Raw genomic sequence first — 70,336 nt, forward strand, 5'->3', positions numbered from 1 at the left:
TCCCTGGGTGCAGGTAGGAGATTATGTACGGGATGCCGGAAACGTGGCCCCCGGTGCAGTGCCGGAGGTCCAGCACCAAGGCAGAGGTGCCCATGAGCTTCCTCCAGACGCTGGCCACCAGGAAGCCACCCAGCTTGCTCACCACCTCCTGGCTTGGGATGTCGTCCACACGCAGGTAGCCCACATTGCCCTCCAGAACCTCGTGGCGGATGCCCTTCTGCAGCCGGGCAAGCATTTCCTCTTTTGTGAGGTTGGTGAGTGCTGGGGCTTGCCGGGGAGCCTCGAGGGTGCTGGGCTCATATGAAATGACCAGGCGAGGGTCGTTCAAGGAGCTCTGCACCCCAGTCGTCAGCACATGGGCCAGAGTCTGAGGGTCCGAGATGGCGAGGATCTCACGACTCTTGATGGCCTGCTCGATGGCTTCCTGCATCCCCATCAGGTTCTCTGGGAAGCAGTAGTTATCCAGGAGGACCTTGGCCATGTCCAGCACCAGGCTTGGCTGGAACAGGTGCGTGGGGCCAGCCAGGCCACAGAGCAGCATGGACAAGAGCAGGGCCCATTCTCTCGTCATGGGGATCCAGAAGGAGAGCTGGCACCCAAGCAAAAGCTCCCTTGACTGTGCGTAAGGCCACGGCACTGCCCTGTGCGGCTGCCTTCCTCCCTCGTCCTTCTCAGCGGGTGGACAGAAGGTCCGGGGCTAAACTCGGGAGTTGGGGTGCGGCTTCCAGCTCCAGTAAGCCTTTAATCCTGTCTAATTCAAGCGCATCAGCCCTGGGGACTGGGGAGAAGGGCCCGAAGTGGTTTGACCCAGAAGGTATGTTGGATCCCATGCTACTGTGCTATCTCTGTGTATAGTAATCTGAATAACCACCGTTTATTTGCAGTGCCTGCCACATGCCGGACTCCGTGCTTCATGCTTCACAAGGTGACAGTTTTCACCAGAGCCTTGCAAAATAGAGCTGTTAACCTGCTGGAAATAGCATCTTCCCACTACACTGGGTGATCCACGCCTCTGGAATTAGGTAGAGCTCACTGGAGGCCCGGCTCCGCGACTCACTGCTCTGTGGCCTTAGGGTAGTATCTTACTTATTGTGTAGACCACGTGAGAAAATATGTGTAAAGCATTTCACGGTTTCAGGCAAGACGGAAGCATTCCATCGCTGATAAGTTCTCCCTGGTAGGTATTATCTTCAGCTCTACAAGCTGAAGAAATAGATCTCAGTAGCTTACTGAAGCCCATCACCTTAGGGGTGAAGGGGACATTGAGAAGAAGTCTGGGGGGACTGCAGTCAGCCCAGACAGTGCAGAGGCTGAGTCTGGGGCTCCCATCTACTTCAGGGCTTGCAGCTTTTTTCTATATCTTGGTAATGCATCCAGGGAATTGGGGTGGTCCCCCCCTCCCGCTGCCACAACAGCTTTCAAACAGTAGGAATACGATGTCCGGACCTCCATGCAGGATGTGGTGAGTGGGAGGGGCGTCTGCCTTCTAGACACCATGGGACCAGTGATTCTAGGTCAGGTGAGGTTAGCTCTGAGACCTGACAAGTGTCCATTCTCCTGGCTAAAGAAGACCCCCTGCTGGGTAAGGGCTCAGCTCTGGCCCGCTGCTTCCAGGAAGAACCCAATTGCAGGACTTAGGTCTCTGTGGTCCCAGACCTCACAGACATCCAGATCATTCCCTCACCTGCACAGAGCATACAGGCCTGTCTCAGGTGAACAGCTGGACTCTTAGGCTCCCAGATCTTGCTCCTTGGCATGGAAGGGACATGGGTCCTGCTGAGGGCTGATTTGCCACAGATCTCCAAGTGTATCTGCCATGGAGCCCAGAGTCTAGAAGCCCTGCTTTGTCTCCGCACCCCTCGGAGGGTGGGCACTTTCCATATTTATCAGACAAGCATGGCTCAGACTGCACAGCCAGGAAGAGCGCTGGGAGAGCGGCCTGCCTCCACTCTTCTCACTTTGTCCTGTTATTGCCACCACACACTTCTTGAGTCGTGTGGGCAGCAGGCAGGCACACATGTGTCCCTCAGCAGGCACCCCTGCAGGAGGTGCCCTGGGAGACGGGGGGCTTTCTCAGCGCCTGTGAGAACCACAATCCGCTCTCTGGAAATCGTTGTCTGAGGATGTTTACCAAGTGGTTTATGAAAGCCAAAGAGGTCAATTAGCTAAAACAAACATGTTTTTAGCTCATTAGGATTTGTTTAATGCCCAAGTGACATATGGTCACATCACTCCACTATTTGCAGCCAATGAGGTGAGGCTGATTTATTATAACAATAAGGCCTCCTTAGTCCCTACTGGGAAGATTGGGCCTTTCACTCTGGCCCCAACTTGGGGAATCACGTCTCAGAGTATGCCATCCTGGGCCTCTGAGGGCACTTCTCTGTCATTGCGTGAGCTCAGGCAAAGCCTCTGGACCAGGAAGTACAGAGGATAAAGACAATCAGGAAAAGGTCCTTCTTTGGGGAAGGCGCTTCTCCTGGACATTCCTTAAAATGCAGCCTCAGGATGGGATTCCTGCAGCTGTTGCTGGGCCCTGATTTGTGGGGATGGCCCAGAACCTCGCAGAGGATGTGGAAAACAAAATGAGGGTCCATTTCAAGTCATCAGGGGGGCAGAGTTAGTGCCTGCAAGGGGATGTGATGTGTCCTCTTGTGGGTGTGGGAGAAAATTCTGTCCCCAAAGTTCTCCAGTCTGTCCAGGAACTAGGAATGTTCTCTGGTCCCCAGGTGAGGGGGAACATAAGTACTTGGCAGTCAGCTAAGGACAGTGTACCTCAGACAAGTCCACAGTGAAATCCAGGAGGAGAGAAATTCCACAGGTTCCCATCCAGTCCTTGCTAGCCATCAGTCTAGGGGGCTACCGAGAGTCCCATGTGACCTTGGGTTGGATTTTGGAGTTGGGATGAAGTCAGAAGCCCCTGCCTCCCTGTCACTTGCACAAGCAGCCATGTGGACAGAGATGTCAAGAGTACAAGCTTGGGAGCCTCTCCCCTGACCAGCCCTACTACCTTCTAGGGTAGAGACCTTTATTAAGTAACATGACTGCTCTGTGCCTCTTCTTCCTTGGAAGGGAAACAGGATAAAGTTGGCATTGTTGCAACAGTGTTGGCAGGTGTAACAGAGAAGCTGAGGACTCAGTAGAAGTTGGTGAGGGGCAGCCTATGATCAGAACTCCCCTGTGGGGGTGGGAAGAGATACCCCAGCAGGCAGAAATTGCCCTCGGGCCCCTGGCATATGGAATGTTTCTGAGGCCCCAAACCTTCCATTGGCCTCGGTGTGTCTGGAGAATCTGTATGCCTGAGAAAAGCTCGGGCTTAGTGTTCACCCCAGAGCACAACCCGCAGCGATCCAAATGTCAGATTAAAAGGGGGATGAAGCACAGAAGATGTGCTGTTGGGATGGTCACATGGAACATGCCTGGAGCCTGGGCAATCCAAGAAGGAGCAAATCACCTGTTACATTACAGATTCACTTTTTGCTGTGGGCAGAGGCCTTATCTCTGTCTATTATCCATCCATCCATCCATCCATCCATCCATCCATTGTTTGATGTTTATCTTCCCCTCGATGTTCTTTATGGACATTTTCAAGCAGTACAGCCAATACCCATGTACTTAGATTCTAACATTGACATTTTATTACCCTTTCATTATCTCACCTCTATCTCTCTGACTCTCTCCCTAAATCTCAAACCAACATATTTTTTTTTTTTGGATGCATTTCAAAGCACGTTGAATCTTGTCTTTATTTTAATCCTTTTTCTTTCTACTCTTTAAAAAATAAGAGTGAAACATACTGCTTTTTACAAGTTAAGGAATTCATAAATGTGTGAACAATCTTTTTCCAAAGCCATTCTAACCCAGCCAATAATAATATGTATTATACATACATAAATGTTTAATGTGTAGCTGTCCTCACCTTTCTCTGCGTTCATACATGGAAGCACATATGCAGGAGATGTATTGTCCATTCACCCATGGATGCTTATCCATCTGTCCATTTGTTTAGTGTTACCTATGTATACATAGTGTCTATACTGCATACACATAGTAGTTTGTATCTCGTTTTACTTACTTAAGCATACAGCAGAAACAACCTTCAATGTTGAAGCCTATACATAAAGTTCATCCTTTTAATGGTTGCATCGTAGTCCTTGATAATTTACTGATCTTTTGCTTCTGTTTTTTGCTTCTATGGTTATAAACGTTCTCAAACATGTGTTCACAAGGACTAGTGCTTCTTGTTTCTGTAGACTAACTGTCCAAACCTTGGCTCAACGAATCAATGAGTACGTGTACTTGTTCACTTCAAGTTCAGTTATCATAAGTTCACATGCACTTATGATATTTTCTTTATCATATTTTCAGTAACTCTTAAATTATCTAATAAATGTGTATTTTTTCTTTTTTTTTTTAAACCATGTAATTGATGTATAATCAACATACATCGAACTGCCTGTATCTGAAGCATACAGTCTGGTTTTGACATGTGTATTCACCCATGGAGCTATCACCAAGATCAAGGTCATGTATATTTCCCTCTCCCTCTGTTTTTCCTCATGCCTGTTTGTTACTTACCCCTCACCCCCTTGCATTTGCCTTCTGTCACCACTGTGGGTCAGTTTTCATTTTCCAGGACTTTAAATGGGATTATAGTATGTGTACTGTTTTTTTTTTTCCCTGTCTTTTACTCAGCATAATGATTTTGAGGTTCGCCTATGTTGCTGAGTTCACCATTCGTTTATTTATTTCATTGCTGAGTAGTGGTCCACTGTATACCACAATTTTTTATCCACTCACAGGTTGATGGACTCGCAGGTTGCTTCAGTTATAGAACTGTTACAAATGCAGCCGTAGTGATTGTTTAAGTAGAAGTCTCTGTGTGGGTATATGTGTTTATTTTCACTAGAACAGAATATATGTCTAGCATTTTAAGAAATAACCTGTTTTCCAAAACTGAAACTTATACCAGCAGCGTATGAGCCTTCTAATTCCTTCACATCAATGCCAACAATTGGTATGTATGGTCAGACTTTTTGATTTTAGCCGTTCTAATAGGTATAGAGTGGTTCCTCATTGTGATTTTAGCTGACATTTCCTTGATGACTAATGGTGTTGAGCATCTTTTTATATATTTATTGGCCATTTGTATATATTCTATGATGAAAAATCTGTTTAGGTCTTTTGCCCATGGGTTGGGGCGGAGGTATGTCTGGGAGTAGAATTGCTGGGTCATGAGGTAATTCTCTGTTTACCTTCTTGAGGAACCGCCAAACTGTTTTCCAAAGCAGCTGCACCATTTTACCTTCCTGCCAGCAACATGTGAGGGTTTTGATTTCTCCCCATCCTCATCGTCAACACTCATTCTCATCTGGCTTTTTGATACTAGCCATCCTAGTGAGTGTGAAGTAGCTTTGATTTGCATTTCTTTAGTGAGTAACAATGCCCGCTATTTTTTCATATGCTTATTGGCTATTTGTACAACTTCTTTAGTGAAATGTCTCTTTGAGTCCTTTGCCTCATTTTTAAATTAGGACAGTTGTCCTTGTATTATCGAATTATGAGCACTTTTCACATGTTTTAGGTACAAGTCCCTTATCAGATATATGATTTGCAAATAGTCCCTCCTATTCTGCGGGTTATCTTTTCACTTTCTTGATGGTGTCCTTTGAAGCACAAAAATTTTTAATTTTTTAATTATGTCCAGTTTACCTGGTTTTTCTTCTGTTGCTCTTGCTTTTGGTGTCATATCTAAGAATCCTTTGCCAAATCCACGGCCATGAAGATGTATCTTTCAGTATTCTTCAAGAGTTTTATAGTTTTAGCTCCTATATTTATTATGTCTTTGATCCATTTTGAGTTAATCTTTGTATATGATGTAAAGTAGGGGTACAACTTCTTTCTTTTGCTTGTGGAAGTCCTGTTTTCCCATCACTTCCTCATTTGATCTTCAGTAGTGGACCCAAGGAACAAGATGTGTGTGTGTGTGTGTGTGTGTGTGTGTGTAGAAAGAGAGAGAGGGAGGGAGAGAGATGATTTATTTTTAAGAAATTGTGTCAGGCAATCAATTGTGCAGGATGACAAGTCTGGAATTTGTAGTGCCGGCCCCTGCAGGCTGGAAACCCAGGCAGAGTTTCTATGTTGAAGTCCTGAGGCAGAACTTCTTCTTCATCAGGAAACCTCAGTCTTTCCTCTTAAGGCCTTCAACTCATTGGATGAGTCCCACCCACATTATACAGGGTAATCTGCTTTACTTAAAGTCAACTGATAGTAAATGTTAATCACATTCACAAATACCTTCCAGCAATATCTAGACTAGTGTTTGGCCAAACAGCTTGGCACCAAGCTTTGTTGACATAAAATTAACCATCATTGTTGATATTGTGATATTGTTCCCATTTTATAGGTGAAAACACTGAGTCCTGGAGAGGTCAAAAGTCTTCTCCAAGGGCACAGTAAGTAGCTGAGTGAGAACTTGAACTGAAAACGAGCTCCAAAAAGTCATTCAGCCCTCACATCCACACGAGGCCTTTCTGTTTGTTCTGCGAACAGTCTAGGCTCAGAGAACACTTGAGTACTCTGCAAACAGGTTCCAGAAAGAACAGTTTCATCGACCACAAATACACACATACTGCAAGTGACTTGAATTTCTCTAAAACCTAAATTCCTCATTCCGCTGCCGCTGAATTTTTAGCCCCAACGGTGCCCTACTTCTCACCAAATGAAGTCAGACCTAGATTTCCTCAGCTCTCTTTCTCCAGATGTCCAGAATGGCTTGGGCTCACTCCTCCATCTGTTCTGCCAAGGCCTCCAAGAACCGCACTTGCGTTAGAATGGCCTCTCCTCTTTGGTGATCCTGTGAGAGTTTGCTTCATCATCTTCTATCCTCAGCTCTTAACAATGTACTGTGTTACCCTGTCTCCCCAGGACTCGGCAATTCAGGGGTTCAGCCCAGTGCATGGCCTAGCCTAACTAGTAAGGACGGCCCATCTCTGCTGGTTTTGTGCGTGTATGTGTGTGTACGTGGGTATGCACGTGTGTGCACACAGATACTTGTGTGTATTTGTGTGCTCACATTTGTGTGCACGAGATCACACTGTGCTTCTGAACATACGCTCCTTGCTTAGGAGGACACTCTGCCCGACAGACTGACTGCATGGCCTAAGAACAAGCAGGAAGCTAGTCCACACAAGTCCGGTATGCAAAGCCACCAGAGCAGGGCCACACACTGTATTGCTTTTCTGTGGCTCCTGTAACAAATGACCACAAACTGAGTGGCTTAAAACAACTGAAATTTACTCCTTTTCAGTTCTGGAGGCTAGAAGCCAGAGATGAAGGTGTTGAGAGGACCACAGTCCCTCTGGGGCCTCTAGGAGACAATGTGTTCTTCACCTTTTCTGACTTCTGGTGACTGCACCATTCCAGTCTCTGTCTCTGTGGTCACCCCCCACTCCTCCTCTTCTGTCTGCCCTCTTCCCTATCTCGTGAGAATACATGTGATTGCATTCAGGGCCCACCTGGATAACCCAGAGTATGGCCCTCCTCTTGAAATCCTTCATCACATCTTTTGCCAGTAAAGTGATAGTCCCTCTGTGCCATATATGGTCATACTCATAGATCCTGGGGTCCATGTCCAACCCACCACAGGGCCGAGCCAGGCTTGAGATCTTGTTAAGTGATGCCACAGCTCCTATGCCCTGTGTCCTCTGGGTCCTGTGCAGGGGGCCTCACTGAAGTCCGGGGTCTGTCTCTCCAAAAGACTCCTCTGCCTTTCCATCTTCCATCAGCCCTGGCTGCTGCTGTCTCCTCGGTGATGTCGTGTGCTTCCTCCAAATCTCATGTCTTTTTACATCTAATTTCAATTTCTCCAAACAAATGACGTTTAATGCAAACCCTGCAAGAGGGAAAGACAAAAGTGATCAGAGGCAGAACATAGGAAGTGAAGAATTTAAAAGCAGCTCACATTCTGCCTTAATGGCAACACAATTAATAAGAACAATGGTCGTTGTTGTCTGCAGCTGGAAGGTATTTTTGCAGATCTGGTGAGCAAATTCATAGTCTGAAGAAAGAATGCTTGATGGATCTTCATGGAGACGACTACCAGTGTTATGGACTTGCATTCCCTGGGTGGTCTGTAGGACAAGAAACTTCTACGTGGGAACCCCCCTGGGGGGCTGGGAGATGGCTAGTCTGCCTGTGTCAGCATTTTCAGACCCATAAATTTTTTTCCAGTGTAGCCAATATGCTGTACCTCATCCATTCTGTATATTAGGAAGGCCCAGGATTGCCCCTAGAAAGGCTGCGTAGGGTAATAACTCTCACAGGCCCTTCCCATCCAGGATCCTGGATTGGTGGGTGGCCCTAGGGCCCCACCCATAGGGACAGCTGTGCTTTTGCTGCTGGACATGTGTTTGGGATTTAGCTGGTAAGTTGGGACATACGCTTGTTTCAGCTTATTCTCAGTTTCCACTGCTTTCTGTGATTTGTGTGGCACATATCTGTCAGTAGGTTCCCACACAGCACACTGCTCACTGATGCTAGTTCACAATTTCCAAGAGAGGAAGTCTTGGTCAAATATGTTGTTAGAGTCTTGCCATGTTTTTTCAACACCTCTTCAAAGGACCAAGCTGCAGAAGGAGGTCAAGCTGCTGTTCTGTCTGTGTATGTGACAGCTTCTCCCGGTGACACCGAGACACTATACTGTTCCGTCATGGGGTCCTGGGCAGACCTCCTGTACCCACATGCCAGCTCCGGGAGCGGCCACCTGACTGGGGCCTTGTCCAGCAAAGGAAGGAGACTCCAACACTGACATGGAAGACCTCAAAGGCTCCGGGAGGTGGGGTCAGGCATGGCCTCCAGAATGTGAGCGTGACATTGGGGTCCTGAGAAGGTCACAGAACTCATATACTCACTGTCCAGCTCTATAGGCCCCTTTTATGTTTTTAGCTCTACCTGTTACCTACATCAGCACAGAACAACCCAGACAGGCCTCAAAGGCTCTTCCTCCCTAAAAAAGTGGGGAAAGGAGGAAGAGAGGGAACGCTTATGTGATTTGGGGTCCATTTTGGTATTGCAGTTAGCTAAAAGAGACCTCCATGAGGAGGCCCAGAGACCCCAGGTTGGGGACTCAGGAGCACGGCCATTTCTTGGGTTCCTTCTGGAGGTGACCCTCCAGTGCTTCTCAGGCTACATTTCTTCCTGAGAGGGTATGTGTGTGTACCTGGCATTTGCCCAGCTGGCCCCGGCTTCTACATCTTGTTGATGGGAGGTGCTTTCCTGTCAGGGAGTTAGGTGGGCAGCTGGTATGGGTCCCACCGAGCAGGCAGAAGGTGGGGCATCACCACCCATGTGAAGGGACAAAGAACTTGCCGTAAATCATATCTGAGAGTGAGGACCAATGTCAAAACCAGAGAGGAATGAGAAAATGGGCATCGTGCGTGGGTCTGTGGTGGGCAGGTGCTAGGCACTGGTGTCCAAAACCAGGAGTCTGCGAAGCAGAAAAGAGAAAGACCAGACCAGGAGAGGCATGATCGGAGGGCATGATGGTCTGGCCAGATTCTGGACACGGGGGCTGCAGCTGGGCCCAAAGTCGACAGGTCCCAGATCGAGGTCGGCAAGGTTGGCTCCCTTCATGGATGTCACAGCATCAATAGGCATGCCTGGCTGAGGGGCTTCTGTTGAGAACTCCCAGGTCCGTAGGTGGGGAACAAACTGAGAAGGAGCCAAGGACTTGGGTCCTAAAACTATAATAGTTCAAAATCCTTTTGAATAGTGTATTTTATTTTGCCCAGTATGGACCTTATAAAGAAGAAAATCCTGTTACCTGTGATGTCCATCATTTCATTAAAAAGGAGGAGATGTTTGAACTGCACTTGGCTGTTGTAAACAATACTTGCTTGCCCTTAGTCTGTTTACTTGATCCTGATTGGAGAAGGCTGCTGACCCCTCATAAGCCCATGCTGGCCATACGCGGCAAAGCCCCTCAGCCCCTATGCAGATGGCTGGCATGGCAGGGCTCTCCTGGACTGCAGGGACCCATGAGCAGGAACAAACACTCACGGGAGGGAGCTACAGAGAGGCAGACTCGGGCCCTTGCTCAGGCATATCTTTCTGAGAGCCGGAACTGCCCACTCATGAGACAGGCTGCTTGGAAGAAGGGCAGTCCTAAGTGGGAAGTGTTCTGGGAAGCTGAGGCCCATGGTGTTAGACTTCTGCCTGATTTGAAAAATAAAGAATTTCTGGAAGTTTTATTCAGTCTGATCCAATGTAAGCCACCTGTGTGCAGGGCTGCCTGCTTTGGGTATAGTCACCCATCCCCACGTGAAGGCAAGTCTGGGAAAAGCCGCACCCCTTCGTGTCAGGCTGTTCCAAACTTTCTCAGCAACCTTGGCTCCCCAAGGAGCTGCCATATGGATATAATAGGCTTGCCTTTGAAAGCCTTTGATCACACACTGGAGACGCCTCTGGGCCCCCTCTGCAGGCACCAGGGAGAAGGGGGTAGGGCTGGTCCTTTCACTCGGACCCTGGGGCAAGCTCTCAGCAGCAAAGCTCAGACTCCCTGGCACATCAGAATCACATCAATGTGAAGGTCTGAAGCAGCCTCCAGGGTGTCCCTGGGACTTGGGAAACCAAGCGCACACATGCATTCAGGATCATCTACACCAGTGTGTGAGGCCAAAAGCAGAATGGAAATGCAGGACCCTTGTTCAAAAATTATTGTGAATTTCGAGATTGCAACAGCAGAACATTAAATCAGGCAGGTCCCATGCTATTGCCCAGGCCATAAGGATGCCTGTGTGCATTCTAGAGTGGGGTGAGTGCAGGTTCCCTGCGGGGAAGAGGCTGGCAGGGGCCTCTCCTCATGTCGCTTAGTGCCATCATAGCTAATGCCTGGAGCCTGCTGCAGACTGCACCCACCCAGGTGGGCTTGCCCTGGATTCCTCACTATGCCCTGCAGAGGAACTGATGTCCAGGACAGAGAGAGCTGGTCAGATGAGCTATATATGGAACCACACCCTTGTATATACGAGGAAAAGAGTTTCTGAGTTCAGAGGGATGTGACCTCCCACACCCGCCTGTGTTGGCCCTGCTCATATGGGAATTCAGTTGGGCTTGGAAAGAGAAAGTTGCAAGGAAGGATTGACTCAAGGATTCCTGCTTTCTCCCAATTTTGATAGAATTCCGGAAGAGGTACAAGCCACGGTGTTTCTGTTACAGGTAGGAGAGTCTGCATTGTGTGAACGGAGGTATTGATTCTTGGATTCCCCAGGAATCGTGGGGATCCACCCTGGAATAAAGACAGCCAGAAGGGAAGTAGCTCGAAGCAGTTTGTGAAAGTGAAAGTACACTTCCAAGGTGGGAGAGCTGGCAGGCCTAGAGGTGGCCACTGCCCTGAGGCTTTTGTGAGCTGGGTCTCAGGTCACAGACAGGGTGGTCTCTGATGGAGGCTGCTTCCAATCTTTTGGGAAACTCCTCCCACAGGGTGGGAGAGGGAGTTTTTACCCCTCCAAGGTTTGTACTTGAACCAGCATGGCAGCCTTCCCCCATGGCAGGGGGCTAAAGCTGCAATGTGAATGCATTATGGTGAGTCTAGGGGCTACCCTGGGGCAGAGGTGGAAGAGGAGAACATATGTGCTACCCCTGTGGCTCTTGGTCTGTCAGCCCCAGGATGCTGGAGCCAAGAGGTCAGGATGTTGAGGGGTCTTGGAGGCCACAAAGTCAGGATATTGTGCCCCCAGGTTTCTAATGTGTAATCTACTTATCACTGTCCTTGCCTCCAGCTCCTGTCTAACTAAGTGCCTACTCTATCATTTCGTGACCCAGTCGATAGAATGTTAATCACAGTGGACAAGTGTGTCCTTCTCCACCTTCTCCAGTCCGTCGGTGCCTGGCTGACCAGAGGTCTCCGCACAAGTAGCACCAGAGAGGAAGTGGCCAAGAAGGGCACAGAAGGTGGCACTTGCCCAGGAGAGCACAGGCTTTGTCTTTGCTTCTTCCTGCTAACGTGACCATGACCTTCACTGTAGAGAAGGTCGTTAGGACAGAGGTCAGGGCAACAGAGCGAATTTGGGCTTAGTGTCACAACCAGGGTTCAAATCCTGGCTTTAGCAGTTCCTGGCTAGTGGCTCTGAGTAAAGTGTGAGGCCTCCAAGTGCTTCCACATTTGCAAAAGTCTTCTTCATTTGCAAAAGTCAGGATAAAAATGTCATTTATTCTGAGGTCATTGCTTGAGCCACTAAGTACAAGTCCCCAGCCCTGCCTGGTCCTCCAGGAGCCCCCCAGCCTTCCTCCCTGGCTCTTCTTCTGGCCTCTCCACGCCACCCCCATCTCTCTGTCTCTCTGTGTCTGCCTGTGGCTTTCTGCTTGACATCCCTGAACCTCTCTCTCCTCTTGCTCTTTGCCCGGAGAGTAGGTCACACGAGGAACAGGGGATGGCCTGTCAGCCCTGCAACTGGTCATCTCACTGGGTTTCAGCTTCTTCATACGTGTGGTAGCGGTAATATCACCACCCAGATACGACAAAAATGAACGCGCTTTAGGACACGTTAAAAATGCAGTACTAAGGGTGCTGGTCATTAGGCAGAGGGCTAACTGTCCGCATAACGGAGTGTCCAGAGGATGGCGCTGTTGCATTTTGTTCTCTGGCCGGGGGTGAAGAAAGCTTTGGGGAATCTGGTGGGAAGAATAACCCAGGGAGGTGGAAGCCAGACAGCATTTCTTGGGGGCACTCCTTGCAAGTTCTTTTCCCTGCACATCCATCCAAGTCAGTTTGTCCTGAGCCACAGCCCACGGCAGCCCTCTGAGAGTGACCGAGGTCAGAGGCTCTCAGGCCTTGCCTCCTGAAGACTTGCTGGCACATGTGGTGACAAGACACCTCAGACAAGAGGTGAGCAGGTCCCCACGCCGAGCCCAAAAGACCCACGAGACGGAAGCACTGTAGTGCTCTTCAGAGCAGGAAGATCAGAGCCGGAGCATCAAGAGAGGGGACAAAAGGGGTGCCACTAGAGTCAAGCCTTCACGGATGGCGACTTGGGCTCTGCAGCTGGAAGTGAGGTGGCCAGGCAGTCGGCTGAGGGCATCGCCAGGGAGTGGCCCTGGGAGTGGGCTGGAGCTTGGCATCTGAGCGGGCACAAACTGGGAGCCGATGCTGGAATAGTGGAGCAGGGCCCAGGCCGCTGGGCAGGGGTGACTCACGGCCCAGACCTCCCTCCCCTGACATGGGGGAAGTGAGGGACGGCATGGGGCTAACTGCTGCCCACTTGCAAACATCTGCTTTCTCACATACCCACACACATGCCCTTATATGGACACGTCCACTCTCCCTGCAGACAGAGACGCTGCCCACACCTGTCCACTCGCCACCGTAGCAACTCTGTCTCCATGCCCTTCTCCTCTGCCCCCCACCTAGGGAAAGAAGGGCCTGTGGGGAGGGGTGGTGAGGGTATGGCATTGAGGAGTCATCAAACCCAGGTCTCAGATTCAGGAAAAGTCCACAGTTTAGACATTTGACTTTATTTCCAAGTGAAACTTTGATGCAGGCACAGAATACACCACCAGGACTAAAAGATGTTCCTCATCCATCTTTATGGTTGAGCAACGTTGTCGTACCAGGAATTAGTACTTTCTGTAACTCCAGTAATTAATTGTATTTAAATTAATTAATTTGCATTATGTTAAAGCTCTTCATTAGTTCCTTGTAAACATTTGGCGCAAATCACTTTTTAAAAAAATATACTGAGAGCTTCAACCAGTGGGAATGGCCTGGGCCTCTCTAGGCCTCTTATAGGCTCTGCTCTGGCCAGCGGTCAGAAGGGCCATGGAGTGGAATCTTCACTACCTCTAGACTCTTCCTCACTCCACCCCATTCCATGTGTGGCCTCTAGAGTCAGAGAAGAGAATGAAATTCAGAAGAAATGGAAACTCTGTCCCGTCTTGGGGTCAATGGGGGCTGAGTCCAGTCCTGAGGCCCAAGCCCAGACAGAGCTGAACACACACTGCTCGAGGAAGCCGGCAGGTGCAGGCAGAGCTGGATGTGGCCACTAAGGACCTGAGTTCTTCAGTGGCTGGGAACCCTCCCCCAGGAAGGCTGGACATCATCACTTGAACACATGTCACCGAGGAGTAAAAATAGGGACATTGCAAATACCAAAGCAAGAGCGCATTTATTCCAACAAATGCAAATCCAGGTCCTGTCTCCCACGGAGTCCTTGTGGGAGGGCAGCCCACAGATGTGTTCTGCTGGTGAGCTGGTTATGCTGAGTAAATTAACTGCAGAGATGCGGGCCGTAGGCTGCCCCATCCCTTGGGGTAAATTGTGCCTGCTCCTCCCAAACCATCTCAGAGTCTGAGTTTACGGGCAGCCGGCGGCCCCGTGTGAACCGCTGGCTGTGCAAGTATCATGCCACTGGGTCCAAGCACCTGCAGCCGTGGTACAAGCTACTACCCGAGGGCTTCTGTCATGCCCTCTTTCCATCCTGCAGATGGTTTTGGGGGTAGTGTTTAGTGGCTCAAGGGTCATCTTAAAAAGCACTGGGCCACTGATACAACACAGGCACCAGCAGTCAGAATGTGCTCCGGATGCTCCAAGCAACCCAGTCATCCGGGTGGGTACTGGCCAGGGCTGAGCCCAGCTTGCCCCTCAATGCCTGCCTCCCGGCATCTAATTGTTCTTCAGCTGAAAGGTGACCTGATAAACTTTGATGGGATATTTGAGAAGCTCCTGGGCTTTGGTGGCCGACAGAATGATGGAGACCTATGGGTTGGAATCATGCCTTTGACCGGTGTTACTTGAACTGCATTTTGGTTTCTGCATGTGTAAGCTGGGACTCGTCACACCCATCTCACTGGGTTGTGGGAATCTGTGAAGTGATGGGTGTAGAGCACATAGCTGTCCCTGTCCCCTTCACGCCCTGAAGTTACTGGAATGCACCCCGTCCCTCTTGTCTCCATAAATCTCTGCCCCATCTGTCTGTACTCCTCTGCCTCCCTTTTGTTCTTTTCTGCTGGCTCTGGATTATTTTTCTACTATCCCCTTTTGGTTGTCTCCCCTAGCACCCCAACAATCCTTCTAGGCTTTCCTCTTCTCCTAAGCTCTCACCCCCAGCCGCTTGCTATTGTCTTCCCCTGAAGCTGGACCCCGTGGTGTATGCGTGGGCAGGCTTTTACCTCTAGGATGTGGCAGCTTCCTTTCCTTCTTCAGGCTGGCATGCAGACAGACTTAGTCCCTGTCATGCCCAGAGGGACACAGGACCTCTCAGCAGGACCCCTCTACCCTGTCTCCCCCTGCCTGCAGGCCGGCACTACCTGCACCCACACTCAGCCACGCTCATCCCTTCGTAGTGGTACTTGAGGGTGGGGACCCCCATGTCATCCTTGTAGAGGATGGAGATGGGGCTCAGTTTGGTGGGCACGCAGCAGGCCTTGCCCACTTTCATGGGGAACTTGAGATGCACCAGGGTCTGCACAATGGCGTGCTTCGTGGGGGTCACGTCATCAGCCAGGGGGAAGAAGCAGCCCCCTTTACATTCGTATGCATCATACTCCTTGGGTGCAATGATCCAGCTGTCCCAGCCGATGTCCTCAAAGTTCACCCTCAGGGAGGTCTTCTGACAGTGGTTGTTGGCCCCGGCACTTCTCTTCCGTCTGGCTAAAGATGACCCTGTGGCCTTGTGACCTTCCCCATCCTCATCCTTGTTGTCCCCTGCTTCTGCCGGACCATTCTTGGACAACTTCTTGAGCACACTCTCCTGTTCATGGCCAATCATCTCCCTGAGCTCCAGCCTGGTCTCTTTGGTCCCATTGCTGCGGTCATTGGAGAAGACGACAAAGAAGGGCAGGTTTTTGGGGCCTGGGGGGACACTGATATCCAGCTTGTCACAGCCCTTCCTGTGACTCTTCACAGTCACTTCCAGTTTATTCTTGCTCTTGGTGGAGTCTGCTCTGACCCACCGCTTCACAGCACTGGAGACCTCAAAGGTCTCCCAGCCCTCATCCCGAATGTCCTGGGACACCAGTAATGTCTTGGTTCCTGTAGAAGCATCCCAGGCATCTGCTCCATCCAGAACATCATAAATGGCCATGTTGCCTTTCAACTCATGTGAAGAATCTCCGTGGTTTTGACAGGAGGCATAGAGTCGGAGCTCGGCCCTGGTGATCTGCTCATGCCTGGGAATGGAGATGTTGAAGAGCAAGATGTGCTTCTGGAAGGGAAAGTCTTCCGTGGCCGCAAGAGAGACAGCATCTGAAATGCAGGCACACAGTCAGCGATGGGCATCTTTCATCACACCAAAACAGACTCATGGCTCGTGTCAAAGGGCACCCAAGATGACATTGACCGATTCTACCAAACCTTTATTGGGTTTCACCTAAGCCCTTAATGTAGAAGAGAATTTTCAAAGTTACATTTAGGATCTTCCAAAGAAAACCAGAGGCAGGAGAGGCCTTGCATTGGAGTTCATGGGTCCAACTCTTTAGTAAGCATCTAGTCAGTGCCCAGCCTTGCACTACAAGCTTTGCCTTCTATATTTCACTTTGCTTTTCTCACTAACCCTGCAAGGGTCTAATTATTATTCCACTTTTACAGATGTGGAGACTGGTATTTAGAATGTTTAACTGCCAAGCGAACACATCCTGTAAAGCTCTTCACTTAAAAAAAAAAAAAAAAGAACCAAATAACATAGCAAAGCACATTGTCAGCCTCAGAGTGCAGATCCTGAGTGTATGATGTTAAAGGAGACACCCTGGGAGGGGGCGGTGAATCTCCAACATCAAGACAATGTTAAAAATCTCAGCGTTTAAATAGTATAGAAATCATTCAGAATTGTAATTTCTGAGCAAAGTTAAAGTGGATTTTTTTATGTTTGAGGAAAAAAGAAAACATATTAGCCTCCACTGCTGTGTTATGGTAGGCAAAAACAGGGCTTGCCTTTTAGCTACACAATGATGTCCATTTCCAACCTCTCCTGGCTGATGCACAGACATCAGGACACCTCTATTATGCCGTGGCTCAGTCACAAACATGAGACCACAGCATGCTGCGGTGATATCCAGCGGTGTCTGACAGGCCAAAGTGCTAATCCAGACCTTGCCCTTTCCTAGGCTTGTGACCTTGGAGGAGTCCCGCGTCTCTCTGGGCCTCCGTTTCTTCATCTGTAGAATGGGGCTCATCCTACCTGCCTTCCAAGGTTGGTGTGAGGCTTCCACAAGAGGGCACATGGAACTTACGGACACAGTCCCTGCCTCACAGCTGATAATCAATCTTTTGCCTCCTTCCCAGACCCTCCTCCCCAACACGCGTTCCCCCCTCAAAGCATGTAGCCCCTCACCCAATGTGGATGTGCCATTCTAGCTCCCGCAGAACGTATGTGAAGAGCGAACGGGCTCTATGAGCATCAATGCCCTACCGTGCTCTTATTGTGGCATGCTTTGAAGATGGCTGTGGAACCACATCACACATCTAGAAAACAAACACCCTCCCTACCTGAGCTGCACGTGGACCATCTGTAAACGGAAGCATACCTGCCCTCCACAGGAGTGCTGGCCACAGGCAGGGGTGGGATCGAGTCAGAACACTCATTTTGGGGGCATGGACAATGCTGGGCGGGGAGGGGATGGTAACAGAGATGGCTCCAAATGCTGGACTCCCAGATTCTGGGATTTGGTGATGAGATTCAGCCGAAGAAGCTCAGCCTTCTCCTAAAGCGCAGGTTACAGGCACGTCCCATGGGGACGGTGAGGTGCTGGCAGCATCTGGGTGACCCGCACATTGTAGTTTTTAAAATGAAGCCAGTATTTTAAAAATCAGGCAAGTTCACATGAAATCTAGAATCTAATTCTTCTTCTTTGGGGCAATCAGAAAACGCAGCACTGCTGGGCATGTATCATGACTCTCACGTCCTTTAGACTGGGCATGAGCTCTGCAGGTGGGCACGTCTGGCCTACCATGGTCCTGGGCAAGGCCTGTTAGGGGTCGGCAGGGGTCAAGTCCTGGAGGAGAGAGGCCGCATGTGCCTGGCTGTTCGGAGAAACAGCAGAGGCAGGAAAAGCCTGAGCTTTGTAGGCAGGTGGGGCCTGGGTCAGAATGCAGCTGCCGAACCACTGTGTGACCCGGGTAAGTTCCCTCAGCATCTGCAAGCCTTGGCTTCCTTCCCTGCTCACAAGATCATCTCACCTATGTCACAGCCATTAGTGGGCACAAGCCCTAAGTCGATGTTTGTTATCTTCCAGTCCTATTAAAGCAGGCAAATCATTTTGTATTTAGAAAATAAGAAAGATGTCCTCTGATGTTTCTCTCACAAAAATTGATCAGACTTGTAGATACTTTTTGGTGGGAGAGAAATAGCCATTCTTTCAGAGTTAAAAAAGACACCACTTGGGTGAGGCTAAGTAAATTGTCTGTTTCAAAGTAGGAAGGGGGCCATAAAGGAAGGGGAAGAGGAGAAGGGATGGAAGAAAGGGAGCTGGCATTCGGGGGCACCTAATGTGTTAAACGTGGCACCGGGCCCAGGGAGGGAGAACCTTCCACAGCAGAGCTGTCCAGTAGGACTTTCTGCAGCGATGGATGGGACCCGTTTCACACTCGGCACTGTCCTATAAGGTAGCCATTAGCCACACATGACCATTGAGCTCTTGCATTGAAGACAGTGAACTAAGTTATTAATTTTATTTCATTTTAATTTATTTAAATAGAAACGCAAAGAGCCTCGTGGGTCCAGTGGCCACCGTACTGGGCAGTGCAGCCGTGACCCCTGAGTCCCCCCGGGGTGCCCTGGTGGAGCCGACTCTACCTTCCACGCTGAAGCTGCGCACGATGTTGGATGCGGGGGTGGTCGACTTGTCGGTGGTGTATCTGTTGTACAGGTCGATCATGTACTGCGGTGGCTCCGCTCGGGTTTTGTCCTGGGAAGGGACCCCGCTCAGGTTGAGGCTGCGCAGGAAATCCACCTTCATGTTCTCCAGAAACATCCTCAGGTCGAAGGTGCCTCCCTCCCGCTCGCCTCTGGGCCCCCCTAGCAAGCGGTGGGCGTCTCCCCCCGCGGGCGCGCGCCCCCGGCTCTCCAGCGGCTTCCCCTGCGCGGAGCAGGCCAGCAGGGAGAGCACGGGCAGGGCCACCCATAGCGCCCCGCAGCACATCTTGGGACGGCACTGTCGCCCTGGACAGGAGACTGCGGGCAGCCGCCGGGGGTGTTAGCGGGCGCGGGGAGGAGCCCAAAAGGAGTGCGCCCGCATTTTCTTGCCTCTGCACGGAACCACCGGCCGGCTCACAGGCTCTCAGCCGCAGTCCCCGGAGTGGCCTCCGCGCGCTCTTATCTGGCCCTCGATGCTGCGCTCCCACCTCTTATCTAAGTGAGCTCTCCGTTAATGAAGGCTCTATAAACATCTGACAAACACGCAGGGCTTGTGGGAAGCCCACGGCCTGCTGCAGAGAATCTGAACTTCTCCGTGGGGTTATCGCCCCCCTAATTAGGATCCTCTCTCATTTCCTTGCCAGCTCCGTTCAGAAGAATCTAGAGACAGGGTGACCCAGGCTCCATCTCCGGGGCCACAGAAACAATTCGGGAAACAGAGAAGACCAAAAAGTCCTCCAAATATAGAAACAACACAAAACTCCCAGAAGACTTCCACAAGAGAAGTGGTGGGTGGGGTGGGTGGCCGAGCGGGGTGCCCCAGGGTCAGTGGGAGGCGGGCTCCCTACGGAGCACATGTGTGCCTGTGTGTGTGTCTGGAGAGCCCGGTGTCCGCGTTGTCGTCTGTCAAGTGAGATCCCTGAACATTAGGGATCAGGGAGGATGGAGGCTTTGGACCTCTGAGAGGAGGGTTCAAACCCTGGCTCCCTCATATACCACCCACTAGTGTCACATCACCTCTACGACCCTGGGGTCCAGAAAAGAATTGTGAGGAATCTAAGATGATTCTATGCTAAACATCATGGCACCATCTGTTGGGTGGCCACATTCTGGCTGATACTTCCCTGTGCTTCCCCGGCCTGCCCTCCGGGGACACCACACCCACCCTGAGACCTGTTGCCCAAGCCCCAGAAGCCCTCTGTGCCTGGGCTTGGGGGGCTCCTTGCTCATGTCAATTGGGCCACACTCGTCAGCCAGCAGGAGTGTGCAGTCTGGGGACAGGAAGGGAGGCAGGGAAGCCCTGAGACCAGCATATGCCCAGGAGATATCCCCCTGGCCCCAGGAGGCCAAGGTCCCAGGGTCTGTGTAATTGTAAGAGCATCGTGCCCACACGTAGGCTCTGTTCATTTCCATTATGTGTGGCATTGACCAAGGTAAGGAATGGGGATAGTTAACAATCTTGGGGGCCTATACTGAGGGGTATTTGAACACGAAGTTTTTCCATGCTGGCAGGACTCCTGGGGAGAGGTTAGCACTGAGCTGAGTAGCTTCAGGAAGACGTAGGAGGGGCCTCGGCAGGCCAGCTGGCGGAGGTCAGAGATCCCAGTGTGTGCCCAGTGTTCTTCCCACCCCTAATGGGGGCAGGGTGAAACCAAGAGCCTCAGAGTTGCCGGGCCTGAACAGAACTTGCTGTCCCCATCCTCTGGGGACACTGTCAAAGGAGGGTGGACGGGAAGGGGTGCAGCTTCAGAAGTGCTGCTCTCGAGAGGGGGCAGGAAGCACGCTGGGCGTTGAGCCAGCTCAGTGCAAGAACTCCCTGGGGCGGGGAAAGGATGACGGGGTATGGAGCCTGAAAATGGAGCTGCAGCAAAGAAGGCCTGGGAGGAGCTGGGAAGTGAGCCAGGCGTCCCCCATGGTGCTCCAGTTCCTGGAGGTAGCCCAGAATCAGGTCCCATTCAAGAGGCGGAGCCAAAGGACACACGGGTGTGGCCTGAATGTGGGTCAGGGGAGCGTAAGGGGCTGCTACCTGATGTTTTCTTAAAAGCATGGTAGGTTTTATTTTCTGATTATCCCAGTGGTACGTAGTGCAGATAATTGGGGGAATGCAAAACATGAAGAAGGAAATAAAAATGACCAAACGTCTCCCCGACCAGTGATGCCCACAGTTAATATTTTGAAATAGAGGATATGCAGCTCCACAATCCTCTATCTACAACCCTTTCGGCAAGGAGTGTTTTGAGATTCTGAGATTTTCAGATTTTGGTAATTCGGTATGGCACATATACCGTACTATCCCAATGGGGTTGGAGATAATACCTTATAACCAAATACATTAACATTTCTGCAGTGACACAAATAGAAACATACATATCCATTCAGATCAAGTTTTGCCAGGAAAGGAGTTAAAAGGAGCTTCAGGTTTTCTGATAGTTTTGGATTTGGGATCTCAAATAAAGGACTGTGGACCTGTTTACATATGGGGTCACCACATGTGCCCATGGAGGTCGCACATGAGCCCTGCCTGGAGGCACTGGTCACATAGACCATAATGTGGATGATGCCCCCAGAGGGGTGCAAAGCAACATGGCTGTGTATTTCTGGAATGCTCTGCCCAACAGACTCAGGGTATCAATATATCCATATGTCGTTTGTTGTTTTTAACTAATTGTATCAGGCCTCCTGATCCATGTTATCAGGAAGTCTGATCCATTGCCTACATTGTCCAAGTGTGCTATAGGTTTATTTAGTTCAAATGAGGTGGAGGTAGATGGTATCAGTCCAGCCTCTTAATGCCAGAAGTGGTTGGGGAGAAAGGGCTCCTAGCAGGTCCCAGCTGCTGTGGCTTCTCAATGACACCTGGTTTTGTTGTTGGGGGTGGATCCCACACATCTAAGAGCTGCTTGAGCACAGCTGCTGGGATGCCCTGGCTGGTTCAAGTTTCTGCCCAGATCTCCGTGATGTCCTCTTTTGGGCACCAAGATAACAGACTTCTCAAGCACACTCCCCGGCTTACCATTTTTCAGAAGGCAGGTGGCTGGGGTGAGAGAAGAAGCTGTCCATGGCCACATTCTGATCCCATTATGCTCTCACACAGATCTCTAGGTTCTTGTAGGGAGCCTGGGTCACCAGCTCCGACTCCCACTTTCCTCAAGGTGGTGTGAATTCAGAGACCTTGTTACCTTTTTGTACAAATGAGCCTTGGTCCAGCTGGACAGATCCCCCTAACTCTGTGCCTTAGGGAACAAGGTTTGGGTCTCATTCTGTCTTTCCCAACAGATGCAGGGATCCTCATGCAAAAGGACCCCCTCCCTCTCCTGCCACCAGTCAGGCCTCAGGCTGTCTTAATTGAACCACAAAAGATAGTATTTACCCTTCTTCTCCCAGTTTTCTCCTCCCCCAAATAGGGTACCATATGGCCCAGCAATTCCACTTTTGTGTATATACCCAAAAGAATGGAAAGCAAGGTCTCGAAGAGATATTTGTACACCTACGTTCATTCATAGCAGCATTATTCACAATAGCCAAAAGGGTTGAAGCAATCCTAGTGTCCCCTGGTGGAGGAATGGATAAAGAAAACGTGGTACACACATATGATGGAATATTATTCAGCCTTAAAAAGGAAGGGAATTCTGGCACATGCCACAATGTGGATGAAACTTTAAGACATGCCGAAGGAAGCAAGCCAGTCACAAAAGGACAAATGTTGCGTGACCGCATTCACAGCCAAATGCATAGAGACAGAAAGTAGCATGGTGGTTGCCAGGGGCTGGGTGGAGGGGCACTGGGACGTTATTGACTATTGGGTACGGAGTTCCAGTTTTGCAAGATGAAAAGGGTTCTGAGGAGGGATGGTGCTGTTGGTTACATAATAATGTGAATGTACCAAATACCACGCAGCTGCCAAAGGTAAATTTTAGGATATGTATCTTTTACCACAATTTGAAAAAGGAATTTAAAAAAGTATATCATTTAGAGTTCCTTTTCTTGTAGACTACAGACTGTTAAACCAAACAGGTTTAAACAACATGGATTACAGCTAACGAAAGCTGCAAAGTCCAGGGAAGCTTTGACTTAGCACAGTCTGGTCTAGAGTCTAGGCAAAGTTGTAATAATGTTAGAGCTGCCTTCCACTGTGTGGTCTTCACCCTCTGCCTCTCTGTTTTGGCAAGTTGACAGCAACAGGTCTGCATCCTGGGGAGGAGGGAAAAAGGAGGGGAAGGGAGAAAAAGCCCAACTGGAAGTCCCACTTAGTCTCTTGGTGGCTTCTTGGTCCTGATTGGGTCATCTGCCCATGCCTTAGCCAATCATTGCGAACGAGGGGAATCTAATGCCCTGATTGGCTTAGGTGGGGGTGATGCCGCTGGCGGCAAGGAATGAAAGATTGAAATAATTCCCCCAGAGGGGGTTAGATCTGGTCACCAGAAGCCGCTACTAAAGGATGGTAAAAGTATCTTCACATGCCATGAAAATTTTTCAAAAATTCATTTTTTTAAAAATGTTTACTTATTTATTTTGAGAGGTGGGGGAGGGGCAGAGAGAGAATCCCAAGTAAGCTCCATGCTGTCAGTCCCACCAACTGTGAAATCATGACCTGAGCTGAAATCAAGAGTCAGACCCTTACTTGGCTGAGCCACCACATACTTCATTTTTAATGACTGAAGACTATTCAATGGTATGGACATATCCTAATGTATCCAATAGTCTCCAACTGTAGGACAATTGGGCTATTTATTATGATAATGTTGCAAGGCACTCTGGTATAGTCTACATTTTATCTTCAGGCGCTTCATCGGAAGAGGGATGTCCAAATCAAAGTGTAGGCAAACGTCTTCAAAGCTCTGGGTAAACATCGCAAGTTGCTTTCCTGAAATGCTCTTTCAATATTCACTTACATTAGCAGAGCCTAGGAGTACCTGTCTTACCACCTCTCAGCGGTAGTTTTTTCTAGTCTTTAGTAATTTGATGAACAAAAAAAAATGTGAATTTGCTTTGCTAGCTGCGCCGGACTATATTTTCTCCATGTTTTGATGAGCCACCCCACAGGGTCTGGACTTTAGTCTTCTGGAAGGCTTCTGGAAGGTACAGGGGTAGCCGCCTCTTACCCACAGATGGTCCAGGGCCCATGCTTGGGAATCCTACTTGGTACCACTCTGTGTGTTCAGGGAGAGGGCCGGAGGGATCCACAGATGCTGGGTGCTCCTCAGGAACACTGCGTACCTTTAGCACAGAGCCTGGCACATGGTAAGTGCTCAAGAAATACTCATTATTGCTCTTGTCTGTACAAGGTCTGATCTTTCTATCGCTGTGTCTATTTCCCCTGCCTTCTGTTCCTCTGCCCCTGCCTTCTGCAGAGCCCCTGACTTAGATGTGCTTTCAGTTTGGGATGCCTCATACTCACTCCCCCGCTGCCCTCCACCTGGGCCCAGTCCCTCCTGCCTTTCAGTGCTTGCCCAGGACCCCTCCACCACACAGCCTCTGTGTTCTGAGTGACACCATTCAGAAATCTGGAACCGCCCGACAACCACTATGAAGGGCCCTAGGACCACTGTCTGCTGTTGGCTTGCGCTGGCACATCCTTCCTGCAATCTGACATGCCCAGAGAGCTGGCCCTGTGTTCATGGTGGATCTGAGGCCTTCCCTGGGCAGGCCTCTACGCTCATGCTGCACTTGTCATGAACACCTCAGGGTACTCCAGGCAGTGTGTTGGTCAGGCTGGCTCTGCCCTGGTGGCTGCTGACCCAGCCTTGTCCCCCTGTCTGGACTTGATGGCTAGATAGTTTGGCATTACTATCATATGGTGATTTTTTTAATTTTTAATTTTTTTATGTTTTTATTTTATTTTTGAAAGAGAGAGACACAGAGTATGAGTGGGGAAGGGGCAGAGAGAGAGGGAGACATAGAATCTGAAGCAGGTTTCAGGCTCTGAGCTGTCAGCACAGAGCCTGACCTTGGGCTCGATCTCACTGACCTTGAGATCATGATCTAAACTGAAGTCGGATGCTTAACCAACTGAGCCACCCAGGGCCCCCTGTGCTATGGTGATTTTTAACTAAAGCCTCTGTAGTACCATTTCTCCTGAAACTTATGAATTACTGAAATTGAGTCATCCCATGCAGTTGGTACAGGAGAAGCACAATTTAACAAGAGAGGCATATCTGACTCATCCATTTATTCCAAGGATCGCTGAAGCTCATCCTTCCAGCAGACAGACTTCAGCCTTCATTTATGGAGGTAGGAGAGGATCTGCCTAAATTTTTATGATAACAGCTGCCTCCTGGGGGTCAGGAACCCCTTTGTCCCAGGAGGCATGGCAGGAGGACACTTATCTCTCTGTGAGCTTCTCCGACTCCAACGTTTACCCACACGTGGCTCAGAAGAATGAAAACTGGACCCACCTTAAGGCTGTAAGGAGAGAGAATAAGCCATGCAGAGCAAAGCCTAGGTCCCTTCCCAGCTCTGCGTCCAGCCTCAGTGACGCCCTACTCCCATTTGGCACACGGTAAGTACTTCCAATGCGAGCAACTTGTCTCAGGACTGCATCCAGCTGGGCAGCACATTTAGTAGAACAGTGGTTCCTAAGGTGTGGTTCCTGGCCCTGAAGCAGCAGCACCTGAAAACTGGTTAGAAATGCAAAATTTTGGGGGCGCCTGGGCGGCTCAGTTGGCTAAGCGTCCGACTTCGGCTCGGGTCATGATCTCACAGTCTGTGAATTCGAGCCCCACGACGGGCTCTGTGCTGACAGCTCAGGGCCTGGAGCCTGCTTCAGATTCTGTGTCTCCCTCTCTCTCTGCCCCTCCCCTGCTCATGCTCTCTCTGTCTCAAAAATAAATAAAAACATTAAAAAAAAAAAAAAAAAAAGAAAGAAATGCAAAATTTTGGCCTGAGTCAGTAGCTCTAGAGGCAAGGCCCAGCAACCTGGTCAAGTCCTCTGTGTGATTCTAATGCACATTCAGGTCTGCACATTGGTTTTGATAAGAGAATTCATACAAGCCTTCCAAGAGATAAAGTATGTGTATACTTTATACATACTCGTATGGTATTTGGCACACAGTAGGTGCCAAATAATTGAATAAACAGGTGCATTCCTCTGCTCACCCCCTACTCATACAGACAAGACTGCTGGGGGAGACGGAGGAATTTAGAATGGGATTAGAAATAAAAGAGGTAGGAAAAGTACTGCAAAGCTTGAGTGAGCATCATTTTCACTGAGAGTAGAAAAGAGAAAGGGAATAAAAAATCTCAGGGGCACCAGTTTATCAGTGAAGGATTTTATGTTTGCAGCTTCTGGGAACAGGAAAGAGCCTTGAACAGCCAGGGTTGGCAAGCTGGGCCTGCCCTCCTGGTCTTCCCACCGGAATCTGGTCCAGGCCCTAAATGCATTTTGCACCAGCTGGTACCTGTGATGTCTTTATGCCACCAGCCAATCTAGCTCTTCCATCCCGGCAGAGCCAACTGTATTCCTTTCCCCCTGGAGCCCCCTCCTCACCCCTCCCACCCTCACCCCAGACCTCTGCAGGCTCCTCCAGCATGGCCCTACATCCATCCTGGCCCCAGAAGGAGCATCAGTTGTAGGTTACAGCTTGCGTGGCATTTTATGAGTGACTCAGACATACAGAGGCACCTATCAGAAGGCCTCGGGCAAGACACTGGGTAGCATCTGGACTCAGTTTCCCCACGTGTCAGCGAAAAGAAAAAAGATAACATCAGAGGTTTTCCAAAGTTTCCCCTCCACCTTAAAGTCTCTAGCTCTCCGTTTTACTGTCTATATTTGTCACACGCATTAATATATGAGGCCCTACCCTTCCAGAGGATATAAACATTCAGGAATAGGGCTCTGCAGGCCACCACACTGTCGCCTCCAAGCTGATACAGAGGCGGTTGGGTGACCTCAGGGACCCACGCACATCTTGGCTGTGTCCTGGAGCCTTTTGCCTTTGTGACAATGTGATGTTGATATTTGGCTTTTGAGAGGGACAAAAAAAGTTGTTTCATCCGTACATTTCTTTCTATACCTTGCTCTCCTACAAGGTCACTCAGTGCCATTGGGAAAACCCTAATAGGCTTGCAGTGGGGGCCACTGTCCCAGAAGCTGGGGATCAGCACCAGCCACAGAGGCCTTGAATCAGGCATCCTTGAGCATCAAAGCTGACATGGCCTGTGGTCTTGGTAAGACACTGGGGCGGGGCATATTATTACCCCATCCTGAGCCTGTGTTTCTGTGGCAACAATTGGGTAATCCACTTGCAAGTTTGCTAGGAGGCTAAACAAGATGCTGTGTCGAAACCTCATGGTGCTTTACAAATGTGAGCAGTCACTGATGACACCCGTTCCTTCCAGCACACTCCGCAGTCACCACCACCAGGGGACAGCCATCCTGGCACAAGCACAGAGGCTCTGCACGACCGGACCCAGGGGTCATCTTCCCAGCCTGCTCCCCGTCCTTGGAAACCAGAAATGAAGGCCCCGAGACTCAGATCCCCCAGACACTGCAAGTGCCAGAAAGACTAAGACAGAACTCTTGTAAGACACCCCAGCTTTATCAAGAAATGGAAAGAGAGCAGTGTATGAGAAAATAATTGAGGAGGAGGAGGCGGAAAAATGAGGAGTCTAATATTGAGAAGAAAGGCATTTGGAGCCTTATCAAGCCCCAATAGTTTTACTCGTTTTGTTATTAATTTATATCCTGTAATGTTCCAAAAAGGATTAGATGTGGCCAGCCAGGCGCTAAGTTTGCAGATCAGTTTGAGACACCCCAGCATCCAGTGAACGGACCATTTGGGTGCAGCACAGTCCCTGTAGGAATAGGCAGTGTGCGTGCTAGGGACCACCCTCACCTCACTTAATCTCTGCCGAGGCAGGGCCACACGCCCAGGGCTGCTGTTCCCACACATGTCCCAAGACCCTTGGAGGAGAGGTTGGGCAGACTGTGCTGGGTCCCCTGGGTGCCCTGAGACACCGCCTCACCTACCTGTTCTGGGCCCTCCCTCCAGGGTCTTTTGCTTTGCCTCTAGCTGCAGCCACTGTGGCCTTCTGCAGAGGCCACTTGGGCTTCCAGAGCTACTGTGACCGCCTATGCAGGGGGCCAGAGGCCTGGGAGTAGCCTGGAGAGGAGGTCTGAATGTCCAGCTCCTTTGCCTCAAGGCCGGGCTAACCCTGAGGTGTAATTAAGCTCCAGACCTCCCCACAAGATCCAAGATCTGGGATGCTTGGCTTCTCGACCTCTTGACCAGCTTTACCCCTTCCTTACCTATTTCTCCTGGGAGCACTTCCTCAGCCATCACTTGCCCAGGAACACTGGGCTCAGCAGCCAGACTTAAGACAGATGCCTTGGGTTTCTTTTCGCCTCCTAAGTCCCCTCTCAGAGGTTAGCTCATGGCCTCTGGGTCTCCTCCAAACAAGACTCAGGGCCATGTCACCCTCTCAGGTCCCAGCCGAAGGACTGTTACACACCTGCCCCAAACTGGACCCAGATTCTTCTTCAGAAATGCTGGTCAATCAGCTTCAGTCACTATAGTTGTAAGGTGGTGTCAGCTCGGAGATAAGGGAACCATTTAGAGGAAGCTATTTTGGGATGGAGCTGGGGACGAGGAAGCAGGGCAGCTGTTCTACAAACATGCACAGGGAGAAGCAGACATTCTAGTTCCCCAGGAGCCCCTGGACCTCAGGAGACACCCCTGACTGCTTCCCATTGGATCTCTTGCTTGAACTACCCCAAGTAAGAGGTCTCTACCCAGGCAACCGCAGACGTTCCTTTGAATGTCTCAGACACCTTTCAGTCACTCAATGTCCCTTCTGAAGCTAAGGACTGAGAAAGCTCCGTGAGACCACTGTGCCTGCCTGGGGCCATGTCCTGCCTGGATGAGCCCAGGGTGGCACCTGTGGGGCAAAGTGGGTGGGCAGCATGCTGGAAGGCATAGGAGTAGCTGTTTTCTGGAGTTCAGGATAGAGACAAGAAGGTGTGAAGAGGCCTGGGGGTGGGGCGTGCGGCTCTGCTCCTAAAGGAGGCTGTGTCCCCAGCAGCCCCCAAGATGTCATATTTATAGATAGGGATCCTTCCATATTTTGGAATGGGTGACATTCAGTTTTTCAAGATACCACTGTACCTTTAATTTATTAGCATCCCATAAAAACACATAACATACACAATCTACAGTATAGAAAGTATAATTTACAAAAATATAAAAATCTTGGTTATTTTTTAGTATTCCAACATATTATTGTAGGTGTTATTTCAATAAACATGTTTAAACAATGTACACTTAACTGGCACGATTACCTCTGCGGGGAATGGCGTCCACCCCCTCCTCTTCGTTTTAAAATAAAATATATATTAAGAAAAAGAAACCAAAATTGGTTATAGGTGCATACGGCTTCTGTGAAAGCTTTTGCAGCAGAGTTTGGAAGTTTATACCGTTATTTAGGCCCTGTTTTCCAGAATCAGTATGTGGCCCAGAGTGTTTTAAACGGATTCTTTAAACAGAGGTTCTTTCTTGTGAAGAGAGCAGGTGCCCTCAAGTTTGCAGTCTTCTCCCAAGGTTTTGAGATGATGGTCACAAAAGCCAACACTACAGACACATCCGGCTTTCAGGTCTTCAGAGCAGAAGGGATGGGCAATGGGCAGCCTTCAGGCGAGCCCTAATTCCCAGATTCTTTCAGGGGATTCAGACTGGCATGTAGGGGGCTAAGTCATTGGCAATGAGAGACCCCAGAATGTGCCCCAGGGGACAGATCTTTCTAGGACCCAGCCAGGGTGCCTCTGAGCTCTGCCCCACATATACAGCTGCACCCCTCATCAAGGCCTCACCCCAGAAGGCCCTGAGGATGCTACCCTGCTGGATGTGGGGTGGGGTGGAGATTTCCTTCCACCCAGAGTGGCTGGTCTTACCGGCAGGCACAGGTCTCCACAGACATGTTGGGGTACACCTTCAGAACCACGTTCCGGTTCTCGTCCAGGAAGAGGACCCCAAGAGAGTTCATCTTGTCGGGAACGCAGCAAGGCTCTGGGATGCCCGGAACGATGCCCACAGCCCTGACGATGCTCTGGATGGTGGCGTGGTTGGACGGGCGGACCATCTGAAAGTCAGGAAAGGGCATGGTTACCTAGGCGCTCTGCCCTCACCCACCCACTGCACCACCAGAGCGTCCTTGACTGAGGCCACAGAAAAGGTGTCGATCTAGGAGAAAATGGTGACTTTCCGGGGCTGGGCACACATTTCCTCTGAAGTCAGCCACAGACTGCATCCCAGGGAGATGTGCAAGGGCCTCGGGCCTTCCTGCCCCTCACGTCTCCCGGAGGGAAGACACATCCCTTCGTGGCACTGGCCACTTGGGGGCACCTGTGCGTCGCTCATCCCCAAGGAGCTCCTGGAACTGGGCAGGAGTTATCCAGAGGGCGATGCCTAGCTGTTCTGCCTGGGCCACAGCTGCCCAGATTTCACAGTCCGAGGAGTTCAGACATGCTTCCAGTGGGAGGGTGTTCTCAGCACTGGAGGGGAAGGCCCGCAGGCGTGGGCGCACCAGCGTGATGGGGCTGGAAATGGACATTTCCCAGAAGGGTGTGACTGTGGGGGGGGGGGGGGGGGGATGTCAGGGGCTGCTTCATCTTGTCATAGTATCAGTGGTATGGGGTGGGACTACCTTAATTCCAATAGGAAATGGAAGCTTCAAATGTCAAAGTAACCTGATCAAGACCGCTCAGTTAGGAAGCAGCCAAAAGTCAAGGAAAGTTGGAGGAGCCACGTGGGTTTTCTTTCCCTCCCCAGGCGGAGTCGCATACCCAGAAGAGCCTGGGCCGTAGCCACAAACACAGAGAATGCTGTCTCACACACCTCCAACAAGAGAAACAAGACCAAGCCACGGGAGTTTCAGCTCATTTCGGGCCAAAGGAAGTTTTATATACAGTGCGTTGATGAGGAAGCCCCCTTGCGTGGGGAGGTGAAAGGAGGGACATCTGATTTGTGGGTTCAGGCTGCTGTCAGGGAAGGCGGCAGGCAGCCAGCTAGACTGATAAGGTAAGTGCTGGGTCAGCCAGCTGGAGCCTGCCGACTGCTCATCCTGTATCTGCCCAGGCCTGTGATAGGCTCTTCAGGCCAATACCTGTCTCCCTGTTGGGCACCTCCCTTCCTCTCTCTTGCACATGCGTGGCTTTAAGGAAAAGCCCCTTAATTCCCCAAACAGGTTAATGCTGCCTGTGTCTGCGGCTGGGATTTCCCAGCTGACTGATTTATTTACATTCAAATTGGATTTATGCACTGACTTCCTTTCTGGAAGGGGAAGGAATGACCTGGAACTCAGCAGAGGAGCTAAGCTGGAGGAAAGTGTGCACACTGTGGGGAGGGGCGACATCAGCTGGCAGCCAGCCCACCACAGCTCTGGCTGTGGGGAACTGGATGGACAGAGCCACAACCCAGACTGGAGGGAAGGTGAGGTTCTGGAACCCCAGGGCCAGCACAATGGCCTCATGAGCTGTTTCCTGCAGACTCGTACAAGTGAAAGCTAGTTGTCCCGTGGGTCCCTGCCCTGAGTGGGAGGCCGGGAGCAGGGAGTCCATACAGGCAGCCACTGAGGCCAACTCTCCACTGGTCACATATGCCAACACCCTGAGTTCCAGGCCAGGAACAGAAATGAGAGCCTTGCTGAGGAAGGGGCTTCAGAGGCCTGTCCTGTCTACAGGGGGGCAGCATGGACTCAATCCTTGTAAGGCAGCTGCTATGTGGGAACACACACCTAAGGAGATGGGTTCTCCTTTTCAAACGAAGAAATGTTCTGATTTAAAATTCAAACTCAACTAAGTCAGCACTTTCAAAAGCACAGCCAATCCACGTCTGTCTGTGGGCTGTATTCGCCTGACAGGCTGCTGCTCTAGGACCTCTGCCTACCTGTCTCCTACCTTGACTCGATGCGAGGTGTTCCAATCCCCATTTTACAGACAGGAAGCAGGTCCCGGGGCAGAGGGACTTGCCGGCAGGGGCCGGGCTGAGAGTCACAGCCAGACAAGGGGCTGAACGCAGCGGTGTTACTCAGACACAGCCTACCTTGGGCATGGGGAACTCGCACACGCCGGCACAGTAGTAGGCGTCGAAGGACTTGGGCAAGATGATCCATTCGTTCCACCCGATGTCTGCGAAGTCCACCTTCAAATACCTGCGGGAGCAGACCCTCGGCTCGGCCCACTGCTTCCTCCGGGCTTTCTGCATCGTCTTCTCGTCGAAGTCCAGCACCCTCGAGGAGCCCATGAACACATCCGGGCCCTTCTTCCGGCGGTCTTTGCGCCCAGGCCGCGGCTTCAGCGCCCGGAAAGGGCCGGGCCACAGTTCGTGCTTGTGGTAGTGCTGGGCGTGGGAGGCGTGCGCCGGCCTCTCGTCCAGCCCTGGCAGCTCGTTGTCCTGGAGGGGTCCGGTGGCCTGCGTGGCCCGGCGCACGCGGGGGTCCGCCGAGCTGTTGGGGGCAGCGCCGGGCTCCGGGTCCCCAGCCTGGAAGGGGTCATATCTCTGTAGTGTCACTGCCACACTGTTAGGCTCCGAGATGGCCAGGTCGTCAGCGTAGATGAGGATGTAGGGCGCGTGCGGGCTGGGCCTGGACACCCCTGGGGCCTTCTCCCCAGGATCCAGCTGCGCAGAGAGGATCAACTCGCCATCTTGGCGGGCTGCCTTGATGATGGGGGAGATGTCCTTGGCCTGCCACAGTCCCCGTGGCGGGGGCACCAGGGCCATGGCCCCGCGGAGCAGCCCCTGTGTGGCCGTGTTCTGAGAGAGACTGCGGAAGAGAAGGTGCTGGCGAGCGGGCAGGCCCAGGGGCAGTAGGCGGCAGGACACATTCTTGGCCCGCTGCTTGCATGGGGCCTCTCGTGCCCGGGGCCACCGAGGTTCTGCGTAGAAGTGGAATGTAGCCGCGAGGATCATTTCTGAGTCCTGCATAGAAGTCAGGTTGAAGAAATACACAGCCTTCTGGTCGACCACTTCTGTGAGGGAAGGACAGACCGTAGTAGGTTAGGTTCTTTCTAAGATAGGTCCGGGGGGTCCCTGGGTCTCCCTCCAGGGGCCAGGTTGGAGGAACAGTGCCCATTTAGGGAGCACCTCCAGGCCAGCCAGGCTTTCTTCCTCTCATGTAATCCTCACAGTAAACTGAGGAGGGTACCCTTACTTATCCCCAATGAACAGATGAAAAACTGAGGTCAGAGCAGTTGGGGACCCTCAATAAATATACCATTGTTCCAAGCAAAGGGTAGTAGACACATAGGGGCTCAGGCCTGCCGGGCCCTAAGGCACATGCCTCCTCTCCCTGCACTCCAGTGCCATTCAGTGAACAAATGGACAAACATCACTGACAGCTGGTGGAGGAGATAAGGTGGAATCAGGTTTCTGGGATGGGTAGGGTTGGGTCCAAGCCCTGCTGACAGCCCCCCTCCTGTATCTGCCCAGGCCTCTGTCTCACAGATATCAAATGCAGTCATTCTTCCAAACGAGGTGAATGAAGTAGAGCCCCTCTTACCTTACCTTCCCTGCATTCTGAGTGCTTTCTGAGGAAAACTGGCCTTAAGGGCACAGCTGTTTGGGTGTCTTCTATTTGTTTTGCCTAAGGGTTTTTAAAGCTTTTTTTTTTTTTTTACAAAGAAAAGGCAGTATCAGGGTTGCACAAAACCACTCAACAGAGTCCCCAAAGACCAGGTTGCTCTCCAGAGGCCCAGATCATGATAAGCACTGGGATTCCTCAAACACTGCATTTGCAGCTCTAGAATGCTCCGGCCTCTGCATCCCTGAGGCTGTCAGGCACCTCTTTCTTGGTTCTACTAGGTGAACCCTAGGGTCACGGAGCAGAACATCCTCATCGGTGGCCCCAGGAAGCTGCCCCAAGATCAGGCAGCATGAGTTCTCTGAATGGCCACATCCTCTGGAAGGTTCGAGTAGGAGGGAGGGGTCATTCCCAAGGCCTCCCTATGACACTGCAGGCTGGCGGGACACCAGAGCCACCAGGTTGGCTGCCTTCCTCCAGCTGCTCTACTTACTTCCTGATGCCAGGTGTCTGTCTGCTGGTGAAGACTTCTGGGAAAAGTTGCCAGAAGGACAGAGCCCCCAAGCATGGGAGTGTGTATGTGTGCAGGGACACTGGGCCCAAAGGGCATGTGTCAGGTCCTTAGCTTCTCTAACACCTGCACCCACAGAATCAGCTTGGATTTGTTTTTTTTATTTAACTGAAATCTTCCGGTTAAGGTTATTTCCTTCTATTAGGAAGAAGGTATAATTCGATTGGGAATTGTCGTGTACTCTTAAGGGACTACGAGAGAAAGAGGAAGGAAAGGAAAAGCATATCCAAGGAGGGCCTGATAAATGTCAATCAAGGTTTGGATGACACCCTAAAGACCCTGCCTTTTGTGACCCCTTGGAGCAAACCCGCAGGAGACAGTGGCAGCCTCCCAACATGCTCCACACACAAGGAGCCGTGCAGGGGGCCTTGAAGGCCATTTACACTTGGCTTCTCCAGACACTGCAGCCTGGAGTGTTACAGGCTCAAGTTCCACATTTCCCCAACTTCCCGATCTCTGCTCTCCTCCCCTGGAGATGCTGACTCAGAGGGTCAGGGACAGAGGGGCCAAGGAATTTGTGTTATGAACAGCATCCCGGGGGATTCCAACCATCAGGCCAGTTTGTGAATCTTAGGTTGATGTGTGGGTGGGGAGCAAGCTCCCCAACAATGCAGCCCCCACACCCGTCGGGCTAGAAAGGGCCACAGGAACCAGGCCCCCAGGCTGCATCAGGACCACCCCAAGCTCATCTGCCCTGGACAGAGAGTCGGGTCTCCATCTCACATAATTCTCTGCAGAATTAAATAAAGAGCATATGTAGTGTGCCAGGCACCAAGGAAGATCCCCTAAATGTGGTTCCCTCCCACTTCTATCCAAACATCAAGGCTGGCGAGCAACTCGGTGTCCCCTCAGTGATCCAAATTATCTGAGTTGTAACCCAGCTCACAAGGCAGATGAAGTATTTCTTCTTTCATCCAATTTGAGCGTATTTTTCTGCTACAGATCCTTTGTTAGAAAATGCTGAAGAGGCTCTAGGATGGGCATCTCTGACTCTTTCCAAGGAGCTTGCCCATCACAGCAGGAAGCAAGCATCTCTGGCCTAGGAACTTAGAACCTTTGGTGAGCAGCAGACTGGGAGCACAGAGATGGGCCTCCCCAGAGAACAGCCCCTCAGCCTCCCTCTTAGTGGTGGAGCTAAAGGACTACAGGGTCTATGAAGAAGGTCGGCTGTGACCACCATGGCAGGGCCAGCAGCTTTGGCCTGAGACAGGTGTGGTCCAAGGAAGGTGCTGGGAGGCCTGCCCCCAAAGAGCCTCAGAGGAGAGCTGGCCTTCCCTGAGGGTTATTTATGCCCAGAATGCAGGAGAGGGACAGTAAATGCTGCCCCTCTCTTAAGGCTCCGAACCGCAGAGACGGGGAGAGACCTTTGAGGTCACGCAGCCTGATCCATCCCACTCAGGACAGGAGTCCTTCCTCCGTTGGGCTTGAGCCACCTTTGGACACCAGGAGCTTGCCCCTCATGAGGCAGTCTGCTGCCTGAAGACCCGCTCTGCTGGGAACTGTGGGTGGAGATGGGTCCCCCCGTCTCCCACCTGCGAAGGGCCGCAGGCTGGGTCTGCTCTCTGACCGCTCCTGAGTCATGTAGTGCAGGGGGCTCTGGGCTATGGCTGAGATAAGGGGAACCTACGTGAAGTCCCCCGGCTTGGATGAGCCTGGGCCTCAAAGGCGAAACACCCAAGAGAACTTCCTATTTCCTGTGAACCGCGCTGGTGCCATATCTCATGGTCAGCAAGAAAAGTTCCTCCCTCCCTCCCTTCTTTTCTCCTTCCTCTCTCCTTCCTTTTATATGATTCTTTTCCTTTCTCTTTCTTGCTTCCCTCCATGCCTCCCTCCCTTTCTCAGTAAACATTTCGGAAACTCCTACTCTGGGCTAAGTGTTGGGCTGATGGGGGGTCCTGGAAAAGGTGGTCAGAGCCACCTCAGGCCATAGACAGGCCATCGTGATGACGCCATCTGCTGCCCTGTCACAGCTTTGCAGAGCACTGTCCAAGGGAGGCCCTGGGCATTCACTCACAGGTCACTGCCCTGCTCAGAGCCCTCCATTGGCCCTAAAGCAACACTGGACCCCTTGCAGAGGCCCTGTTTGACCTGGCCTGCCTCCGACCCCACCCCCATCTCTGCCCCAGTCACCCTGGCTTCTGGTCCTTCCAACAGGAAGCATCCTCTCTCAGGGCTTTGCCTCAGCTGTGGCTTTTTGGCCATCAAGCCTCCTGCGGCAGGCACCGCCCCCTCTCCCCTTCAGGTCTCTGCTCAAACTTCCGCTCAGAAGTACGTGGTGAATGACGGGGGAGAGTGGGGTCTTTGCTAGATCTGTCTGTCCCAGTTAACAAAGGGTGATTCCTGGCCTGCTGCCCTGGGGTTCAGCAAACACATCCTGAAAGAAGTCCAGAAAACCTCGTTCTTTGGTAAGACAGAAAACCTCATTCTTTGGTAAGACAGAGATGATACAAATCCCCCTGGAGACACGGGGCAGCAGGATCTTTGTCCAGTTACTTTCGCTTGAGCCTCAGCTTTCTCCTCTTTAAAATAGGAATAATCTTGTTTACCAGTTATGGAGGTCCAGGCTTCCAGCATGTATGCATGTTTGATTCCACATTTTCCCAAAGAGGAGAGCAGACGGGTCATTCACTCTCTGAGAGAAGATGGAGCTTCAGAAAGGGTATCTAACTTGCCTAAAGTCACACAGCTGGTAAGGGGCAGAGCACCCGGGTCTATCTGACCCCAAGGCCACGCTCCCCTGTGTACTCTAGATAGAATGGTGATCTACCTAACAGCAAATGTAACAAAGGCCATGTGCTGTGAACTGCAAAACATTTTGCAAACACAAGTCATTATTTGGATGGGTTGGAATTCTGCCTCTCTGAGAAAGAAAGGACTGACTTTATTTAGACAAACCCATCTTTCCTTGGAGTTTTTGAAATCTCAGAACCCTAACTGGGTCCGCTTTGTGGGCACTCAGCCTCCTTTCCGAGGGTATTGGGGATGGGACTGGAGGTGGGGGGAGAGGCGGCTCTAGCCCAAGGGTTCCCCCAGGTACCCTGCCGGCCAACCTCCAGGACAAGAGGACCTTCAGACTGCTCTGCCCTATAGGAACAGAACCCAAGCCACATGGGATTTGTCCCTTCAGCCACCGCCCTGGAAACAGCCGACAGGGAGACCAGAGGGAGAACGTGAGGCTGAAGCACCCATGGAAGCTGGAGGAAGGGAGCCACGGGCCAGCCATGGGCACAGAGGGAAGAGAACGAACATGCATCAAGCATCTATTTTCAGGCAGGCCTCAGAGGAATCCTGCTTGCATCACTTACGAGCTGTGGAGCCTTAGGCAAGTCATGGGGCCTCTTTTTGCCTCAGTTTCCACACTGAGCTGGGCAGAGTATTTGTAGGCACTTCCCAAAGTTGTAAGATCATCTCTGTAGAGCTCACGGCATGGTGCCTGGCACTGAACACGCTCAGAACATACTGGCCGTGTGGTGTCGCCAACTACTGCTATGCTCAGGGCACCTTGTCCTTGCCCCCTCCCTGTCCTCCTGTCCACACCTCTAGAAGGAGCCAGAGAGTCTCACAGCCTCTCTCCTCCTGCGTCTGACCAACCGCAGTTCCTCCTGGCTTTGTGTCCTGTCTCTCCACAGCCATCCTGAACTCTGCAGCCTTCCACCACTGTCCTTACCCATGGCCCCTCCTCAACTGCTACTGTGGCCCCAGATCACTGTCATCCCTCGCATCACACTCATGCTTTGTAAGGAAATCATCTATTACACATGAAGAGTCAATATCCTTACTACACAAAAAAGCTTCTACAAATCAGTAAGAAAAAGTCAAGAACCCCATCAAGGAGGAAGCCATTTCCATAGGGAAAACTGCAAATGGCCGACAGGCATGAAAACCAATTCGGGATGACTGGTAATGGGTAAAAGGTAACTTCAAATGAGGATATAGCAACTTTTACCTGCATGTTAAAGATATGATCTTATTAGATACTGTACATATATAGAGAATATAGTAATACGTTTATATAAACTATAATATATATGTATTAACTCTGGTTTGTGATTAGGAACGAGTTCTTTTCTTTAGTGTGATTTTCTATGATTTGCAGGTGAGCACAAATTTATTTCATGCTCTCTCTCTTCCCCCTCTCTTCCCTTGCCTCCCCCCCACCCCCCACCCCCCGATGTCTGCTCACCTGCTCTGGGAAGGTGTCACTGGCCCCTCCCCACTGGCCCTCTCCCTGCTGGGTCAGTGTCATCAGGTCCCTTGGCCCCCAAAACACGCCCACCGCCCCTTCTCACTGCACAGCACTTATTTCTTCTTGACCCACCAGCTCGTGCATTTTTCTGAGCAGGGCCAAGAGTGTCTGCATCTTTGCATCCTCTGAACTTACAGTACCTGCCACCTAGTGAAGTGCTCGGGAGAACTGAAATGAACGTGACTTTTGGCATTGTCGGTGGATAGGTATGTATTACTACTCTCATTTAAAGATGAAGGATCAAGCTCAGAGAGGTTAAGTAACTTGCCCAATTTCACACAGGTCAGTGGAAAAGCTCAGATTTAAACACAAGTTGTTTGGGGCAGTGGGGGCAGGGAATACCTAACCTTAACCCTCAGCGTCTGGCCCAGAAACTCTCTCCACTGCTGTAGACTTAATAGGGAACAAGATACATTTCAGGGGGCAATGGAAGGGAGGGAGGCAGGGGTGGCTGAAGCAAAAATAGTAGCATCTAATAAATTACGGACACACGTGCTAGGCACTGTCTTAAGCACTTGACATACCTCAGTTCATTTTAAAAACCCTATAAGGAAGGGAACATTACTAGCCCCATTTTAGAAGTGAAAAACAAAACCTGAGTGGTGGACAAGTTCAGTCCCTTATGCTGGTCGCAGCCTCAGGATTTGGACCTTACCAGTCCAGCTCATAGCCCACACTCAGCACTTGAGCTATGGGTGCGTGGTAGCATGCAAGTTATGTGGTTCCATTGCAACAAGGAACGTGGCTGCAGGGACTAGACCACTGGGGCTGCAGAGGCCACTGTCAGGCCACAGGATGGTACCAGTATGTTCGAGGGCCGGAGCTAAAGGCCCCACATTTGTGCCTCACCCAAAGATGAGGGGCCCTGCCCAGGCTCGCAGCTGGATCGCGGGGTCACAAACCAGGCATCTCTGAGGGCTGGCGAGGGGCTTGGTGTGAATGGAAGGAGGGGGATGAGAAACCAAACTGCCTGGGCCTACGCTATGTCAGGCACAAACCCACCTCATCCCACCGAATCTTCCCCTCCCCACTGTGTGCACAAGAAACCCATGCCCGAGGGGTAAGGCTGGTGGAGCTGGCTGGGGCTGGTATTCATGGCTGTCAAACGGTTCCAAATAAGCGTGCTGCATTTGTCAGTCGCACACTGGTCCCGAATAATTCTGATCTCCCAGAGAATTGTCTTTTCTGCCCTCCGTCTCCTAAGTCCCGGGTTTAGTTCTGCTGAAGGTGGGAAGAGGATGCTAGCAGTGGGCACAGCAGATGGGAGGTGCCACTGTGAACAGCCCCCCTACTTCAGCCTCAGTTTCCTTATCTGTAAGATGGGAGGGCTGGATTTGAAGTACTGTCTCCAGGTCCTGCTCAGGGCTAACATCCAATGCTTCGTTATTACTTCTACTGCCCCCATTCTGTGAAAGTGGAAAGACAAGGCCACGCACCTCCACGCCCGGGCTGCGGCAGTGGGTGCGCTCAGTGGACGCGCTCACCCCTGTTGCAGCGGTGACTTGGCTGGCCTTGCTTTCCTCAACTACAAGGCTTTGAGGACTGCGTCAGTGGGTGCAAGGTCAGGTCTTCACCTATATGAACACAAATGCTTTGTATTCCCATGGAAACAACATGCACCAATACCTCATCTGGCCAGTGCTGGGCTCTGGGCAACCCCACAGGAAAGATACTGGCATGACCAGCCCATTTGGTAGATGAGTACACTAAAGTCCACAGAGCTTTAGTGATTCGCCCGAGGTCATTTTTATGCTGGCTAATTCTTGAGTGGCTTAATTTAATAATGATGCTCCAGACATGGACTCCATGCGGTGAATAAAAAGTACAGGGGAGGACAGAGTTAGATCCGGTTGGAGCCCAGAAACACTGACCAAGTGGTCTGCTAAGTGGGGGGTGGGGGGGACAGGCCTCTCCGTGGCAGATAGTCCCCAGTACACAGTTACACACGGCCAAGCTTCCCAGGTCTGGCTTTGAAACCATAGGTGTTACCTTGAGTCACACAACCAGCAATCAACAGGTGGCCGACCTGATCCAGCCTGTCTGGCCCCAGTGCTGGGCTTGCTCCCCTCCACCTCAGGAGGGACCTTAGAGACCAACAGTCTTTCTCCTGATAAATGGTCTTCTCCCCCACAAGGGCTGCAGGGACCCCTACCCACATTTTCTGGCATGATATTCTGTGACCATGAGTGGTCTCCATGACAACCAGGGTTTTCCCGCCACCCCTGCCACCAGGCTGCACCTTGCCCAGGGCCTGGAGTGGTAGCCCTGCCGGGGCTGGTTGATAGCTGAGGCCATAGCCCCAAAGTGCTCTCAGTGCAGGACGGAGGGGGCGGGGGGTGCTCTGTAAGTGGCCTCTGTCCAGCTCCCTCCAAGAAATGAGGAGAGGGGAAAGGATCTGCTCAGGTGGGGCAAGGGTGGGAGGGGAGTAGGATGCCCCCACTGCCCAAGCTTCTGGACCCTTCCTGAAAGCCCTGTGGTCTTAACATTTAAGGTTAGTGCTGCATTTCATGGAGGTCTCAGTTGTGTGTACCCAAGACAAGGCACCCAAAGCCCTTCTCAGTTCACTCTGTTGGCCCAGCCACCCAACTCACTGTGTGCCCCAGTTAGAGCTTCATGTCCTCTGCCTGGGCCGTGTCCGGCAGTATCTGGACTGCTTTATGCCCACCCGACTGGACCCACTCAGTGTCAAGAGCCTTCTCATCTGTCAAGAGCCAACAAGTCTCATCCCTATGACACGGATACCACCCACCATGAGCTTCCCCAGCCCAGTACCATCTCACCCTACGCTTAAAGCTTTGTGTATGGGGTGGTCTATGTCTACACAAGTGTGACACCTTCCCAGGTTTGGCAGCACGCTAGGGGCAGGAATTCTGTGTCACTGCCACTCTGGTGTCTCCACTGGAGTCTCAGAGCCTGGCATAAAGTGCTTGCTGAATAGTGAATGAATGAATGAATGAATGAACGAGTCTATGACTAGAAGGAAGAAGCAAAGAGGGTGCAGTGGCAGGGGAGGATGAATAAGTGAGGAAGGGGGACTAGGAGAAGAGGGGGTGCCCGGGGCCCCCTCTACTTACCCAGCCGGGCCCGGAAGCTGCGAACCGTGTTGCCCCCTCCTGGCCTCGCGCCCCTCCGACTGTATTTCTCATAAAGCCGGAGCATGTGGACAGCGACCATGTCTTGGGCGCCGGGGCCCAGAGTGGTGGCCGCGTCCTCCAGGGACCGCCAGGGGTCCTTGATCCCAGCCAGACCATCAGAGGCTGCAGGCGAGGCGGACCAGGCGGGGGCCGGGTGGCTGCCTCCCGCGTCCCGGAGCAGCAGCAGAAGCAGAGGCAGCAGCGGCAACAGTTGGGGCCGCCTTCCCGGGCTCGTCCCAGCAGGGCCACGGGCCATGGTGGGTGGCGGCGGCGAAGGAGGTCGAAGCCGGGGAGGAGGAGAGAACTCGCGGGCGCACCGGCGACTGCGGACCGACCCTGTGGCGGCGGGAGGGCGCGCGGGGCGCTGGATGCTGAGATCCGCGCGGGGCGCGGGGTAGAGCGGGACCCGAGGCGAGCGCGCAGGTCCGTCCTCGCCGCCCGAGCCGCGGGCCAGCGGTCACGGCCGTCCGGAGCCCCGCGGAGCCGAGCCAAACCTGAGCCGACGCGACGCCCCAGCGGACTCGCGCGGCGAAACTTTGCAGCCCACTGGGCGCCCTGCTCCGCGGGTTCAGGGGGCGGGGCGGGGCGGGGCGGTCGGCGGCGCCCTCGGGGGGACCGGTTTGCGCCCGGGACCACGCGGGGCCGCCGCCGACACGGCTGTCCCTGGCCCGGCTGCGGTGTGCGTGCGCCCGTGTGTGGCGGCGTGCGCGCGCAGGGGTGTGCGCCCGAGTGTGCGCCCGGGAGTGTGGGGGGCGTGGGCGTGGGCGAGCTCGCTCCCCGCTCCCCTGCAGAGAGACGGAGACCCGGACCGGGCCGGCTCCTGTGTGTCGGCGCCACAGCCTGGCCAGGGTTGCGCGGGGGGCTGGGCGGCCTTGGGAGAGGGGCCCGCCTGCCGGGTTGCCCCTGTAATGGCATGTGATGACTATGTAGTTGCAAGATGACAGCTCCCCCGTGAGGACCCGAAAGGGTGTGTGTGTGTGTGTGTGTGTGTGTGTGTGTGTGTGTATGCCAGGTTGCCTCCGAGCCGATGTGTATCCAAAATGCCAGAGTGAGGCGAACACGGACCCTCCCTGGGCAGCCTCTGAAAAGAGAAATCCTAACTCCAAAGCTTAACCAACGCAGAGCAACTGGAACCAGATCCTCATTAAAATTCAGAATTAGTCCATTAACTGACCCATGTTTGGCAACAACGATTCCAGTTGTTGAAGAAGTACATCAAAGGTCTTTATTAATCTTTGGACAAGTAGCCATCAGGATTGTCTTGCAGAAGGATGTGGTTTCAAACTGCTTTACAAAACGTTTCCAAGGCGTCAGGACAGGAGGAGAGAAAGCAGTAGATTTTCCAAGGTTTCACAATAAAGTGACAGGATAGTGAGTCCCTGGCCCACTGCCCCTCAGCTTAGCCCTGGGTCAGAAGGTCCTGAACTTCATCCCGCCTTTAGTGTGGCTTCTTGTCCATGGAGAGAATTTCTGGGGGTCTGTGAACTTGGATGGGGAAAATTTACATTTTTATTTTCAATAACCTGTAACTGAAACTTAGCATTTTCTAATATTAGAAATGTAGGCAACCAATCACAGTGGCATTAAACATACCTGAGGCTTCCATTAATTAATAAAAAAGGCAGTTAGATTACTATGTTGGAAAGTTGTTTTTAAAAATATTTGGAGTGCTCACTTCGGCAGCACGTATACTAAAAATATTTGGATAACTATATTTTAATGGAATTGGCTTCCTTGTATATTGTATATTTAAAAAAAAACTCATTTGAAAAAGTGTCCACAGGTTTCATCAGACTGAGAAAATTGTCCAAGGCCCACACAAAAAGTTTACAAATCTCTGTGAAGGAAGGAAAGGACCTCTTCAAACCCATGTTCTTCCAGAACTATCTAGGATACTGCCTATGCTACATTTCAAAGGACTGCTTGCAAACTTGTGAACACCCTGTTCCCTTTACTTGGTAACTTTGGGCTCCGTGAGCCAGAATCGTTACTTTTCTTGGAGGGCTCACAATGAAATAATTGAAAAATTGCTGGAAAAAGCTTCTGTTAGTGTGTAAAACACAACCTATTTGTAATTCTTTTAAATCTTGCAGTGTCTGATTAGAGGCTATCCTATTGAAAGCCTCTGACCCTCAGGCCTGTAGCTTTTGGAAGACTATAGAGAAGCATTTTATTTATTTTGATAATTATCTCACATCACATTCAACTTCCCGTTAATGTAGCTCCCGTTTGTTCTGTGAAACAGCTTTCAAAACTGCTCGCCTGGAGGTAAGATGATCAAGTCACAGCCTTAGACTTGATGGATCTGCCCTTATAAACGATCCACACAGACTTTTACAGCTCCTTTTCCCCCACCCCCACCCCTGCTTTCCTCCTTCTCCATGTGTCCCTCACTTCCCCTCTCCCCTCCTCTCCCCTTCTCCCCCAGAATGCCTCTGACCTGTACCGGCTGGGGGTAACCTCTGCTCATGGGTAGTTTTGTCTCTGCTGGAGCCATACACAATCGAGGCCTGTGAAAAGGAGGGTTAGTCCGCAGGAGGCCGGGACAAGCTGGGCTATTCGGGATCTGTGTCCATTAAAGCCTTCTTGCTCTCCTTAACTCATTCCCCCTCCATTCAAGCCAGCCTGAGGGTCAGGCTTTAGCCAGCACTAAAACCTGTAGGGTACAGATTCTCTGAATTGTTGGGAAAGAATTAAGGCATCAGCCAGGGACGGCTAATATTTCTTGCCTCATTTTATTGCTGAACAGCGGGACTTTAAGTCTTGAACACTGGAAAACTATGGCCCCCTTTCATGTAGCCGAGATGATGGGATAAAAATGTGTTTGGTGAAGCAATTCAGATTACCACCGGGTCACATCCTCGCTGGCTCCCAGCACGGCCTGCAAACAGCATCGCTAAGACAAGAAACAATTGCTGTGCAATTTCAGCTCATGCAGAACAGTGTTTCTAGCGTGGAAATGAGGCTAATTGTGGAGCTTGCCAACGAGAAGGTTTTGTTTTTAATAGCTCAGGCTGTAGCTCAGAATAAGAGTTGAGATGGCGGACTGTGGATTCCAGTCCTGAGAGCTGTGATTTCTGACAGCTTCCTCCTAAAAGGATCGGGGTCCTGGGGGCGTCATACACTGTTCTTATCGGGAGCCCCGAGGTCTTGGACTTGACCGAGGTCTTGGACTTGACGACTGGGATGGGGAGGAGGACTCTCTTCAGAGAGGTGAGAAGTTGTTTGGGGGCCCTCAGTCTTCCAGGTCTGTCTGCCACACTCTGGTTCCCTGAAGCTCAGAAACCCCCAGGGAAGAAGCGAAGAAGCTCAAATAGTTAAGAAGCTCAGTGTGTGAGTAAAGGAGAAAAACCAAAGCGGACAGTTCTGAGAGGGAGGCTCATTTGGTTTCTTCCAGAACCTCTCCCCAAATAAACACCGCGTGAAAGTTCCTGAGCAACCATTTCATGATCTTGTCCAGTGAGCTGGTGGGAGGGTCAGTTTTCGGCTCTCACCAGCTCAGTCCCCAGCCCCATCGCCTCTTTGGAACCCCAGCAGCCTCCCATTTACAAGAGAAGCCTGACCCCTGGGCTCTGTTTCAGTTCCAACACTGGATGCCTGAGGCTGTGGCCTCAGGTCAACCCATCCTTGGAAGCGAGAGAGCCATTGTGACCTTTGGAGTCAATTGGGACTAGATTTGTGTGCCTGTTTCCCCCACTACCCAGCTGTATGGCCTTCAGCAAGCTGTTTGAGCTTTCTGGGGCCTCAGTTTCTTTAGCTCTAAAATGGGGACAGGAGCAAGGTATTCCGAGGATTATTAGCAGGGTTTTAGCATGAGAGAGTCCTAAATAGCATGGATCCCTGTTACAACTCTTTTTCTTTGTGTGTTCAGAAGAGATCGTAGCCTATTTAAAGTGGATGCAGACTTGGAGAAATTTGGTGAGAGGTTCTGCCTAGCCTCGCTCTGCAGAGGAAATGCATTTCTTAGTGCACAGCGCCAAGAGCTAAAAAGAAAGGGAAAGGAAGGAGAATGTTTCTGTGATTAGGAAGTCATAGACCTCTACCGGCAGTATCTGTGGGTCCCTGTCCAGAGATTGGTGGGGGCGGGGGGGGGTGTGTGTGACTGACAGCCCTTCATCTAGACTTCCAAAGCTCTGGGCCCTCACGGACAAAAGAGATGTGAGCGAGTTCCTTTTCTCTTTTGGGGTATGAGCTGTGAAAAAGCAGCCGACGGGTTTGCAGGGGCGCTGGAGACAAGAATCCCAGGGCCTCCCCAGGCCTCCGGGCCCGAGTGTAGTAAATCTGTGAAGTAACAGGCACAAAGGACTTTATAATCAATGACAGATTTTATTTTTGCTCCGGCAAAATCCATCCGTGGAGTTAACATTTTATAGGGAAATAGCTACCCACTTTGTGACTCCTCCTCAGCCCATATTCTCTTTCTGAAAGTTGGGAAAAGCTCGGAGAATCAAAGTCAGTTCCTCTGAGAACTGTGGCAGGAGAAAGCATGACTTCCCCTGGGCGGGAACCCAACCCTCCCGTTACTTCCTAGGGTGGCTCGGGCCATTCATTTCTGTTTTGCTAAAATACCCGTGACATGTGAATAAACCAGGATTACAGAACATTGTCTCGGTCAGTAATCTGAGCCGGCACGGGCTCTGGTTTGATGAAATATGGTGCTCTCTGAGCAAACATGGGAATTGGTATTACTTCTCGTTAAAGCTGAACAGTGGGACTATTTAGAACTGACGCATGAATGCGGCACTGTGGGGAGTGACAATCTGAAGGGGCCGATTTGGGGGAGGGGGCAGCAGTGTGTGTGAGTTGGCCAGAGCAAGGCAGTTAGGAGACTTCTGCGGGGGAGGCAGCCAAAGAGACACTTGGGAATTAGGACCCCCTTTGGGGCTGCCTGGGCTCCTTACAACCCCAAAACAATCCTTCTTGGAACCTTTGCAGGAAGGACAAAGCCTTACATCCTTGTCCTGGCATTTGAGCCCTTAATGTCTGGCTTGACTGTCCCCCGACTGTCTCAGTGAGCCTCTCTCCAGTCCTGCCAGTTCCCTCAAGCCCCGGATTCGGAAGGACCCACATTCTCTCAGTACAATGCCAGCCTCCTCCGGCCGTGCTTTTCTAGAGTCACACTGTGCTATACCACCCAGCACCTCTTTCAGAACCCAGGTGCACATCCCCCCAGCAGCCAGGAGAGCGGTCTCCTGATGGCTCACACCTGAGAACCTCCCCAGGCATTGCATCACCCAAAGCCGTCCGCTTCCCTGGGACAGCCCAGATGCAGCCACTAGGCTGAAGGGTGCAAAGGCCCTACCCCCTTGTCCCAAGACAGGACAGCTTTGAAGGGCCGTGGGTTCCAGGACTCGCCGTGGGCTCTGCTGAGGCTCCTGTCACAGCCACATCACATTCACCTTCTCAGTCTGATGAATCCCGTTTTCCACGTGCATGTTCCCAGAAACCTCTGCATGCACATTTTCATCGCACAGTCTGTTTCCTGAGACACCTGACCTATGATAGTTGGTACCAGGAGAGATGTGAAGAAGTGGGCTCTAAGATGGGATCTGGGGGCTACATCTACTGTCCAAAGGCAAAGAGGACTCTGATTGCTGTCACTAGAGTCCAGATAGCCCTTGGCATATGTAGTGGGGAACCGGAGGGCTCAATGTCTCAAATATTAAAGGTTCAGGGAAAGTGATCATTATAAAGACAATGGAAGTAGTCAGTTCCTGCTGAGTGGGATGGATTCATGGGAGAGAGATAATGAAAGGTTGAGGGTGATCAGTCACTAATTTAAGCCAAAGTGTGCAAATCAGAGAGCCTTCCCAGCAGCCTGTGAAGAACCCCCTGCAGCTGGTGCAGCTGGGGAACAGGCCCAGGACTTACATATGAAGGTAGCAGAGCTCAAGTGATGGCTGAATTTTTCAACCCCAGCAAGTCCGTTATGCCAAAGTCAGGGTCCTAGTTGGGAAGGAGAGGGACCCTGAGACTTGGAATGGGGGCATCTCGATTGATGCACTTGAGAACATGAAAACTCTATACCTGCTTGCATGCTCTGAGCCCGAGGAAGTAGCTCATGCTCCCCTTGCTCAAAGATGATGCAGGTATAACATGTGTCCCTCTCGTAATCTACCCATCACCCCCTTTCTGGCTGCCAGGGTCACATCACCACATAGCTCAGCCAGGAGAGCGCTGGGCCCACCAACAGGGAAAGGTACAATAGATTGCAGTGTTTTAATACAGAGTCAACATGCACCAGCAGAAGATGATTGGGACTGGCTCCTGGTGGTGCAAGGGGGCAAGGATATAGAGCTGAATAACGGAGTGTTTCTCAATACAGAAGCCCTGTCCCATGCTGCAGGGCTTACACCATGGCAAGGACCCCAGTATATGAGGCTAATATGCTTATGGGTTGGCTCTTGGATGCTTGGGAAAAGTAATGGCCCTCACTAAGTGAAGTAACAGTGACAAATTGCCATCGTAAACGCTGGAGGGACAGATTAAAGGCTCAGAGAAGTGGATATGTGGCAGTGGAGAGGGTCTATAAGGGCAGAAAACCACAAGTCTATATGTTCCATGGAAGGTCTCAGAGGACTCTCCACTTACCAAAGTGACACAGAATTTGATGGTGAGAAGAGCACCAAATTATGAAAAGCTCAGTGATGGCTGTTCTCTGTGGGCTAGGGCTCAGGTTGGGAGTTGTTATTGATGAATTGGGACATCAGCAGAACTAGGACAAAGGGATCCCCAAATAATGGAGCCCTAAACTATTCAAGTCAAAGTGAACACAACTTTCAAAACAGAGGGCATATGTAGAGTGTAGCTGGAGTACCTAACTCACACAGAGATGGGGAGGAGCTTACTAGAACACAGAGGCTCTAGGGGGTAGAGAGATGGGCAACCAATAACAGTATTGCTTACTTCATTCAATCAATTTGTACAATCAGAACTAAACCAAGAATGAATGAATGAGGCTGAGGGCAGTTACCCAAATAAAAGTCACACTCCCTTCCCCAATTTCTAGATCTAGACCAGTTTTTAGGCCTAGGTCACGTTGACTAGAGAGGCTAGATCTATGGAAGGAAGGAACCGGCAACAGCACAGCAAGGATGATTGGTGATAATTTCTCATCCTTCCCCAAAGGGACCTATGGCCATTTGCTTAGGGAACAGCTATATATGGGGGACGGGCAGCATTCAGACACTTCAAGGATGGATAGACACAGGGTCCAACTTGACATTGATACTGGGTGCCCCAAACAAAACTATCCCTCTGTTAGAGCAGAGTGTATGGGGGTTAGTGAGTAAATGGATCCTGGCCCATCCCAGATCACTGGGCCCAGAGTCTCATACAATAGCCACTTTCCTAAACCTCAGATGCATAGCTGGAGTGAACGTCTTTGGTAGCCACCAGAATTTTCACAATGGTTTCTTAGTCTGTAGGGTAAAAGCCATGGCAGTGGGGAAGGTAAGTGGAAGCTTACAGTAGGAAAGCCTAGGTAGAAGCCTCGGAAATTGTTCCCTCACTGCTGCCCTAGCCATATTAAGAAATCAAAATCAGTATTATGTCCCAAGGGGAATGGCAAACATAAAAAAAATTAAAAGCACAAAGGATGCTTCACCAGACTGGTCTCTGCAGAAAACAGACAGACACTGGAGAATGACAGTGGACAACCATGAACTCAATCAAGTGTAGTGTCAATCACCCCAATTGCAGCATTGGTGCCTCAGCAGTGTCTCAGCTAGAATAGATTGACATGGCTTTGGGTACATGGTGTGCAGCCTTTGATCTGGTGAGTTTGCTCTTTTCCATATCTTTCAAGAACTTAGAAATAGTTTGCATTTATGTGGGGAAGGTGCCCTTATACATTTGCTAGTATGTGTATTTCTTTCCCTAGGGCCATATTAATTCTACTGCCTCTGTTGCAATAGATCAAATGGACACTGGCAGGCATAGAAAGACTAACCACGGGACATCACATCAGGTGATCACCCGAAGTGTCCATCATGAGCTATGTTCTCTTACGCTCACCAAGTCATGTGTTTGGGTGGGTGCTGTAGTAATTTTTCCGACATGGACGCAGTCCATCTGAGACTGGGCCTGAATAGTGCCAAGGGTGCAATGAAGCTGTGCAAGCAGGTGGCTCAGACCTCTGTGCCATCCACAGATGACCACAAAGAGAGAGAAACCATTGCTCTTGTCTCTCTCTTTCCGCTTACACCTATGACCACTTGGAGCGTTCCCTATGATCAATTGATGGAGAAGGAAAATGTATGGGCTTCATCCATGGATGAGTAGGCTCAGTATGTGGGCATGAACTGAAAATGGATTTCTACTGCATTACAGCCTCACTTAGAGATGGCCCTGAAAGCCAGTAATGAGAGGAGATCCTCCTTACAGGCGGAGCTTCATGGGGCACACCTGGTCACCACCTTGTGTAGAAAGAAAAGTGACGTCAGATAAGAATATAGGTAGATTTGTGGGCGATGGCAAATGGCTTGCTTGGTCAACTGGGGACCTGAAGAAAACAGACTGAAATATCAGGGATAAAGAAGCCCAGGGAAAAGACATGTGGATAATATATAGGAGTGGGCAGGAGGTGAGAGGATCTTTGTGTTGTATGTTAGTGTCCACCAGAGAAAACTCATTGCAGAAGAGGCACTAAACAGCCAAGGAGATAGAATGGCTTGGTCGGTTGACATCAGCCAGCTTCTGTCATCAGTCACCCCAGTGCTGACAAGTTGGTGTGTGAATGGAGCAGCATTAGTGCCCGCTGCCCACAGCTAACCTACCTACTGCCGCTGTCAGTTGTCTAGTCTACCAGTGAGGGAGACAAATGCTGAGCCTGTGCTATGGCACCACCCCGGGATGAGCTTAAGTTATTTGGTGGATGGATGATGTCATTGAATTCATCCCACTCTTCCCTCAGCGCCTCAGCCAACGCCACCAGACTTTCAGAGGGTTTGATGCACTGACACAGGGTCCCACATAACATAGTCTTGCACTGACGGACTAATTTTACAGCAAAAGAGGCACAACAGTAGACACAGGCCAACGGATCTTTTGGTTCTGTCACAACTCATCAGCTGCCAGCCTGGTCGAGCGTTGGAAAACATGGCTGAGGTACCGTCTTGAGATGATACTCAGAGGATGGGGTGCCAACACTTCAGAGCATAATACATACTCTGAATCAATGATGAATATGCGATGCTGTGCCCTCAGCTGGTCAAATTCATGGTCTAGGAACCAGGCTGTCGAAGTAGGAGTGGCACTGTCACCATCACTGTCAGTGGCCCACTAGGGCAAACTGTGCTCCTGAGTCCTTAATTTTTGACACCCAGGCCAGGAATGCTTCTACTAGGACGCATAGTAGGATTTCCTTTCCATGTTCAGTGCCAGGTACTGGCCAATCCCTCCCAGCAACTGTGCTTAGAGGCCAGTGGGGAAGGACAGGAGTCACCATCCTACACAGGTAATTGGTCCTGTGCTGTGACACAGTGGGGCAGAGAGGCTATGTTTAGCACCCAGTTGACCCAGTGGGACATCTCCTGGTACTCCCTGCCCAGTTCCAACAGCAAATAGACATTGGCAGGAGCCACAGCTTGAAAAAGACACAGTGGCCTCCAAGGGTGACAGTCTGGGTCACCCCACCAGGCAAGCCCTCGAGCCCAGCAGAGGTGCTAGTGGAGGTGGAAAAGAATCTAGAACGTGTAGTACGGGAGAACGATGATGAGTATTGTTGGTCCTAAGCCCAGCTAACTTTCCTTATCCCTCTAACCTTCCTCTTATATGTTTTCCCAGGACAAGAGACCAAGCAAAATCTTTGGGACAGGGTTCCCAAATAGGGTGGGATCAAGACAGGAAGCAAATGGACCCAAGCTCCAGAGAAGGCAGCCTGTGTAGATGGTGTGGTGCCACCCAGCTGCCCCTTCAGGACCCAGCCCCTTACTCCTCCCACATCTGGAGCATTGTCTGCAGATGATTCACTGCTGAGACCCTCCCTGGGAATAGCCCCAGCTGCCTGAAGAGCTGCCCGGCCCGTGGTCATCATGCTCTTTTTTTCCAGGGCCACCCTGTGTCCTTTGGCTGGTCCATGTGATGGTACAAAGGCTTGGGTTCCCTTGGCTTAATTTTGGACCCTTTTGAGGAGCCATCTCACTCCAGAGGCCCCCGTGGGAGCAACCACAGCCCCCACTGAAACCACTTCTCCCTCACCTTCTTGCTCTGCCCAGCCTGTCTCTTCACCCCTCATGGGTGATGTTCCGTGTGCCTTCCCCATACACCTGCTCCACTAGAATCCATCTCTGCACCTGGTTCCTGGGTAGCTGGATGAGAGACTGTTGTCCTGTGTGCCCACTCCATGGGTCATTCCCCGGGAGACATCCCAGTCTCATCTCTTCTTAGCGCTGGCAGCTGCCGTCAGTCCCCCTGGCCTGCCCCCCTCCCCGTAAGGTCTGGGCTGGGAGCGGAATGTGCCCATCGTTGCTCTTGTGGACCCTCTGAGGACAGAGCACCTCTCCCTCACTGCTGCAACCAATCCTTCCTCCTTGACCTTCACTGTGAGCACCCGGGATGGCTTGGCCTCTCTGGGATGGTCCCACCTTCCACCATCTACCCTTCCTCCAGCCAGCAGCACTTGGACCTCCCCTGGGCCACCTGCCAGTCCCTACCCTGGGTTTTTCAGAGCCCCACGCTGGGCCCAGGCTACTGGCTTCTCACCTTGCCAGCCTCACCCCGGCATCCTCCTGCTCCTCCCAACATGTCTCTCCCCTTCTGCATGTTCTCCAGCTTCACGCATGTTCAGCCTCCCTTTCCCGAGTGGAAGGCCCAGCGTCTATACCCCTGAGAAAACTGAGGTCCCTGCAGTGGCCAGCTGTTGTTTTGACTGCCCAAGTGCTTTCTCCCTTGCTTTGTGACACAGCCCTCTGCTTCCCGTGCAGGAGGGAGGCCTCCCGCCCAAACCACACATGTGGCTCAGTGTGGCTGCCTAAGAGGCTGCCCTCCAGCTGTATCAGTGGGTCCAGTTCATGGTAGCCAGTCCAACACCTGTCCTGGTCACGGTGAATCCCAGAGAGGAATCGCTAGCCAGCTCAGTCATTACTGATAGGATGTTTCCAAGCAGATTGGATGGGATAAATAAGCCCTATTCGTCAGGTTGCTCATGTGGAATGATGCCTGTTCTGGCCATGTTCTCTGTAACACAGAAATGCCCATCTCTAACGGAAGACACCCGTGCCAGCCGAGGGAGGAGGCGGGGAGGGGCAGAGATGAATACAGGAGGGAAGGGGAGGATAGTCATCTATTGCTGTGTAACAAATCACCCCCAGACTTACAGTGGCTTAAAATAGTACACTCTTATAGTTTCTATGGGTCAGTAATCTGAACGTCGCTTAGATCAGACTCTTTCTCAAGGGTGCAGTCAAGGTGTCGGCCGGGACCACAGTCATCTTGAGGTTCAAGTAGGGCAGGATCTGCTTCAAACCTCCCTCATGAGGCTCTTGGCAGGACTCTGTTCCTCGTGGGTTGCTCGGCCCAGTGCCCCAGCTTCTTGCTAGATTCTGAGCTCCCGCTTCTCTGCTGTTCCTCTACTCCACTTTTTGGATGACTCCAACCAATCCCAGTTCTGAATGTCCATCTGGACCTAGCTCTGGATCGCAGGCCTGTGTGTCCCATCGGCTACTGGATATCAAAACCCTTTCTTGGATCTCAGGCTTTTCCCCCCACACCTGCTTCTGCTGTGATGGATGTATGTAGACCTGAAGCTCCAGGTTCACTGCTGGCTCCTCCCCTCTTTAACCACACCCCTAAACCATGCACATGACCATCCCCTTCTCCAGGTCTTTGTCATCTCTTACTTCCTGTCCCCATCTGGCCTTACCCCTCATTCCCCTCCTCCTGGACAACACAATAACCCTTCTCATGTCAGAGTTGACTCCGTCGCTCTCCTGTTTATAAAGCATTACTCGTTCCCCTTGCCCCTGGTACAACAGACCCTCTCGGGCTAGCCCTGCCTCCACCACCAGTTTCCTCCACACCCTCTCCTCTTGGCACCCTGGTTTCGCCTGTCCCTCCTACCTACGCCCATCATTCCCCCAAGCAAGACTTTCCTCAGCCTAAAATGCCCCCCCACCCTAGACCCACCCTTGTAATCTTATCCCACCTTCAAGATTCAGGGTCAAGCTCTGTCTTGTCCCAGAAGCCCCCCTACAGCCTCCTAAGCCTCCAAAGCTCTTTCTTCACCTTCAGAATGAGACTTGCTCCAGACAGACCTATATATAGAGAGGTTCCTGCATGTGGCCCATCCCTGTACACTGGGGGCTCCTGGGGAGACTGTGGCTGTTGAGTGTCTGTCCTGTGGAGGTGCTTAGGGAGCAAAGACAGGTCTGCTCCAGGGCTGCAGGAGAGGAGAGGGAGACTCAGAGGCCTGGGGATGATGCTTCTGCAGCCATTTACAGCTCCTTGCCCCCTGCTTCCCTCTTGCCTCCCCTTTGAGACCTTGAACACAAGGCAAGAGAGAAGAAGAGTAATGATCAGCTCTGAGCGTGTTGGTAGTTTCCTCTGGTTCTAGAAGGTTGCTAGTCCTCCGTGATTTACTGAGGATGGATGGAAACCAAAGTTAAGCTAGCACAACTGAGAAGGAGGGGCTCACCAGCTCGGATAACCAGATTGTCTAGAGCAAGCAGTGCAGCCGGCCTTTGGGAAAACTCAAACCCCAGACCTCCACATTGCTAGCACCCTCCCCCGCTTCCTTCCTTCTTTCCGCTCTAAAATGAAAACAGCTCTAATGTTAACTGGTTATACAGTTACTACTTGGCTATTGTAAAAAAAAAAAAAAAAATGAGAACGTTGTATAAGGCACCCCTATTAACATCCTGGTTACCATCTGAACCCAGGGTAGGCAAATTTTCTTTTTTTTCTATAAAGGGCCAGTTAATAACTATTTTAGGCTTTGTGGGCCACGTGATCTCAACTCTGCCTATGAAAGCCATCGTAGACAATATATAAATGAAAGGGCATGGCTGTGTGCCAATAAAACTTTATTTACAAAAATAAGTGCTGGGCCGAATTGGGCCGGTAAGCTGTAGTTTGCCACCTCCTGGTGTAGACATTTTCTTTCTGCCTCAGTTATCAGCTTCATTCTCTCCTATGCCAGAATGATGGAGGGTAGGAGTGGTGGGGTCATGGGTCCAGCAGCTCTCTGTTCTGTCCTCCATTACTTGTGGCCAATGAGGAAAGGCATGACTCCCTACCAGCCCAGTATGAAAATCTGGGGGGAGGACTTTGGCCTGGCTCAAGCCAGATGCCCAACTCTGGAGCAATCTTGAGAGAGACCTGTAGGAGGGGTTATTTGATCGCTTCCTGGTGGTGGAGTGCCGCACCATGTCTTAGATGAAGGTATGTAAAACGCGGTTTGAGATATAGAAAACAATCAATGTGCAGTACATTCTATATCCCTCGAACATAGCTCAGCTTTTGTGAAAGCAGTCTTGATTATTACTATGGCATGATTTTAAAAACCCAGATTTTTTTTTCATGTATCGTGTTCCATCATCTGCGTTTTCTTGCTAAGAGTTTAGTTGGTCCCCTGACCACTTTTCACCTTTGTAAATGCACTTCAGGCTGTAGTATGTTTCTCCCAGTTGGTATTCTTCCATCCAGATGGACTCATAATTTTGGTCTCCTGGGACCTACTTGGTTTCTTATTGACATTTCCTCCTTTCCCCACAGCGCTTCTGCCAGCCCCACTTCCTGCCTTTAAGAGGTCAGATTCTAGGGGGCATGAGCAGGCTCATGTCCAGTCAGACCCTACAATGGCCAAAGCTGTGCTCTGTGACCTTCCTGCTTCTGCCCCTGTTGGTAGAGTCCCCCAACCCCCATACAGTGGACCCAGTGGAGCCCAGCACAGATTTGGGCATCTTTCTGGGCCAAGGCAAAAGTGCTGTGGATTCAGGCTGTTTGTCGAGCCCTTTGGCACCTTAGAGACCCAGGGGGAGACCCTCTCCTCTGTCTCCTTCCCTGGCTGCCCAAGGTCTTCATGCTGGGCTCACCTCCAGGGTCAACCCATCTGTGTGCAGTTTCCTCTTAGGCCAGCCTGTCTGGTCTGGCTGACTGCTCTCCCTTCTCTGGCTCCCATTCACATCCGGCCCCAGCTTAGACCCCAGTGTGTATTATTTAAATTCTGGCCCCCTGGAAATCACCATGGCCCTTTGGAAAGAGACCACATTGGGGTTTGTGGACCAGGGTCTGGCTGCTGGCTTCATCCTGGAGCAGGTGTGGCACTTTGGCAAGCTCTGTTTCCTCTTCTGTAAAATGCAGATAATAATGAACTTACCTCATGGGGTGGTTGTGAAGAGATAACAACTGAGATAATATGTACTGTTTTGGGCCCATCTCAGGACTAGGGCGCCATGTTGATTGGCCAGGGACCTTCCCGGTTTTAGCACTGAAAGTCCTGCTCCACCCAGGGAACTCTCAGTCTGGGACAAATGAACACTGCAATAAATGCTACAGGGCCATCAATTCTAGTTTCTGCCTCTCTCCCCATGGCCCTTCCACGGAGACGAATATCCTCGCACACCTCCATTTCCAACTTCGAGACGTTCCCAGGCCATCCCATGGCTCCTTGGCTGCTGTGTGAAGACGCCTGAGACAATCCCATGGTCTGATATTCTCCGTGTGCTGGGCTCAGTCTTAGCTTTCCCTCTAGCCTGACCTACCCCAGGAGAATCCGGGCCCCGCTGGAAGGGGGGAGGCCATGTCCTGCTGCCACTAAGCCTATGTCTGGGCTCCCCCTGTGCTCATGCTGATGCTCACTCAGGCCTGCCTGCTGGAGACGAGGCAAATGTGCCAATGGAAACTTCCACCTCCCTGGCACCACCTCTGTCCTCCCCAGCATCCCGCTGCACTGCCAGGGCATCGCATAACCCAGCTGCCTCCCCTGGATGCCGGGTGCTACCTCTCCGGACTCCCTCTGTTCATAATGATACACATTGTGCTTTTTTACGACCCTTAGCTATTTTCAGGGAAGAGTAAATGGTTTGGTGCACTCAACATGGGGAACACGGGAGGGTGGGGAACAGAGTGGGAAGGGCTGGACTGAGAAGGCAGCTAGGCACCAGTCTGCAGCCTCCGTGAACATGGGAGCCCTGGGGTGGCTTGTCCGTGGGAAGGGGCTGACCAGGAGGGGCTTGGAGAACTGACTGGGAAGAGCCTGGGCTTAGGAGGCCCCCTGGGAGGGAGGTAATGAGAGGCCCCCCCACCCCTCTGCCTGTTCCCTGGAAAGGACTCAGACGTTAAGCCTTCTCTCCTCCCGTGTTCCCAGTGCCTGCAGAGAGCTATGGATGGAGGATGCAAGGCCATCAGTTTCTGCCACTTTCTCTATTGCCAGGGCTGAGTTTAAGAGAGTTAAAGTCAATTCCCCTCAAAGCGAGCTAGACTCACAGGCCATTCTAATGCCAGTTTGCCCAGAGGCGCCCTTGCCTCAAATTCATATTAACCAAATTAACATTTTGCACGGCAGAGGATCGCCCTATATGAGATTGGTGGTAATCTCTTAGGATTGTCCCCTGCTTTCTGCTTTGTGAGCATTTGGTTTTACCCCACCCAGGACTCTAGTATTTATCACATTTGCCTACTTCAGGTAAAACTCATCAGATGTAGTGCTTTTTTCAATATGTGTTCCTTCGTGTGGTGTAATGCTTACTCTTGCTCCCTTTTGTGCATGATACAGAGTTTGGTGTCTGTCCCTGGTCTCGTGGGGACACCTTGGTGACCAGGGACCCTGAGCCCACGGTTGTATTGGTTCCAACTCAACACATCATCAGACTGTAAAGCAGAGATGCAGACGTGGGCAGAATCCTTTTATCTTTGCTGAGGAAGGGTATTTGCTTATTTATTATACATACACTTAAAACTCATTGGAGAGCATGGGGTGAATATAAAAAGGCACCTGTTGGGATGAGCACTGGGAGTTGTATGGAAACCGATTTGACAATAAATTTCATATTAAAATAAATAAAATTAACATACAAAAAAAAGCAAAGGTAAAAAGGATTCCTTATTTTTGAACCACACAAAGTGATTTTTGACAGGCTATTCAATTCTCTCCCATCCTTACTCTGTGAATGTCTTCCTGTTCACACAGCTGAGATCATTCAGTGTTCGCATATTTGGGTTTTCCTTTTGTGACCAAACATTGGAACATAAGCATTTCTTTATGTCACAAGAAAACTTTTCAAAAGCATATTTTAATTGACGGCATATTTCTCTGGTTTGCTTTACCATGGTAGAGTTAACCAATCTTCCCTCATTGATTATTCCAGATTTTCCTATTATAAACAATACCAAAAGGAACATTTTTGTGCAATAAAATATTCCCCACATTTAGATTTATTGTGGCTTTGGCAAATTATCTGCTAAATAATGCCAAATAACAGATTTACGGTAGTGGAATTATATGATCAAAGAATAAAATAGTATACGGATTTTGTACATATTTTAGACTGTTATCCCCTAAAGCAACATCACTAAGATCAGTTTTTTAAATGTACCAAGTTTTGCTTACTTTATAAAATCAGGTCTAATTCTTCTGGTACCACTGATGCTTCCAAGCCTGTCACAACCCCCCACGCCCACAGGGGTTAAATATTGAATTATGTTTTCTTCCTGTGTGGTTGACTCTATTTCATTTTTATTATTGTACATTGCTTCCCCTGCTGTTTGGTGTGGGTGGGATTTCCTGGGCCCATGATGTGAGGTGAGGCAGGTGAGCTACGATGGCTGACTTATCACTTACCTGGGACATTGAAGTTAGGCATAAATGGACCTCCTGAGCCACATTCCCTCCTCTGAACCCATCGGTCAGCCTTTGTACATCCTTCCTGGTGACACAGAGGGCTTCCCTTCAAGGTTGTAAGGAAGGATGAGATGCTATGATGCTCCATGGAGCCCTCTGGCAAGGCTGCACTGTGGAAGAGGTAGCCCGCACCCCCAGGTGGCCACGGAGGCCTCCTTCCTGTGTGGTCGAGCTGTCTTCTCTGTATCCCTTCACCACCCCCCCCTTCATTCTGGGGAGCCCCAAGTTCCCTGAGCAGCCAGGCTGGCCCCTCACCCCCAATCCTGGGCAGCCACTCTGCCAGCCTGGGGTCTGGTGAGAAGTACCAGCTCTGGTCCCCCAAGCAGATAGATGGTAGGAGATTGGAGCAGGTGCCAGAATGCCCTGTCACGAGCAGCTTGGGCTGGCACCCGCCCTCCCCTCGCCCCAGCCTGGCTCACAGGGCCCTTTGGAGTCCTATTTCTGGACTCTCACTGCACTCAGTGGGATTTGGAGATATTTCCTCTTTAACATCCACTTGACAGTGTTTCCCAAGGGCCTACCATGAGCTGAGCACTGTGTGCGGGTAGTTCTGGGGGTGCAGACACAAAGAGCAGGAGCCCAAGACTCTAGGCAGTGTGGCAGCTCCTAGGAACTGAAAGCATAGTGGGAGGGGACACAAATGAGGCTGGAAAGGTGAGCATGGGGCAAGAAGGGAGCATAGCTATCTCACTGGGCAACCCTAACTGAGCCAGGGTGAAGTCCAGTAGGGCTTCCTGGAGGAGGTGGTAGCTGGCTGAGAAAGAAACATAGGGGGAGAGAAAGAAAAAGCATTCCACGTCTCAGGATACAGGGAGGCAGACAGAGAGGGAATAGGCATGGTCTTCCCAGGAAAGGCAAGTAACTGGGTAAGATGAGAGACAAGGATACCCTTGACTCTTGCAGACCTTTCAAACAATCACAGCCACCAGGACCACTGAGCTGGACCATTGGGAGAGAAGGAAGAAGCGCATGGCATTTCCTGAAACAGAGAGTGGGTTTGCAGTACGTCTCAGAGGAACATAAGGACTCTCCGTGGACAGAGGCATAGAGCTGGGGTCCTCCTGCCGGCAGTGAACCAAAGAATGTGTGAAGCAGGACTGCCATCCATCAGCCTTCCAGAGCCCATGGCCTTATTGGGAGCTGGGATTCTAGAAACAATGGCTCCCTGGGGAGGGTATCTGGCCTCTCACAGACCGGGAGAAGGTTCTGTGAAGCCTCGTCCATGGAGGGGAGCAGGCAGGGAGAGTGGCCATCCAAACCAGACAGCGAAGGTAGAGGATAAGCCTCTGCCTGCCTTCTGTGTGACTCTGGACAACCTTGAACTTCCCAAGCATGGTGTCTGTGTCTGGTATATGATCCGCCCCACCAGGGCATGCCCAGGTTGCAACATCATTCCCTAAATCACTTGTGATGCCTGGTCTCTTCCACCTCAAAGACAGAGGGCCCCCAGGCGGTGTTCTTGAAACCTGCCACCACAGCCTTACCTCGGCAGCTTTCTGTGCCAAGGTGCCACGTGCCTGGGGATCCTGCGTAGCCCAGCATGTCCTGGACCCTCGCCACCTGTCTCGGGCTGGTGAGCATCTCTCTGGAGCTAGCAGGGGCATCCGGCAGTGGGCTGGCAGGCAGGTGGCTTTTATATGCCTAGTATTGTTGGGCCAGGCAGACCTGCGTCAGACAAGGCATATGGGTGGCGTGGGCGTCTGTCTGTGCTCCTGGCTGGGCCTGAGCAGAGAGCAGAGGACACTGGGCCATGCCAGCAGGCACACCCCAGGGAGGCCCAGCCACAGAAGGAGGACACCAGACCCTCCTCATCTATGGCTTTCCTCTCCTGAGATACTTATTTCCATTTGTTCATGAAAGGGCTGGACTGAGCCAGGCCCAGGGGTGGAGAACGTGGGGTGGGCAGGCCCCAAGTTGGGACCTGCTGTGTCTTCTTGTGCAGGCAGAGGGCAGGCTCCTAGGAGCCTGCGACTGATGGGGAGCTTCCGGGCCACAAGCACTTCAGAGCAGGAGGATGTCACTGGCCCATTCAGCCAGGTTTCTCCGATCCCCTGGAGGGCCAGTTCTGAACCCTGGAAACTTATGGTCCTGCCCCGTGAGCTTGTATTCTAGTGGAGGTGAGCAGATAAAGTAGGAGACCTCTTCCAGCAGGGTGGGCTCTAAGAAAGACCCGAAGCAGGGCCACCGGGAGAGCGTGACAGCGGCAGGGCGGTCAGGGGGCTTCTGGGGGGAGAGACCTGTTGCGACTGGATGAAACCTAGAAATTGTATTAAACATATCAGCATGACTGCTTATGGGAGGGTGGGATCGGGGAAGGGACCGTGGATCGCAGCTGCAGGGAAAACAGATGGATGGACACAGACAGGGGCTTGCATGGACCAGTGGTGGGCTCTGAATGGAGGAGTTGGATGTGCTCAAATCTGTCTTTCCAACATCAAAGCAAAATACAAAATTAACACCCAGACCGAGGCACCAAAACTGATTGGAAACTCTGGGTACAAGGTATGCACGGGGCTGAGGATTGGAGGTGGTCTGGTGAGGGTCTTCCAAGTGGTATGGTCACGTGGAGACATGGCCGTTCCACCAGGGGACCCAAGACGTCAGTTCGCTGTCCCGTGGGCAAATGAGGAGTGCTCCCATTTCTGGGCACAGGCGTGCCTGGCTGCCAGGGTGGCCGAGCAAATGGACGGGGAAGGAGCTGAGGACTAGAAGGGTCACCTCTAGAAGTCCAGTTATCCCCCCTTTTGGTCAGGCGCCTCCCCTGAGTCTGTGGCGGTAACTGCTGTCCCTGAATTCAGAGCTGCTTCTCTCTGCTTCCCCAGAGAGGATGCTGCACCTGTTTTGAGGGAGCACCCCTGGCTGTGCGGGGTGGGGACAGGATGGAACAATATAACCTTCCCTATCCCGGGCTTCCACAGCATGTCTGTTTTCAGCCCACCTCTCATTCCGTTCACCGGTCCAGGACCTCGAGTTCCAGAGCCTCCCCATGTTTTATTGAGATAAATCAGCAGATTTCTTATTGCCCACTTTACCATAAGTGTAACTTCTGCTTTTCTAACTACCCCGAAGTTCTATTGACCTCTCTAATCTGCCGCCATCCCTCTTTTTCTTTTTTCCTTGATAGATTTATGGCTTTAATTGTTTTTCCTTTGGCCATTTTAATGGAATTTGGGAGAGTAAGTGGACAGAATGCCACATGTACCCACCATGTTCGGTTGAAATTGACACCTCACCATTTTTCTGACCCTCGGTTTTCACCCTAACACGGGGGTGATGGCACGAGAGTCAAATGAGCTCCTGGAGGCAACCACTTCGGGGGTGTGGGGGAGGGTGGGATTGAAGATAAACATTCCTGAGTTTGGGCCTGGCCCTACCACACACTGACTCGGTAGTTTGACCAAGTCCCCTACTCTCTCTGAGCCTCAGTTTCCCCATGAGTAAAAAGGAGATGGTGACACTGCCCCTTGGCAAACCACCAGGCATATGGTGGGTGCTCCCTCTATGCTATTTTCCTTCCATAAGGGACCCAGCACCGTCACGGAGACGTCTGTTGTATGTCCTAGTCATGGCACTGTGACCACTGCACTGAGTGTCCACAGCAGGGCAAAATCCGGTGGGGTCGTCTCTAGGGATGTCTCTCCCAGCTGTCTGCCCTTCGCAGAAGAGGCAGATTCCTGACCCACCATCTGCACTCTGAGGCCTTCAGGCAGAAGGTGGGCTAGTTTCCATGTGGGAACTCATGGATCTGAGCATCATGGAGCAGGATGGAGAAATAAGGAACATCTTTCCTTTATGTGTCTTTATGTAGTGGGTGGTTAGGGAGTAAGTAGCCCACTAGCTGGCAACTGAGGACAGAGCTTGCAGGTAGAAAGTAAGCGTTCTTTGAGTTCTGAAGAGCCCAGGGGTTCCAGAACGACTCCACCATCCGCAAGTGATACATGAAGTTCCAGATATCTGTTCCTTGGGTCATTTTCCTGCTTGACTACATTCATGAGAACAGTGGCCCTTTGATTACCAGGATGCCAATGGTAGGATCCTATTTCTATAAGGAATGTGAGTCAGCCAATCCCCTTCTCCCCAAGCCTCAGTTTCCCCCACGTGTAAGAGAAGCAAGTGCACAGCATGAAGATACCTCGAGTATGCAGCTCTAATGATCTCTGGCCTGAGGGCCCCCACCCTCTGTCAAAGTCTCCAGCTGTCCTAGTTGGACATGAGTCTTCGTGCTGATCAGTAAGAGATTTTCTAGCTAATCACTTTGCTTATGGCTCTTAATCCCTTAGGAGACAAATGCTCTTTGAGGGACTACAATATTATTTTTGCACAACTCTGCGGGGTCCGGAAGCACGTGCAACTGAAGGACATAAACATCCTCCTTTGGTGGGGATAACAGGAAAATAACAGTGGTGATGAAGAAACCAAAGAGGCATGCCAAGTCCTGCCACGTATGAGTCATCTGACTACTCCTCTGGCACAATGGTCATGGCCTCTGGGGCTGGCAAATGGGACACATGTGGCAATTGTGTCTCTCTGTCCTGGGGCCAGACCAATGGTAAGAGTGAGGAAGTCTTTTATTGTGTGACCACCAATATGAGGAGACAGGGGTGAGATTTGGTAGACTAGGAACACAGTCAGTCCACTGTTGGGTATGTCCATCCACAGGCTGTATCCAGAGGCATCCAGGAAGGTAGCGGTCGCCTCCCCTGTAGCCACATGGGGGCTGAGCATCACCCCTGGAGAATAGTCAGGTTTCTCTGGGGCCCTGTGGGGACTCCTGTCAGGATGGCAAGGCAAAACTCTGACCAATGGAACTAGCTAGCAACTTGTCCTCAGGCAACTTTCTATGGATTATGAGTCTCCAGGTTCCATCAAGCCCCATCAACATGGAAGTCTCCTGCATCGAGAAGCTTCCCTGTTACCACACACCGGCCCACTTACAGAGGCATAGAAGGTCTGCTGATTTGCTTTAAGCCTGAAGTTACTTTGTAAGACATCAAAATAATTATCAGACATATCCACTCATCGGAGGCAGTTTGGAACATACCAAAAAGAAAAATATACATAATCATCATCCTATCATACAGAGTTAACTACCGTTGTTATACCATTCCATCCTTGACTTTTCCTGGTTGTGTTTTCATCCTTTTGTGCAGCCATGATTATACCATTGTACACTTTCATATCGTGAGGTTATATTTTTTACAAATGTTCCCTAAATAGTACAAGTTTGGTCAATCCTGATTGTTGCTTAATTAGCCCATTTCAAGCTTTGGCTGTTGTAAATAATAGTGCAGTGATCATCTCTGGGTATTTTAATTTTTAAGCCTGGGGTCAATTCTTTAGCATCAGTTTCTAGAGTGGAGCTGTTCCATCAAAGGGTATGAACACTTTTAGGTTCTTTATCTCCTATGGGAAAGGCTGACCTTAGGATTCCACCTGCCATGTGCCCAGAGGGAGCAGGGAAAGTGCTCTGTTCACAAAACTCTTGTCCCTTTGTCCTAGACCAGCCAATTGGCCTGAGTCTGCCCACAAAGTACTCCATGAGCACCCCCCACAACCTCTCCCCATTCCCTCCATTCTCCTCCGTTGTCCATAACTGTGGGTAACCATGGTCTTCAGAAGCGTTGAAGAGCATTCTGGGCTGGGGGTGCTTGGCTAGTGTTGGACAATTCCACCAGAAATCATTGTTCCTGGGCGTGCTGGTGCCTGCCCATGGAAAGGCCTGTAGTGCTAACACATGTGATCAGGCATTGCCCCCCAGCATGGCCCCACAGAAAAGGAGTGACTAACCAGAGTGCCTTCCTGTCTTCTCAAAGTTCAGGCCAGGGGTCCCAGGTTCAAAGAACTGTGTCTGACTCATTTTTTCCCATTCCCCAAAGGCAAGTGCAGTTTGAAAACACTGAAAGCACCTCCCACCCTACCCAAACAGAAGCCCATTCCTGGGGTTCACTTAGTCCAGGGTCCAGGCACGGCTGGCAAAAACAGCATCCAGGCCAGGGCAGGCACCTACTGTGGAAGGTCACCAGAAGAAGGGCTGGTCTGGGAGTCTCTGTCAGCCTGATGGGGGGCCAGGACCCTGAGGTCACTGGGATGTGGGGAAGGGACAAGAAACGTGAACTTTACTAAAGGGAGATGTATTTTTCAGAAGAGAAGAAGGTTCCAGACAAACTCTCTAACTTCACAAATTTGCATGTGTAGCTGATGAAGGGCCCCAGTGCTTAGGATACTGAGGAACGGGTAGTAGGTGGGCCCTCTGAGCTCCATGGAGACACCCCAGCTGTGTCAGGAGTTGTGTCTACACTTCCAAGCTGAGGGTTGGAGGTCCTCACTGAACAAAGGCCTTCGCCTGGAGCACACACATCAGCTACTCAGATATCTCTGGGGACCCAGAGCCTACCTACAGCCTCACAAAACAGCTTGCTGCATTGGGCAACCCCCCTGTTCCTTTCACGTATTGTCAATCTTTGTAGGAATAAGGGCAGAAGTAAATAAGTACATTCCTCCTCATTGGAGCGAATCTTCTCTCTCCCAGAGAGCCCACCTGTTGGCTGCTCTCCCATCCAAAGGAGCCCGCAGAGTGAGGCTAGAACTTTCTTCACATGCTGTGACTCCAACATTTATTGACTCTTTTCAATGAAACACTCTATTCCTCTAATTGTTTCCACGAGGCATGGTTCCTACCTGTTTATCTTCCTTGGGACAGGCTCTGCATTTAAATTTCCCTCTTAGAATGTGGTATGGAGAACTAAACCGTCCTTCAGATGAGCCCACATGCACAGGAGCTGTTGGTGCCTATGTTCTGGGCACCCCATGCCTCCAGAATCCATCTGTCACGTTGAGTAGTGTGGACAGCCACAGCCCAGAGGGGTCTTAGACCCAGCTTAGAGTCACTGCCCTGAGTATGAATGGCCAGACAACAAAGCCAAGATAAGACATGACACAATATTCAGTGTATCTCAATTGTATTTCATCTCAGTTGTATTTTATAGACTGGCTGTACGAGACTGTTTATCTCCAGACCTCAGAGGTGTCGTCACTTGTAGCTCCAGGAGCTGCTTCGAGGCCTCTGCGACCAGGAGGTGAGAGCCCTGCAGGTAAGAAGCCTCAGAGGCTTCTGAGCAATGTGTGTGGAGTGGAGGTTGGGGGAATGTGCTCTGTGTAGCCGTAACTCCTTTATAACACACCACAGCAACACCGATCTGTCACAATGCTCTACTCATCAAGGACAGATTCCACATTTCAGAGCCCACGTTAAAGAAATACAAGCAGATCAAGTCAAATAGAAACTCCCCCCCAAAACTCTAACTTTTCATACAGAATAGCACTGAGGACTTTCTTTGTGTGGTTTCACATCTGCTCGCTCACTGTGCTTGCCCAGAAGCCCATCCTTGCAAAGTCACCAGCCCTGCACTTGTGCCGATTAGGAGAGTGCGGACAGCCTGCTTTTCCCTTCCTGCTGACTAGGGGGTTGGAAACAGACATTGAGGGGGTTTCTCCTAGGTAACAAGCTCCTGGTAGGCGTTCTGTATGTTGGACTCCTCCTGGTCCTTGCCACATCATGGGGAAATGCATTCTTATCTCCACTCCACATATGGGAAAACTGAAGGTCATGGAGGTTAAATCATTTGCCCTTGTTGACAAAACTGGTAATGACAGTTTGGATTGGAGTACAGAGCTGTTGACTCAGAGCTCCATGCTTTGTCTATGGCCTCAGACTCTACACCAGCGCCATCCAATAGAAATAGAAGGTGAGCCATAAGTATGAGCCAAATACGTAATGTTATATTTTCTCGTAGCCACATTAAAAAAAGGGAAACCAGGTGACTCATTCCAGTAACATCTCTTTTTTAAACTCCGTCAATCCAAAATATTGGTACTTGAACATGGTGATCAATATAAAATTATTAACTTCACATTCTGTTTTTGGAGTATGTCTCTGAAGCCCATCGCGTAGCTCCCACTCACCGCACATCTCAAGTCGGGCCAGCTGTACCGCAAAGTGCTCTGCTATTAAATACAAAACTATCGCTTCATGTTCTCCCTTAGCCATTCTTTCAAGAGAATTTCATTTTTTTTCTTAGTGTTTTTGAATATATTTGCACTTTTTATAAGAAATAGACTGTAAATGGGGGCGCTTGGGTGGCTCGATCGGTTAAGCATCGGACTTCAGCTCAGGTCATGATCTTATGGCTCGTGGGTTCGAGCCCCGCGTCGGGCTCTGTGCTGACAGCTCGGAGCCTGGAGCCAGGAGCCTGCTTCGGATTCTGTGTCTCCCTCTCTCTCTGCCTCTCCCCCACTCGTGCTCCATCTGTCTGTCTGTCTCTCTCTCAAAAATAAGTAAACATGAAAAAATTAAAAAAAAAGAAATAGACAATGAATTCCTAATAAAAGTGAAACTGAAGTGCTTTCTGACTTGTCTCAGTCTGCTCGGGCTGCCGTAACAAAACACCACAGGCTGGGTGGCCTCAGTAACAGACACTGTTTTCTTCCACAGCTGGTGGGCAGAAGTCTGAGATGAGGGGGCCGTCACAGTTGGGTTCCTCTTCCTGGTTTGTACATGGGGACCTACTCTCTGCCCTCAGGTGTCGGGGAGATAGGGAGACAGAGAGGATTAGCTCTGGTGTCACTTCGTATAAGGGCACTAATCCCACTATGACGCTCTACCTGCGTGCCTTCATTTAATCCTCACTATGTACCAGCGTCCCTGTCTCCAAGTACCATCATGTTGAGGGTTAGGGCTGCAGCTTATGAATCTAAGGGGAGACAAACCTTCAGTCCAGAGTATCACCGAATAAAAGGCAGGATGAGAACATTTCTCAGCGCTCCGTGTCCTTGCAGTTACCTCGGGGGGACAACTTGGAAACTTCTGTCGGTGTGAATTGTGAGGCCTGTATGTTGCAGAAATGCCCCTGCGAAGTAAACCCGTGCATTCAAGCCCTTCACAACTCTTGGCCCCTTTCCCCCCTGAGTCTTTACAGCAAGGGGCAGTGTCCTTAACCTCATGTTTGCAAGTCAAACCTGGAGGCTCTGAGGTTTGGTGACACGTTGGCAGCTGAATGGGTAGATAGAGCGGGAGCCGGGGCTTAACCGCTGGCCTTCTGAGTACAGGGTTCTCTCCTACAGTCTGCTGTGCAAAGACTTGCTGATGCCTATTGCTATCCCCCGGGGATACTGGGGTTGTCGTGGACCCCATTCTGCCCACTCTGGCCTTTGTGTCCTTTCTGAGCGGCAAAGAGCTCTCACAGGTGTTGGGTCATTATCTGTGCCAAGTGCCTGGTGGCTTGGCCAGTAGGCATCTGTGCTAGTGCCCAGAAAGACAAGATTCCTTTGCACACGACTGGGGGAGCTTCTGGGGAGGGACGCCTGGGGAGCAGGCCTTCAAACTGGTTTCACCTTGTTATTGAAGCTGCTGGTCCACTCTTGGGGGTACATAGTGATGGTGTGGCAGATCTTGGCTTTCAGCAGTCACAGCACAGAGACATTACGAGGACCAAGGCAGACATGTTCCTAAACAGAACCTGTGTCAGCAAGGGCATTGGTCTACCAGAAGATGACAGCAGGCCCGAGCCCCTGGGGGTCAGGGGAGATGGCGCTGGCCGCCCAGGAGGTAGAATTCCAGGACAGCCTCGCTGAGGGGGAGGTGCACAGGACAGAAGCAGAGTAGTGTGGGTATCACCCCACCTGGAGAAGCCACCTCAGACAAGGGGGTCTCTTTCCCAGATTCGTCAGCTCTTTAAACCCAGATGATAGCAAGAAGAAATACGATATGCCAGTCATTTTCCGTAGGTCATTTGTTATGGGTTGAATTGTGTCCTCCCCAAATTCCTATGTTGAAGTCCTAACCCTTAGTACCGTATCTGGAAACTAGTAATTAGAAGCAATTAATTAAGACAAGGTTATTGGCCCCTAATCCAACAGACTATCCTTATTTTAAAAAGGGGGGAATTTGGGGACATATATACGCACACAGGGAGAACACCACGTGAAAATGAAGGCAGGAATTGGGGTTATTCTTCTACAAGCCAACAAACATGAAAGACTGAAAGCAAACCGCCGAAAGCCACAGGACTGTTAACGTCCACATTCTTCCATATAGACTTCAGAAGGAACCCAACCTGCTGACACCTTGCTCTTGAACTTCTAGCCTCCGGATATGAAGCCTCAGGCCTCTATCTGGCTCAGGCCTCCTCTGGTGTAACTGAAACAATGAATTTCTGTTTGTCAAGCCCCCAGTTTGTGGCGCTCTGTTAAGGCAGCCCAGGCAAACTAACAAATCATGTCATTTCATAAGTATTCTGGTCCTGTGACAAAGGTGGTTCCGTGCCCACTTAATACAAGAGGAAAGCAAGGTTCAGAGAAGTGACTTACCCAAAGTTACTCAAAGGTGTCACACCCCAGCCCACTACATCCTACAACGTTAGTGGTTATTTCCTCTCAGGCTTTGTGCGACTGTCCAACTCAGGGAAGGGCCAGACCATTCCCTCATGAAAACACTACCTTCTCTTAGGTACCTTCTCCAGATTCTTCTGAAAGGCAAGACGACCCACTGGGAACAGGGGCTGTGGATCACTTTCCAGGAACCTAGCTCCTGGACAAGCCAGCTCCACTGGTCCCCCCAGCCAGGCAATAGACCCCAGCAGTGGACAAAATGTTTATCTAGTTCAGGCCTCCCCCAGATGGAGCTGTGCTCCTGCCTCAGAACCCGCCCTGGATGAAAGTCTCCGTCTGACACAGATGAATGGATACCCCGATCGTGCGTGGCTCATGACTTTCATTCACTCGGTCCCCTTACAGGCACGCACGGCTTTTCATCTTCTCTACAAAATGCAATGGAAAGTGAGGCTAAATCTCTAAAGAATTTTTATTGGCCCCGCCTGTCATTTACTTTGGCTTCATAAATCAAAGAGACGTCAGGCTGCAAAATACAGGCAGCCCCCTAGTAATATTCCATCAGGATGTGCTGTGGGCACTGTATATTGTACTTACTGGGTCAAACAAACACCTTTTCAGCTGTCTGTGAGTCCGGGTATTGGGTGGGGGCTTTCTTTCCAGTTAGTTTCACTCCTCTGGTGACACATTAAGGGAGCTGGGCAGTTCTTATGCAAGGTAACTATTACTCTTTTCAGTGTTTTCCCCATTAGCTTGACCTAGACTCAGAAGCAATTTTTCAGAGGCCATAGGATAAAACCAATTACCCCTTCGGCCTCCTCCACTTAACCCTGCAGGAAGACATAGGACACAGTGGAAGGTCCGACCCATACTCAGCCTAATACTGAACAGGTTCACTATGACACATGACGACGTCAAAGTACTCCTGGTGATTTATCCCTAAAAGGATATTCCTGTCAACTTCAATTCCTTTCTACTTTTAGTTTTTTTCTGAAGAATTGCGAAAGTAAAACACGCTCGTTTTCTAATATTGCCTGTTTACAGAGGTGTGTGAGTAAAACATGACCATTATTTTGATGAGAAAACAAATCATCCCATATAGAATATTTTGCAATTGCTTTTTTTCACTGAACAATAAACTAAAGTATCCTCTAGAATGGGGAACCTGGGTGGCTCAATCAGCTAAGCGTCTGACTTTGGCTCAGGGAATGATCTAGTGGTTCATGAGTTCAAGCCCTGTAGCCAGCTCTCTGCTGACAGCTCAGAGTCTGCAGCCTGCTTCAGATTCTGTGTCTCCCTCTCTCTCTGCTCCTCCCCTGCATGCACTTAGTCTCTCTCTCTCTCTCTCTTTTTTTCTCTCTCTCTCACTTTCTCAAAAATAAATAAAAACATTTAAAAAATTTTAAAAAAGAATCTTCTAGATCAGTAGAGATTATCAACTCGTTTGAATTCCTTCTGTGTTTTCCATATTTTGTTTAACCATTCCCCTGTAGGTGATATTTAGGGTGTCTACAATTTTTGACTCTCATGAATAATCCAGCTATTAACATCTGTGTTTTTTGTTCAAGTATTTCTATAGGATACATACTTAGAATTAATTATTTTCAAACGTTTATTTATTTTGAGAGAGAGAGAGAGAGAGAGAGAGAGCAAGAGCATGAGCAGGTGAGGGGCCGAGAGAGAGGGAGAGGAGAGGGAATCCCAAGCAGGCTCTGTGCTGTCAGAGCAGAGCCTGATGGAGGGCTCGAACTCATGGACCATGAGATCATGACCTGATCAAGAGTCAGACGCGTAACCGACTGA

The 70,336-nt window shown here is 50.8% G+C and overlaps 3 protein-coding genes across 3 annotated transcripts in view; all 3 read right to left on the bottom strand.

Annotated features, from left to right (window-relative positions):
* Positions 1-571, bottom strand: part of RBP3 (retinol binding protein 3) — a 9,001-nt gene extending 8,430 nt beyond the window's left edge. Inside the window, exon 1 of the mRNA XM_049646270.1 lies at positions 1-571. This exon is cut by the window's left edge and continues 2,477 nt beyond it. Within this exon, the coding sequence (XP_049502227.1) occupies positions 1-571 (571 nt within the window).
* Positions 572-13,654: 13,083 nt separating this feature from the next.
* GDF2 (growth differentiation factor 2) lies at positions 13,655-19,331 on the bottom strand. Its single transcript, XM_049646312.1, has 2 exons — positions 18,786-19,331; positions 13,655-16,240 (listed from the first exon to the last, which is right to left on the bottom strand). Exons 1-2 carry the CDS (start codon positions 19,129-19,131, stop codon positions 15,300-15,302), a joined length of 1,287 nt encoding a protein of 428 aa, XP_049502269.1. The 5' UTR covers positions 19,132-19,331; the 3' UTR covers positions 13,655-15,299.
* Positions 19,332-28,904: 9,573 nt separating this feature from the next.
* GDF10 (growth differentiation factor 10) lies at positions 28,905-42,425 on the bottom strand. The gene is made up of 3 exons (XM_049646292.1): positions 41,248-42,425; positions 31,880-32,805; positions 28,905-29,918 (listed from the first exon to the last, which is right to left on the bottom strand). Exons 1-3 carry the CDS (start codon positions 41,561-41,563, stop codon positions 29,727-29,729), a joined length of 1,434 nt encoding a protein of 477 aa, XP_049502249.1. The 5' UTR covers positions 41,564-42,425; the 3' UTR covers positions 28,905-29,726.
* Between the last annotated feature and the right edge of the window lie 27,911 nt (positions 42,426-70,336).

This window comes from Panthera uncia, chromosome D2 (assembly GCF_023721935.1).
Source record: "Panthera uncia isolate 11264 chromosome D2, Puncia_PCG_1.0, whole genome shotgun sequence".
Taxonomy (NCBI): Eukaryota; Metazoa; Chordata; class Mammalia; order Carnivora; family Felidae; genus Panthera; species Panthera uncia.

Coding starts and splice junctions, on each gene's coding strand:
- GDF10 (XM_049646292.1), bottom strand. CDS start 41,563: ATGGCCCGTGGCCCTGCTGGGACGAGCCCGGGAAGGCGGCCCCAACTG. Junction 32,806..41,247: donor CAGCTTCCGGGCCCGGCTGG/GTAAGTAGAGGG, acceptor CTTCCCTCACAG/AAGTGGTCGACCAGAAGGCT. Junction 29,919..31,879: donor GCGAGTTCCCCATGCCCAAG/GTAGGCTGTGTC, acceptor CCTGACTTTCAG/ATGGTCCGCCCGTCCAACCA.
- GDF2 (XM_049646312.1), bottom strand. CDS start 19,131: ATGTGCTGCGGGGCGCTATGGGTGGCCCTGCCCGTGCTCTCCCTGCTG. Junction 16,241..18,785: donor GCGCAGCTTCAGCGTGGAAG/GTAGAGTCGGCT, acceptor CCTGCATTTCAG/ATGCTGTCTCTCTTGCGGCC.